Genomic DNA, 72,089 nt, shown 5'->3' with positions numbered 1-72,089 from the left:
TAAAGCTTGAGTATTGACCAGATACTGAGTGGTGGTGGGTACTTCTAGGTGGTCTGATGCAGATGGTGGACTCCAGGCCTGGTTCTCACTGGAGGAAGTCACTAAGGACCAGATAGTCCAGACCAAGATTGAACATGACTTCTGCACCAAAGGAGACCATGCAGCTCTGTTCCAGAATTCTCTTCCAGAGCTATGTGGTTGGTGACATTCTCCCCTGGCCCAGAACTAGTGTATCCTCTCTCCCATTTCCAACTATTTGAGAGAGTGTATAGTGGACTGCACATAAAGTAGTAGAGAACTCTCACCATCATCATCATCATTTTTGTTATTGTTATTATGTGTCATAGTTTCATACAGAGAAGTGAAGATCATGATTAAAAGGCATGGTTCTTGGGTACTTTGGAAAGAAAGTACCCAAGTACTTTTCCATATTGTAGAGCAATATGATATGGAAAATAACTAAGCTCTCTTGAAAGATTGTCAGATATGTTTTTAATTCCATTGTTTACTACGATCAGAACAAAAACAGAATTATGTTAGACATAATTCTGTGTTTTATTTTGAGTTTATAATAGTGAAGTGTTGTTAATAAAAATCAGGTTAACCTTAGAAACTTTGTACTCATCAGCATAAATATGATGTTGCTATCCACACACACCCTCCTTGCAGGATCTGTTCTTACTTAACTGGGACTACAACTATAGCTGCTATAATTGTATAGCAATTGTACAATTGCTATAATTGCTCTTATGTGCTCAAATCAGTTCTCATTATTCTAGTACTGATTATTAATTAATTTATTTTTTTGTAGGCCACACCTGGAAGTACTAGGAATTACTCCTAGCTGTGTGTTCAGGAATCACTCCTGGCGAGACTCAGGGAACCATATGGGGTGCCAAGGTGCCAACCTTTAGTTTATGCAAGGCAAGTGTATGTAGCTATTGCAGTACTGATCATTTGTTAAGAATTTCCTTTTATACCACACACTGTAAAACTCATGGAATAACATTGGAAACAGTAGAAAGATCTGGCCTGAATATAAATGAGGTGGTATTCTCACCAGTTCCAGTTTTATGGCTTCACAGAAACAAATTTCTGCAGACTCACTAACATGACAATTTCATGGTGTCATTGAAAGCCCCACTTTCCTCCTCTAGGCGGCAGCACCTGTGACGTTTGAGACCCTGTAATGAGACCCAGTGTCCTTTCTTTCTTTCTTTCTTTCTTTCTTTCTTTCTTTCTTTCTTTCTTTCTTTCTTTCTTCTTCCTTCCTTCCTTCCTTCCTTCCTTCCTTCCCTCCCTCCCTCCCTCCCTCCCTCCCTCCCTCTTTCTTTCTTTCTTTCTTTCTTTCTTTCTTTCTTTCCTTCTTTCTTTCTTTCATTGAATCACCCTGAGATACAGTTACAAGCTTTCATGTTTGAGTTACAATTATATAATGATCAAACACCTATTCCTCCACCAGTGCACGTTCCCCATCACCAATGTCCCCAGTATAACTCCCATTCCATCTCTTCCCCTGCCTCTATGGCAGACAATTTCCCCCATGCTCTCTCTCTACTTTTGGGCATTACGGTTTGCAGTACAGATACTGAGAGGCCATCACGTTTCGTCCTTTATCTACTTTCAACACACATCTCCCATCCCAAAGGACTCCTCCAACCATCATTGACTTAGTGATCCCTTCTCTCTTCTAGCTGCCTTCTCCCCCCACTCATGAGACAGGCGTCCAACTGTGGGGAAATCTTCCTGACCCTTCGGTCTACTGTCCCTGGGTGTCAGTCTCATATTATTTTATTTTATATTCCACAAATGAGTGCAGTCATTCTATGTCTGTCCCTCTCTTTCTGTCTCATTTCACTTAGCATGATACTCTCCATGTCTGCCCACTTATAATTATGTGATTGGGGGCTGTGATTCTTCACCACCTACTCCTATGTCTCCCGAATGTCTCTTCTCCTGGCTTCCTTTCCCTCCAGCCCTCCACCACCAACATTCTCCCCCCCCTTTTTTGGTATTGTTTGTTTTTTTAACGACTGTCTTGTCTGTACCATAGTTTAGTCAGGGAGAAAATTCTCAACTGTCAGCATTATCTTAAATTGTGAAAAAGTGATTTTTTGTCGTTTTTTTTTTTTTCAGAAATCTGCATGCCCCAATGTTTAGATTGTCTTTTCAACCTGTGTTCTCACCACTATAGTTCCAGCCCAACCAGCCCCTGTGCCCGAGCAGTACTGTTAGACAAATATAGGGAATAGAGGGCACCAGGGAAGACTGGAAAAAAAAGAATGAGCCCAGAAAAAAAAACTGACAATGACCCCAGGATTTGCACCTGGATATTTAGAAAATAGTCCTTTCAAAACAGTACAGCAGGCAATGCACTTGCCTTGCATGTGGCTGACCCAGCTGTATTCTGGGAACCCGATGTGGTCTCCCAAGCCCAGTCAGGAGTGATCCCTGAGCACAGAGCCAGGAATCAGCCCTGAGCACCTCTGGCTGCATCTTCCTCCAAGAAACACTCCCCCACAAAAGGAAATTATACTCTCCCCAAGAACCTTTCTCTGTCTTGCACATCTTAAACAATGCAATGCACTGTGCTCACCGTTACCCCTAGGGAAAAAAAAAAACAATAGGAAGAAGGTTTTGAAGCTTTCCTGGACTGGGCTTCCTTCTTGTTTACTCCAGGTTCTAGCTTCCCTATCTATTGTCAAACAGAGTTTATACTGAATTACCAGATCCTGCCTCAAGTGTCCTGTAGCACTGTAGCACTATCCTCCGGTTGTTCATCGATTGCTCGAGCGGGCCCAGTAACGTCTAAATTTTCATATTGACTGCTGAGGATGAGCACCTGAGCGTGTTATACCAATGCTGTTACCAAGTTTATCAACCAAACTCAGAAGCTTGAGAGAGCCAGTAACTTGCAGTGTTCTACAGAGCATAGAACTAATGACACGAAGGTGCCACCTCCCATGTGACAGAGATGGCTCTTAGGACTTTGCATTATTTGTGATTGTAATGCCCAACTATAACATTCAGAGTACATTACTGTCCACATTATAAAAATTTGGAAGGGTTAGAGAGATAGCACAGCAGATAGGGTATTTGCCTTACACATGGCCGACCCAGGTTCAATCCCCGGCATCCCATATGGTCCCCCCAAGCATAACCAGGAGTGATTCCTGGGTGAAGAGTCAGGAGTATCCCCTGAGCATTGCTGGGTGTAACCCAAAAAGCAATCAATCAATAAATAAATAGTTGGAAATACTTTTTCAGACTATGTAAAGAACTTACTAAGCTACTCATACCTAGGCCAAAGTTGGAATTCAGGTTCAGTTTTGTTTTGCTTCTTATAGTAATCTTTCACGCCCATTGCACTATATTGTGTCTTCTTTGATTTTCATAATGCTTTTGGTTTCTCTATTCCTTCCTAATCCTCTAAATTTCACATAAAACTGCACTCCATCCTACCTGCACTCTAATACCTCATTACTTAGGTTTTCCATAAATTAGATCCATCAACTTTAACTATTCTCTATTGTTAGCAAATGACATGCAGATTCATTTATGCAGGTACATCAGATGACAAACACTTTGCTCATAGTCAACAAAAATTGGTTTTAATTAAGTATGACAGAATAGAGAAATAAAGCTCACAAACAGCAGATACACACCACACACATTGACCAAAAAAATAATACTGATGTAGTTGTAAAAGTAAAGAAGTCGCAGAACTAGGAAGGAGTGTGATACTGGAGTGGGCTCCCAGCCATGTGCAAAAGTCCTGTAATTAATGAACTCTGCTCCAATGACTCTTTAGTCCAGGCTTTGAATTTGATCCAGACTTAAATTCCAAGATGACTTAGGGACTGGCCTTCGGTGGGTATTTACCAGTGTCCCTCTGGCTAAGAAATTGTGGAGGGGAAGCATGGAGGATAAATTATTCATAACTCTAATATGGATTACAGTGAAACCATTCATAACTCTAGCAGCAATATATTGAATGTCCCTGAGACAAGTCTAACCTCTTGGGCCCAAAGAAAGGAGCTAAGGTGTCCACAGGAATAAAAGGCAGAAGGACTCATGTCAACTTCTCATGGAAATTTTTGGATTAAACCTGAACCTTGTTCAATGCTTTCTCTTACTGTTCTAAAATTATTACCTTTATTCCTTTCCTGATAGCAGAGCTGTAGGGTGTTTGCCTTGCACGCAGCCAGCCTGGCTGAGCTGGGTTCGATTCCTCTACCCCTCTCAGAGAGCCCGGCAAGCTACCAAGAGTATCTCATCCGCACGGCAAAGCCTGGCAAGCTCCCCATGACGTATTCGATATGCCAAACACAGTAACAACAAGTCTCAAAATGGAGATGTTACTGGGCCCGCTTGAGCAAAATCGATGAACAACGGGAGGACAGTGTTCCTTTCCTGTAAGCGTTCCAAGCTGCCTGTTTAATGGATGAAATAGGAACTTTTGCATCTCCATTTTTTCCTTGTCAGATAAAAGTTTATCTGACAAACATAGAAGCCCCGTCCAAAGATCACGCAAATATTACCTGTTCGAGCTATAACAGGCAAGTAATTATTTCTTCTTTTATTTTTACTCATCACGTTCTTTTACTCCTTTTCAAAAATAATTTTTTGTCTTTTTTATGCTGGGTATTGAAATGGAAGTGTTTTGCTGACAGCACCATGACTTACTCAGCCCAGTGCCCTTTCTGATGGCAAACACTGATGCCTAGAATACATAGGGATCAGTGTTGTTGTATGTTCATCTCCATACACTGTTCTTCTTACTGTCAGTTGGTTCAACGTGGCAGATTACATTTGGCACAATTACATTTTATTTATCTCCAACCTCGTTTTAATGTTCTTCGTGGACAATTGCATGTTGAATTCGAAATTCTTAACTTATCCTTAATGAATAATGAATAAGTATGGTGGTTCAAGTTTTATTTAATAGCAATCTGACATATTATTTGGAACACAAATCTAGAGTCACCAAAAGTAGTACTGAGGTGAATAGATTAATAAGTGTAAGATAATTTTGGGAAAAATTTTTCCCCATGGTACAACTCTGAGGCAGGTATTATTCTTATTTTGTACACAAGGAGATAAAAATTTAGATAGAGTTAATTTCAGAAAGGAAATGAAAGTTGAACCCAGGATTTTACACGAGGGATTAAAGACTGTTCTTACCACTAATTGACAACTTTATAAACCCAAAGTAATATATATACACAGATTTTTTTTTATAAAATGAAAGAACCCAGTGGGTTTTTGTCATAAAGATGAGTTGTCTTCTGCCTAACCTTTACCATCCCAAGGGTAGAAATCCTTAAGCACTTTCATTTTTGAGTTGTTCTTCTGATTAACCACGTCTCTAGATAATATCTAGATGCCACTCCGTGTGCAGGATGAGCAATAGAGAGACATTTTTCTTCAAGCAATGAATAAGTTATGAAACATTGGAGAGGACAAGATAAATCTGTGTCCAAATAACCCCGCATAAAAGACATTAGGAGAGGAAATGCAGTTGTCCACCTCACATGGAAGCTGTTCTAAGCACAGACCACAATCACGGAAATACAAAACACATTAGTGAGATCTCCTTTTCAGCATTCCACTAGAAAAAAGAAGAAATCTTGAACCTATCAGGACATATAGAAATAGACACTCAGAGTCAGTGTTGAAAGAGGTGTGATTTGGTGTGGGGGGCACTTTGTAGGATCTACTAACACAAGCAGAAATAAGACATGGCCCACCCTATTCCCCAACATCCCACCTGCCTGCTGTAGCCTAAAGAGAGCCTTCACCTAGAACAAGGGGATTGTATCCGGGGGGTCTCTGAGTCATGGCTCTGGAAAACCTGGAAATCACTTCACTATCCATCATCCACGAGGTATCCATTTGCATATCTTCTCCTATATTTTAATGATTTATCATATTTTACAAATATTATAGGTGCTTTGAGTAAATTCTGGATGTTAGTCCTTGCTTTCCAAATGTCACACATACTGTAAGCTGAGCTACCATTATTATCTAAGGTTTCTTTTTCTCCTTTAAGAATTTTATCTGAAGTTTAGTTTACTTCCACCTTACTCCATAAATTTCAACTTTTCCTTTATGTAATATTTGGATGGTTACCAAATATTAATCTCAAAACTCTAAGCGCTTTTCCTTAATTTTTCCCTATTACCTTTATGATGTCTTTATTTTACCCTCAGAGAATCCTTATTTACATTATCATAGTATAAAAGGAAAGAGCTGTTTATAATTTCTTCTTGCTGCCAAAAATCCCTATAAATCATGTCTCATTTATTATACCTCCTATTTGGAACAGAATGAGATTGTTTATATTTTCTTTGCTTTGCATTTGCTGATTCATTTCTTTCTTCTACTGAGAGAGAAGAATTGGACGTCAGTTCTGTTGGTCTTATGGCTCCTCTTGCTCCTGTTATAGTGGAAGAAGGCAGAGCTCTGCTGGGCTGGTTTTCTCTGCAGAATGCTGTGTACGAGGCTGAGTATGTTGTTTACTCTCTGTTTGCTCCTACTTTGCAGAAATGAGTGAAAAATCCTACTTCCTTATATGATTAATTTACATTTCTAGTCCCTTAATAGCACTGTCATGGGCAATTAAAGTAAGAAGAGAGACAAAGACAAGTGAACAACCAACTATTTTTAAAAAAACACCCTTTCAATTGTTTCGTATTACTTTCTACAATCAGGTGAAGTGGTCTGTGTTTTTGCTAGGAAAAAGTAAGAAGGAGAGATTTATTTATGCATTTAAATACAAATATCTTCAAGTTTCAACTATATACACTCTAATTGCTCCATATTAACCAGCCATAAGTTTGTCAATATTTGCCAATGACATAATTTCACACTTTAATCAGGATTCATACTCTTAAAAAATACTGTTTTGGATTTCTCGAATTTCTTAAAATTGACCCAGGTTATAGCACTTTTGAATAGTCACATCAACAATGAAAAATAGTTAACTTATTTAATACAAAAGAGCAATTCAAAATATTCAGGGTGGGAAGATAGTATGGTGAGTAGGGCTCTCACCTTGTGTGTTTGGCATATCAAATACTCTCGGTAGCTTGCCGGGCTCTCCAAGAGGGGCGGAGGAATCGAATTTGGGTCAGCCATGTTGGCCGCTTGTAAGGCGAATGCCCTACCGCTGTGCTATCGCTCCTCTGACCTGAATTTAATATCACTATTGCTCATGGTCCTCTGGTGCAGCCTGGAGAAATCCCTGAGCACAGAACCAGGAGTAAGCTCAGTCTGGTGTGACCCTAGATTCTATGGCAGTGTAGGAATGGCACCAGGGAAACCATTTCTACTGAAAAAGGGACGGTGGCTGTCCTGAGGTGATACACTTCCACCATCAACGATATTTTGACACTAAGAGAAGGAAAGGGTTAGAAATCCATCCAAAACCAAACTAGGAACCCCTTAGGGTTTGGTGACAGAGGAAGATCGTTACACTAAAGTGAGGCTACCTTGGCATTTTGCATTTGATAGCGTCTCTGTTTTTATAACTCACTTAAGGGAGTTGTAAGTGTTATTCAAAGTAATAGCCAACCCTAAAAGTCTGTGATTCATTCTACATTGGTATATTTTCTGCTGGTGGAAAAGCAAACCAGGCAAAAGCACTTTAATTTTTAGGTTTAAAGTCTGGATTACATTTTTAGATTTAAAAAGATATGTGTACTATGAAGAAAGCTGCATTTGAAAGTCAGTTTCCAGAAGTGTCTGACAAACATGGCAGCTAAATATATAAACTCAAGTTTACATATTTAGCTGAATGTATAAACTTGAGTTTTCATATTTAGCTGCCATAAATATGGAAAAGCATATATACATAAATGTGCAAAATTATAATTTTTTAAATTTTGGGGAGAGCCTCCCAAATGCTGATCATAAGGACTGGGACTCCCTCAAGGACTTTCAGCCAACCAGACCAGTATTGCAATATGTGTTCTGGGGGATGTGGTACTTTCAAGACTGATATTCAGTAGCTGGAGCACTGAAGCTGCACTCAGGTGTATCCAGCGCCAAAACCAGCTGTACTCAGGGACTTCCGGAGACAATGCCAGAGATGCTTGTGGGGACACTATATTCTTTAGAAGAGGTGGGTGACTGGAGAGATAGCACAAGGTATGAACAATATCTAATTTCTTCTTTGAGAAAGTTTCTGTTCATTTCATCGTCCCATTTCCTGATGGGGTTGGATGTTTTCTTCTTATAGAGTTCAAACAGTGCCTTGTACATTCTTGATATTAACTCCTTATCAGTTGGGTATTGGGTGAATATCCTTTCCTATTCTGCAGATTGTCTTTGTATTCTTGTTACTGTTTCTTTGAGGTACAGAAGGTTCCTAGTTTAAGATAGTTCTATTTGTTTATCTCTGTTTCCATTTCTGTGGTAAGTGGCATGTCACCTTTAAAGATACCTTTAGTTTCAATGTCAGGGAGGGTTTTGCCAACCTTGTCTTCAGTATACTTGATGGATTCTGGTCTGATGTTGAGGTCTTTAATCCATTTTGATCTGACTTTTGTTATGGTGTTAGGTAGAGGCATGAACCCATTTTTTGCATGTAGCTGAGCAGTTTTGCCAGCACCATTTATTAAAGAGACTTTCCATGCTCCACTTCACATTTCTTGCTCCATTATCAAAGATTCTATGATCATATATTTGGGGGTGTTTGTGTAAGGATATTCCACCCTGTTCCACTGGTCTACAGCTCTACCTTTGTTCAAGTACCATGCTGTTTTAATTACTACCACTTTGTCGTAAAGTTTAAGTTTGGGAAAGTTTAAGTATGCCTCCCATCTTCTTTTTCCCAAGAATTGCTTTAGCTATTTATGGGGAGTTGTTGTTCCATGTCAATTTAAGCAGTGTTTGATCCATTTCTTTGAAGAATTTCATGGGTATCCTTATAGGGATGGCGTTGAATCTGTATAATGCTTTGGGGAGAATTTTGACAATGTTAATTCTCTCAATCCATGAGCAGGGGATATGTTTCCATTACTTGTGTCTTCTTTTATTTCATGAAGTAGCATTTTGTAATTTTCTTTGTAGAGGTCCTTTACCTCCTTAGTTAAACTGATTCCAAGGTACTTGATTTTCTGAGACATGATTGTGAATGGGATTGTGTAGATGAGATATCATGTAACCCAACCCTTGTTTGATACCCAGCACAACATGGTCCTATGAGCATGTCAGGGTTCAAGATTGGAGGTTCTTAAATATCATAGGTCGTGGCCCTGGAGGTCTCTGAACACTGCTGAGGTGGTCTGGTTAATTTTTATCACCAAGGTCTTAAGTGCCACTTTATCTTCGGGTCAAATTGAATCTGATTATCTGAGAATCATGAGGAAGGGACCCCCTAATCACTGCTTGATAGCTCTTTACCTTCTCCACGAAAGCCTACAAAATCGAAAATGATATTTTGCAGCCTGTAAGATGTTATTATATAAAATATATAAGGAATGCAAAAGCATCAAAGGAATTACAAAAAATCAACAACCGTATTGAAAAGTAGATAAAGGACTGACTTGCATAGAAATTTACTCAACGGAGACATACAAATCTAATCATCAGGAAAGTACAAATCAAAATCACAAGGAGATGCCACTTTATACTTGTTAGAACAGCTATTTTCTAAAAGATAAAATAGAGCAAACATCCAGGAGGTAGTGGAGAAAATGAAACAACTTAGAATGTAAATTAGTACACTCACTATGGAAAACAATATGAAAGCTTCTTAAAAAATTAAAAAGAGATCTACCATATAAACTAGCAAATCCACTTTCTGGGTATTTATCTGAATAAAGTTGAAGAAACCTTGCAGAAATCGCCGTACTCGTGTTCTTTTCGTGATTATTCAATAGCCAAGACAGAATAGTGTACAAGATTTTCATCTGGTAAATGGATCCCACCAGGGCATGTAATATGTGTGTTAATGATTATAATTAACAGTATTGCATTATATTCTCAAATTATCATGAGTGTAGATCTTTTTTTTGTTTGTTTAATTTCTAGGTCATATCTGGCAGTACTCATGATTTACTCCTTACTCCGGGCTCTATGCTCAGAGATCACTCCTGGTTGTACTCAGGGAACCGACGTGTAGTTCAGGGGTTTGAATTGGGGCCAGTCACTCAGGAAAATGCCTTATCCCAGGGACTGACTATACAGCCTCAAGTGTAGTACTTACCAAATCTTATAGTGGTAATCATTTAAACTCATATGTGTATTAAATAATCACACTATGTTCTTTTAAGTTGCATGTGTTACCTATCAATACTTTCTCAAAAGGTCGAAAGGAAGTGTCTTGAAAAGAATTCTGTCATAATACTGACATGGTGCTCCATTATAGCCCTAGGAGAACTTTCAGCACCGTGGACAGTCCCAGAAAATTTTCTAAGACTGCAGAGAAAAATCATCGGATTGAGGAAAACAAAAATAGCCGATTCACGTAATTATTTATATTTTTAGGGCTGGAGCGATAGTACAGAGGGCAGGGCGTTTGCCTTGCGCACAGCCAGCCCCGCCAAGCAGGGTTCGATTCCTCCATCTCTCTCAGAGAGCCCGGCAAGCTACCAAGAGTATCTCACCCGCACGGCAAAGTCTGGCAAGCTCCCCGTGACGTATTCGATATGCCAAACACAGTAACAACAAGTCTCACAATTTGTTGTGAGATGTTACTAGTGCCCGCTTGAGCAAATCGATGCAACAATGGGAGAACAGTGCTATTAAACATTACTATATTTTCATATTATTTATATATTATATATAAGATTTGCACGAGCGGGCCCAGTAATATAAGATTATTTAGATTTTTATTCATTATATAGAATGGACACACATGGAAAATTTACATATTGTTTAATTATGTTAGTACAGAATTATGTTGCATAATTATGTTAATACAGTACACAGTGTCCTATTACACTTAATGCACAGTTCAGGTAACCATTTTTGTTGCCAAAAAAAAAAAAAAGCAAAACCACAAAGGCATTTCTAAGATACCACTAAAAATGTATGGTCATTTCTCTCACATTATAGGTATTATGCTTTAGAGGAAATAGCCCGTAATGTAGAACCCTTTTAAACACCTACATAGACAATGATGGCAAGATTCATGGATATCCTCACATCTCACATTTCGGGTTAATTTAGGGTTCCGGAATGTCGTGGAGTGAATATTGGTTTCTATAATTAACATTTATGCTTTTAAGCTTGGGGAGGGATGCATCAGCCCGATAATGACCTCTAATCACAGAGGTTCCCTTTCTCCTCTGGGACTACACAGTTAAAGGATCTGATTTCTTACCTAGATGACAGAGAAGTTCTAAGTGGCTATCAGCCTCTGTGTTACTGTGCTCTGTGGTGTCCCTTCTAAGAGCAGGTACAAGGCTGGGGATGTAATTCAGCATGAGAGTACTTACTTTGCATGTCTCATGCGCTGGGTTCAAATTTTTACACTTCTCCCCTAAAAATAAAATGGACGCAAGACCAAACTCTGACCAAAAAAAAACCAACCTTTCCTGAGTTCATACATTCCTAGTACCCAACTCTTGTGTGAGGTGGCATTGAACTGCAGGTTCCTTTCCCCTGTGACATGGACAGTGTCAAGCAAAAGCTTTCTGGGAGTCTGACATGCCCATTATAAGCTCTGGCAAGCATTTTAACCACCTTTCAGGAGCTGTGTATTGCCTCCAATGGCATCTCACCTCATTGGTGCCAACAGAGCTTGTCACCGAGGACCACAGACTCATATCTACACCCCCCTACAAAGCCCCAGATCTGTCCTTCTTGCTCAGAAAATTTTGCCACCTGATAAGGCTTATTTCTCAGTTTTAAGAAAACCACGGTGTTTTACTCTATGGTTATATCAATCACTTCCTCAATCAAAGCTGACAGATTCAGGTGGCAGAATTCACTGACTCCTGATAGAGAGAAGCTTTCAGTCTGATGAGCTGGGAGACTTGAAGGAGGGCAGCAAATAAATGTGCTGAAATATCCATCCAAGACTCACAGAGATGGATGTCTTATTTCTCATAAATGCTTTTGTCCAAACATTCTCAAGACAAAGGCAGAGGATCACATTCTTTAATAATCTTTTGAACTGATTCCAGGAAGTACCCAGGAAGACATGGGCCAAGAGAAGGTCCATGGTCTTAAGTGCTATTGTGTGTTGCAGAGCTTATAACTCAGGTCAGGGGCACCTGGTGGCATGATTCCAACTCCTCTCTTAGTCTAGCCATAAGCAAGTCACTCACCTCTAGAGTACACATCTTCTGGCCCATAATATTGCCTTCACTCTGTACCCTTCTCTGGTGCCTTTGAGTGAGGAAGAACCTTTGATGACTTGAAGCTCGAAGCATTTTATTTTTCAGCACTCCCCATACAAACAATCCTTCCTTTGCACTTCACTCTCTAAAAACACTCCTATTTCTAGACAAACCAAGATGCACATTTAAAAAATAACTTCCCATATTTACAGGTACAAGAAAACTTGGTACCAAGAAGGGACATACATTGCTGTCTGTTGAGTTTGTCCAAAAGCGGAAATGCCAAGAACAATTCCTTTGTATTTTACTCAACATGAACATGGGCCAGGCTTTATGCAGTGATCAATAGAGGTAGCCCGAGTTTAGAGTATAATTTGGATTCCTTCATTTATTTTTAAATTTTATTATGAAGACTTTTGCTTTCTGCAATTCAGGTAATTGGACACTCACTAAAATTATGTAAATTCAATAACATAAAAACATATGCCTCATATCCTGATGTTAAATGCAGTAACAAAAGGATAACTGCTTTATAATTAACACATTTATAATATGGCAAATAAATACATATGCATGCATCAGTGTTAAAATATTTTGTAACTTAAAAACTATTTAAATGCCTTTGCACTCTTGCTTGAATGTGTCATAATGCATTATAAGGAATATTTTCTTAAAGAGTAAAACCACACCCTTCTTCAAAATAATCCACATCTTTTAAATTGAAGTCCAAGTTGATTTTTAAACATTTAAGCCTTGGTAATTATTTTACTCCTATTCAAAATATGTAAATAGATTTCAATTATTTTCTCCTCTATTTATGCCACATATGGTTATTTTCCACTTAATGTAAGCATCTATCTTCACTCCCATTCCTTCCCATTCCAGTCGTCGCATGATGTTCTCGAGGGTGGCACTGAAGAGTTTCGGTGAAATGGTATCACCCTGCCGCACCCCTCTCTTGACGTCAACGATCACTTCTTTGTAGAATGGTGAGATCCTGGTAGTGAATCCGCAATACAGTTCATGGAGGATCCTGATGTATTGGGCTTGAGTGCCCTGATTGGCTAGGGCTTCAATGACCGCTTCCATCTCAACAGAAACAAAAGCCTTCTTTAAATCAATGAACGTTAAACAGAGCGGCATCTTGAACTCCCGAGAAACCTCAATGAGCTTGGTTATCGTGTGGATATGGTCGATGGTGCTGAATCCTTTGCGGAACCCGGCTTGCTCGCATGGTTGTCCTTCATCTAATGTTCTGCCAATCCTATTCAGGATGACTTGAGTGAACAACTTGTAGATGACAGACAATAGGCAGATCGGGCGATAGTTGCCAATGTCATGGATGTCTCCCTTCTTGAACAGTAGTATGGTCCTGCTGGTTTTCCATTGGGATGGAACCTTGCATTCAGACAGGTAGCGAGTGAAGAGCCGAGCCAGTGTATTGATGAGTACTGACGGCAGGTTCTTCAGGTGTTCAGGTCTGACCTTGTCTGGGCCGGGTGCTGTTTGTTTCTTTACCAACGAAATGGTGTGTCGGATTTTGGAGGGGAGAACGTTGGAAACAACATACCCATCCTGTGGAATTTGGTATGTTGGCAAGTGGACATGGCTATCAAAGAGATTTGAGTAGAAGTCATGGATAATCTTCTCCATTGCCGTTCTGGAGGATGTGATGGATCCATCAGGACGTCGGAGGGCAGTCATCTTGGTCTTATAGTTGGCGAAGGACAGGCGGGCGTTACGAATACTTTTCCCGGCTTCTGCCGCATCTATCAGTACTTCTGCTCTTCTCTCTTTGAGGTCTTCCTTGATCGCATCTCTGCACTGCTTTGCAAGCTCGGACATTAGCTTGCAGTTGCCTGAGGCATGCGCCAAACCACGCTGGCGAATTAGCTCAAGAGTTTTCAAAGATAGGCGACTTTTTGTGGCTATCTCTCTCTTGGCGTTCCTCACACATTCATGGTCGGCAATTACACCACCTCCGCTTTGCTGATGACATTGTTTTAATAACACCAAACATCAGCCAAGCGGCACAAATGCTGGCCGACGTTGACCGTGAGTGTGGAAAGGTAGGACTACAGCTGAATCTTACGAAGACAATGTTTATGAGAAACAGCCTTGTTCCTGACGCCCCATTCGCTCTCAATGGAACAACCATCTCCGAATGCAACAGCTATGTGTACCTAGGTCGAGAGGTCAACATGACAAATGACCTGGTACCCGAGCTGCGCAGGAGGAAGAGAGCGGCTTGGAACGCCTTCAAGAACGTCGAAGAAATAGCTAAGAGGACGAAGAACCTCCGGCTCCGGGCACATCTCTTTGATTCCACTGTTCTTCCTGCATTAACATATGCCTCAGAGACCTGGGCCCTACGCAAACAAGATGAGAACGCCATTCAGGTCTCCCAAAGAAGAATAGAAAGAGCTATGCTTGGAATATCACGTTTCACTCAAATGAGAGAACGAATCCGGAGTTCTGACATCCGTCGACGATCAAGGATCAGGGACGCTGTCTCATTTGCCAAGGTGTCGAAAATCAGATGGGCTGGTCACGTAATGAGATTTAAAGACGACCGCTGGACTAGAGCTGTTACTGATTGGATTCCACGGGATGTCAAGAGACCGCGTGACCGCCCACCTACCAGATGGTCAGATTTCTTCGTCAAGATCATGAACGATCGGTTTGAGGCCCTTCATGTTCCCGGAGCGAACAGATGCCATTGGGCTACACTAGCACGCGACAGGGACAAATGGAGATGTTACTGGCGCCCCCTCGAGCAAATCGACGACTAACGGGAAGTTAAGTGATGAAGTGATTAAGTTAATGTAAGTATGTTTTATATATAAACTGATGTGTACCTTTGCAAATAATATAATTTCATATTCAAATTTAAGAATCTGTGCAAATTGCTTTTACGAATAACAATATTTTAACTTGGGTATTTTCCTGTGAACACTTACCTAACACTATGACATGAATAATCATACTTTAATGGATACTAATATTTTAGCTTCACTGTATCACTGTATCACTGTCATCCCGTTGTTCATCGATTTACTCGAGCAGGCTCCAGTAATGTCTCCATTCCTGAGATTTTAGCAACCTCTCCTTACTCATCTTTCCCAACAGTGTCTTATTGGAGGCTCTTTCAAGGTCAGGGGAATGAGACCCGTTATTGTGACTGTTTTTGGCATATTGAAAATGCCACGGGGAGCTTGCCGAGAGGGGTGGAGAATGTATGTAAGAGAACACGAGCAAGTATGTTTAAACCAAACACATGTGTGCTGCTTTAGGAACATCAGTGGGCTAGAGGTCTCAGGACCTTGAATGCGGCCACGTGCTTCCTAGAGCTCTGTTTTATAGTCTCTGGATCTTGGTGGTTTGGGGGATTACATGGCCTCAGGGGCCAATTTGTGGGTGTGACTGCCAAGCTACTGGAAAATCGGAGTTGGAGGCCGAGTCCCCATCCGAGCAGGCTTGGAGATCTCAGCCCCGGTCCCACAGACCTGGGTTCCTCTGCCGCTCCCTTCATGCATGAGGCTTATTTTATTAAATATAAAAAGCATTCAGAGCACACAGCAACAGAGAAGAAAGGCCGCTGGGAGGCTCCACAGCTCCCAGAGAATGCTCCAGGTCCCAAACAGAGCCAAGATCACCAGGAAATCCCAGATGGGGTAGGTGCCGCATCCTGCCTTCTCCAGATGGAACCCCAGTGACCATGAGCCTCTACAAGCATAGCTCTGGCATGCGGGAACCAGGACTTTTATTCCAAATCACGGCGGCTGCGTGACATCTCCTTATATACAAAGTGATCAATGGAAAGTAAATCATCCAACGTTTCTCCCTGAAAATCAGGTTTAACTCTTTTACAAACCACAACACCCAATAGGAGAGAGAGAACAAAAGGGAATGCCCTGCCACAGAGGCAGGGTGGGATGGAAGGGATGGGGGGGGGGAGGGATACTGGGATCTGTGGTGGTGGGAAATGGTGGAGGGATGGGTAATCAAAATAAATAAATAAATAAATAAATAAATACATAAAAGCATTCATAAAACATGGGTCAGAAAGAGAGAACAGAGGTTAAGGCTGTTGTTCATGCTGCTGATTTGGGCTCAATTCCTAGTACCGAGTATGGTCCCCTGAGTCCCTCCAGAAATGACTCTTGAGCACAAAGTCAGGAGCAATCTCTGAGTCCTGCTGGTTGTGATGTAAAATTGAAAGAAAAAGACAGAAAAATTGGGCACCTACATATTAACTCTTGCTTGTATAAGAGAAGCCAAGAGAGCTTTAAGTTTTTGCATCTCTGAGTAGCTCCATATTTTCTTGATTTCTTTAGAATATTTGTGAGATGTGGCCTTGGAGTGGGGCAGGAGAGACTTCACAGACTTGATGACAGGGCTCCTGAATTTGCACTGCTTTTCTATAAATTATTTCATTTCAAATCAGTTCTTATGAGGCTACAAGATATTTGCTGTAACATATGATACATGCCTGGGAATTTGAAAAGAAAGTGAGATATTTCCTGTAACTCCACCATCTGAGAAAATCACTAATAATCTCTTGGCTTCTGCTATTGGATGTCCCTTTAGCCGTCCTCTGTGAATAGGCATTTTTGGTGGGGTGGTTAGGGTTTTGTACCACACCCAGTGATAATCAGAGCTTATTCCTTGACCTGAACTAAGGGGTTACTTCTGAGCAGATTCAGGAGAGCATATGGAGTGCCAGGGATTGAACCCGGGTCAGCTGCATGTAAGGCAGATGCCCTACCCAGTGTATTATTTTTCCAATTCCTGTGTGAATTTTGTTCTTCAAGAAATTATAGAATATAAGCAGGGATTAGAAGGTGAGAGGAAAACCAGGAACGTTGGTGGCAGGAAATATTCACTGATGAAGGGATGGTTGTTGGAACATTGTGTTACTGAAACTCAGTAGTGAATAACTTTGTAACTGTATATCTCATGGTGAATCATTTTAAAATTAACGTTTAAACATTTAAAAAAGAAAATTATGTCAAATTATCTCCTTTACACTGTGCCTTTTTAAGTTACCAAAAATGTATGAACATCTTAGAATTATGTTAAAATTTTTTCAATGTTATAAATTTTGGGCTGGAGTGATAGCACAGTGGGTAGGGTGCTTGCCGTGCATGCAACCATCCTGGGCCCTTTGATTCCTGACCCCTTTCGGAGAGTCCAGCAAGCTACCAAGAGTATCACACCCACAGGGCAGAGCCTGGCAAGCTAACCGTGATGTATTCGATATGCCAAAAAACAGTAACAAGTCTCACACTGGAGACGTTACTGATGCCCACCAGAGCAAATCGATGAACAATGGGAGGACAGTGCTACAGGGCAGTGCAGTTATAAATTTTATCATGCTTTATTGGGGAGGGGACTCTCCTTCAGTACTCAGTGGCTTATTCTCAGTGATACTTTTCCAACCAGAAGTGGTTCAACGCCAGGTCTGGAGGATGTGCTGCTGCTTTGCTCATGCCAGGGATTACCATGGGCAGATCGGTGGTGCTGTGGAGGGGTGTTGTTTCCTCCAGGGTGCTCTTGTGCTGCAGTGCTCTTGGGATCACGCAGTACTGGCAACTGAACCTGGAGCAGCCACATGTGATGCATACGATGCATACACCTTAATCTTGTACTAACTCTCAAGCCCCCATGCTGAGTGTTTTTGAAGGGTGTGCCTTCAATTATTTACACTACTCTGAATTTAATTCTGAATTCTTGGGATGTGAATTTTTTGAATCCATAATTGAAGATCTTCCGGGTAGCTTATCAACGAAAGCCTTCGCTGAAAAATAGAATGCTACTAGCATCCATTTCTCTTTGATCTATTGAGGGAGGCTTGAAGAAAATGCTATAGTCTGGGCAATTCATAAACAAGCAGAATCTGTGTCTCACAGTTCTGGGGACCGGGAAGCGATCAGCATGGCTCAGGCAGATTTTCCTGCTTCACAACTGGCTTTTCTGCATGGCAGGAGAGGGGCATTTCTGTCTGGGGCCTCCACACTCTACTGCTACCCACGAGAGTTCTGCCTTCCTCACCTGATCTCCTCCTAAAGGTCTAGCCATCGCTTCAGGCGTTGGAATCTGCAGGGACAGCACAAACATTGAGACCCTAGCAACATCTTCTGCAGATTCTCTAAGTTTAGAAAAAAGCAACAACAAAGTCATATATCTACTAATGGCAACAGTGGGTTTAAGATGAAGAAGGCTAGAACTCTGGATACTTTGCCTCGGAGCTCTCTCGAGGCCAGGACTGCTCACCTTTCTAAGCTTTTCTTCCATTTGTAGAAAAGGACGCTCCAACCCAAGTGGTTGAGTCACTCTCATTTTCCTCTACAACGGGTGTCTGTCTCAGCAGGTCTCTCAGCTAGAAATTTCTACTGAACATTATCTACGGGTAAAATGCTTTTCTGTGCCTTAGAAACAAAAAAAAAAACAGTCTTTAAAGCTCCCCTGCCATGCTGTGAGAAGTAAATTTTTCTGCTTTGGAACACTGCTTCTTTTCTTGTGTCACTTGACACATTCCAGCTTACACGTGTCTTCAACTTATCTCCTACATTGGAAATACTATCATAAAATTAGTGTGACTATAAAGAAAACAGATGTGGATTTGGGTTACTATTACAATTTTTCTTTTTCTGTATAAGATACATTTTACGTTTCTTTAACTTAAATGGATTTTTCCAGTGTTATATGCTTCTGAGTAAACCTAGTTAGAATCAATTTATATGTGAGAATGTGTACATCTAATAAATTTAAAATCACTAATTCCAGAAATTTTTCATCAGCAATAAACAGATTATTTATGCTTTGATAGTTTTAAGCATTTTATTACATTGGTATTAACTTAAAACATTCTATCAGTTTCAGGTAGTCTTTTCATCAGTGTCTGTATAAATTATGTGTGTTTATCAACAAAATTCTAGTTTTAAACTATTATTTTGTAGTTGATCCCTTTTCCTTGATTTATATCATTCTTTTTCATTCCCTCTAATAACCACTACTTTGTTCTTATAACCTGGTTATTTTAGAAATTTATTTAATTTGTTCTGTTTCTTTTGGATACATGTATGAATTTTTTCTCTCACACTTCCCTTAGAATAACACCCCCAGTTCTATACATACTGTTGCAAATGGTAGAATTTCATATTTTCTTTTTATCTGAGCAATGTTGCATTGTTTGTATATGCTACATCTTTTTATTTGGGGGAGGGGCATTCAGGGAGTAGTTTGTGCCACACCTTGTGATGCTAAGAAGCCACTCCTGGCTCCATGCTCAGGGAACCATATTTGGTGCCAGGGATCGAACTGGAGTTGACTGTTTGCATGGCAAGCACCTTAACCTATTTACTATCTCTCTGGTCCCTGTGTCTTATATTTTTTATCCATTTGTGTGTGGAAGAAGATTGGCTTCTTCCAATTCTGGGCCCTTGGAATAAAGCTGTGATGAATATGAGTCACAGACATCTCTTAGAATGAGTGTTTTGGTCTTCTTAGACTATATACCAAGAAGTGGCATAACTGGGTCATATTGGTTTTGGTTCTTAATGTTCTGATTAATCCCCAGAATGTATTTCATAACTTTTTTAACTTTTAGCTTTTATTATTTCTATGTATTTATTTTTCTTATGCACCTATTTTATTGTTTATATATAATTTACTTCACATTATTATCATTACATAGGTCTCCTAGTTTTCTTTGAGTAGGACTCCCAAGCAGTGCTCAGGAGAACTAGGACCCTCATTGGTGGTGTTTGAACAACCCAGTCTATAGCTCTTTGTGTGATCCTGAGAATGCTGTGTTGCATGGCCCCTGCTTATTCGGATCATAATACAATGCTGGGGGTTCCAAAGGTCACATCTGCTGGTGCCCAGGAGTTTCCTGGCAATGCAGACCATGAGACCATGCAGTGCTGGGGAGAGAGCCTGAATCACACCCGTACTAAGTACGTCCCATAACAGCAACACTGTTTCCAAATTCCACCTTTTCTATTTCTTAAGTTTATTTTCTTAACGGTGTGAAAAAAATCTAACTCTACAATACGCAAGAGTTGTCAAAATTTGAACCCCATATTTTTTAGTCCTCCCGTTGTTCATCGATTTGCTCGAGTGGGTCCAGTAACATCTGCATCATGAGACTTCCTGTTACTATGTTTGGCATGTTGAATACATCACAGGTAGCTTGCCAGGTTCTGCCGTGCGGGCGAGATACTCTTGGTAGCTTGCTGGGCACTCTGAGAGGAGCAGAGGAATCGAACCCAGCTGCACGCAAGGCAGACGCCTTACCACTGTGCTATCACTTCAGCCCTATTTTTTAGTAATAAAAATAATTCCTGTTCAGAATAAGTGAAACAAAATTTTATTGTTCCCTAATTTATTTCAGAGAAATAACACTCTTTCTATTGTCAGAATTTTCCTGGGTTCCAAGAAACTCCAAACAAGCAAAGTCAATGGTCCATGCCCAAAAGGACAAGATGCTCTCATCACAGTCCTCTCATCTGTGGCATCATCTTAATTCAACCTCTCAAATCACTATCCTGCTTTTGGAAAGACCAGGTAATATTGTCCCTGAGCCAAAGAGAATGAGCCAGCAGAATAGGAGCAGATGGACCTTCTCCAGTCATCCACCTGCAGACTTAACTGTGCATAAGGTAATTAATCCATTGTAAGAATGAGCTGATTGTGGTTGACTTTGACATGCAGTTAATTATTTATACTTATTGTTGTTAAGAAGAATCAGTCCTCTACCACATTCCTTCTCTCTTACGGATCTCAAGTCACTGAGTCAGGAGCTTGGACAATGTGAATAGTCAGGTCTATCTGTCCATCTTGACCTCCTTGCTTCAGTGAGCAGCAGCTTTCGGAAGCTCAATGAGTGACTTGAAGGGAAAAAAAAATACCTCAAATGGACTAGGACTCATAGCCGAAGCAAAGCAGGGAATTGAAGCTATTAATCTAGACAGTTTAAGGAAATACAGGTAAGGGTTTCTGGACATATCAGCCAAATAGAAAATTAACGTATGAAAAATGGAAAGCATCAATTTTCATCACAGTTCAGTGCTTGCTTTGCAGAAGGCTGTTCAAATGATGTTTCTGCGTGTAAATGGTGAAGAGATAGAGGGTAACTAAGTGCCACTCATTCATCCTGCTTGATTCAAACCGAACAGTCTCAAATTTTTCACCCTGGTTAACCTACTCCTCCTGCCATGCCTCTAAGTGGAGAAACGCAAGAAATTGAACCATTGCCTCATCCAGTATTTTAGGGATTTCCTTGTGCAGGGAATTGATGTGTGATTTTGAGTCACCCCATTCCTTCTCAAAATGCTTCTCCTTCTGTCAGACCATATTCATTGACCACCTCAAACTTTATGTTTTTCCTGAATACCTGGGCGTGCCAGTTATGATATAGACTTTCTCTGTCCTAATACACAATGCACGGCCATATTGTTAAAACAATTCCATCCTGCTGCATGTGTTTCATGTCATATATCAGTACCTTGATGGGTTAACTCCTTATTCTCCTGGTTAGAGTTTTAAATTTTAATGGGGATTACTGTGGAGCTGGAATGTATCTTCTAAAACCTTAGTCCCCTGGAGTTACAGCAGCATGATTGTTTCAAGCCCCGTGGATGGCTAATAAGGGACAATTTTGTAGCAGGAGGACCTCTTATTGCCTATAAAACACCCAGGCTGCGACACCATACATAAAGCTGCATGCCTGTTAAGTTCATCCAGTGTTTTATGATTTTCCATTTTATCCTGGTTGAAATATACTGCCACCATTATGTCAGACATCTCCTTTAGATCTCCCTGTCCTCTCTTGCGTTCATTCCACACTTGAGTGTTGCTTCCTGGAAAAGTGTGGAAAGGAAGTCATTCCTTTGGGTCCTGCTATACTTCAATATTATTTCTTAAATTTCTCCTACCTAAGCAAACAAAAAATGACCAGAGCAAATCGATTCAATTTGTCCGCTCCTGAGAACCTAGTGGCATTTGTTTGTATCATCCTTGTCTTCAGAGGCAGATTTAGAAAGACAGAGATTGGGCCGTGCCCGAAAACACTTGCAGGTTTGTTTTAGTCTCTCTTCTTTACCAATCATTACGGCGGTACCACCACACATTGTATGTTTGGGCTCCAGTTGCACTGTCCCTCATCTGAAGGTCATGTCCCTTACCTTTCCAGGACATCGATGGTATAGACCTGAGGTGTCCAATGCCATCAGTACTCTGTGCTCAAAAAAACATTAGTTTGTAACTATTACCTGCAGAGTGCTGCAGTAACTGTTTTGTAGGCGATCCATATTCTTAGAGATGCTCCTTGACTATCAGTGGATTAGTCAGATGTTGTACCTTGTGTGACTTGACTTGCACGCTGTGTCCCTTTCAAGTTCACGGAGCCCTAATCCTCTCTGTGGCTGTATTTATAGACATCATGCCTAAGGCCATATCCTAAATAAAATAATGCTACATGACTGGGACTCTAATTCCCAAGGGCATGTGTTCTAACCAGAGGAGAGAACACACCCTGAGACAAATCCCCAGGGATGCACAGAAACAGCCCTTCCCTGTGAGTATGCTTCAGAGAACCAACTGGCCACCACCTTGAACTTGGGCCTCCAGATGTGTGGAGAATCTGTGGAGAATCACAGTTGTTTGTTCCTCCCAGACACTGGTACTTGCTTAGGACAACTTAAGCTGATATCAGAGAAGAGTCAGGAGTGGTGGAAGTGCTGGGATGTGAGAGAGCCTTTCTGCTTCTGAAGAGGAGGGAACTACAGAAGTCTGCAGGGAGGGAAGGCTCAACACCCAAGTGAGTGTTTAACAAAAGGAGCACGGGAGTATGTGGTAACCAGGGGTGGTGGACAGGCTCACTCTGAGAAATTAGAAATCAGGAGCAGAGCATGGGGACAGGTGATAGGGGACTCAGAGGGACTCTCACATGCAGAACTTTCCTTCTGTCAGGGAAGCTGATCACCTGTACCTCTAGAACAGCCTTATACCGATAGCTTGGGGTAATTCCACTCATCAAAGTGTACAGCTGTAGCACTGTCCTCCCGTTGTTCATCAATTTGCTCGAGCAGACCCAGTAACATCTCCATTGTGAGACTTGTTGTTACTATGTTTGGCATATCGAATATGTCACGGGGAGCTTGCCAGGCTTTGCCGTGCTGGTGGGATACTCTTGGTAGCTTGCCGGACTCTCTGAGAGCGGCGGAGGAATTGAACCCAGGTCGGCCTCATGCAAGGCCAATGCCCTACACACTGTGCTATCACTCCAGCCTCAAAGTGTACAGCTATATAGAAAATTGACCAGTCCCCAGACAGGCCTAAAGCAGTTGTTCGCCCTAGTATTATAGCCATCAATTCCAGTAGGATGGGTATTCACCTTGTAAAGGACATGCTAGAATGAATTAGTGTCTTTTATAAACACTCTTTCCCAGCTAAGGAAATAAGAGAACCATTCCATTCTCATACATGATTTTATGACCGACAAATTCCTGTATTTTCAGTTGATTATCTGCTTGTCTTTGTCAAAACCCTTAATTGGTGTCAGCCTCAGTTTCCTCCTCTGAAAACACAATGACGACTCCTACTTCACTTATATATCAAAATGGTAGCTTTTACCTCATACTGCAAGGGATAAATTCTAAAAAAGAATTGAATGCCCATGTGTTAGTAAGGCAGCAAAAATATAGTACATGTTGCTAAATGGTCTCATTGTGTTTCTCTAGGACTTACCAGAAAGTGGCCTCACATGAGTTGCCATCTTTCTAGAACAGGTATCAAATCAAAGGGGGTTGGCTGCATTACCTCCCATTTCTGCCCTCTGCTAAAATGAATCTCTTTATTTTATAAGCCTTCAATATTTCTTTGCCGTAAACCCTTTGTGGGGGGGGGATGGTGAGGCAGAAAAGTTGGAGCTAGAGAGAGAATAAAGCAGACGGGTGCCTGCCCTGCACATGGCTAAACTGGATTGGATCACAGGAACTGCATATGACTTTCTGAGCACTGCTGAGAGTGATTCCTGAACACAGAGCCAGGAGTAAGCCCTAAGCACCACCAGATGTGGTCCCCAAATAAACAAAATACCACAAAAGAACCCAAGAAACTAAAACAGAGAACACTGTTCCCATTCCCAGTCAGAAAAGCAAGTGTGTGTGCTAAGGTAGGCTGACAGTCCCTGTGTTTACGGGACACAGTGGTTCTCCTTTTCCCGTTGTTGTGTCTTGTTATCTCAAGTGAAACTGACTGCCTACCAGTAGCTAATTTTCTGTTACTTATTTTGTCTTCATGTTCTTTGACTTATCTCTCAGGACCTCATAGGCTGGGTGGCTCAGAATCAACAGGAGTCTCTGCCTCAGTTCTGGAAACGAACAATATCAGAGCAAGGTGCCCACGAGGGTACGGTCTATGAAGGCATGTGCTTGACTCCATACGGATGCTCTGACTGTGTCACCTGATGGGTAAAGACTAAGGAGCGATCAGGTTAGCGTAGAAGAAACCAGTTACGCTTGGGAAAGCATCTCCCAGTGCCCCTACTTCCAAATACAACCACTCTAGTCCTCAGATTTCAACCCAATCAGGCTCAGAGAGATAATGTAGAGGGCAGGGCACTTGCCTGCATGCAGCTGACCTGGGTTTTATCCCTGGAACCTCATGTGGTTCTCTGAGCCTGCCATGACAGATCCCTGAGCTCAAGGTCAGAAGTAAGCCCTGAGCTCCATGGAATGTGGGCACCCATACAAACAAACCAAAAAAAATTCAAAGCAAGAACTATCAGATTACAGCACCTGCTGTTTCCCCTTGATGATAGCGAGAAGGAAAAGGTAGAGGATATTAAAATCTGGGTCAACAAATGGCATTGACTTCCTGGAAGTTCCTAACACAGTGCTCATTTGAACTGACTTGGAGTCTGTCTCTGCAAGCATATCACTGCCACCCAGCAGAGCTCTGTAGAGTAGAGCAAGACACTGGAACTGGCTGTCCCTGATCTTGTGAGAGGTCTGGGCTGACTTGTCCAGGTTGTATAACCTTTCTTGGATTCAATTTTATTTTGTACATGTGATTCATGTTCACCAATGTTTTCACCATCATCACTGTCCTCATCAACTTCATTGGCACCATCATCATTACCATAATCCCATCACCACCGCCATCTTTCTCATCAGTGGCATCATTTTATCATCATAAAATTGTGCCTTTTAGGGTGATTATTGGATTAAAGTGAACATTTATTAATTTGTAAATGCCATATTTATAGTATTGTCTGCATTTTAATCAGATGCATACTCATAATAATAAACTATATGCCTATATGCCTATATGTGTCTTTTAAGTCATTATATTTTTTTAATACATACACATACATACAAGGGCTTCCCAAGTGTATAGGAGTATGTGGTGGTTTGGGGGAACCATTGAAAAGTATAAGGTAATGAGATCCAGTTCAGTGCAATGGCCTGAAGATGCAGTACTTCTCAGATCCTGTGGTGAGGGAATTCTCTGGGTCAGCTTCAGGAACTTCAGGGCTTTACCTAGTGATCAGGAGGCTGCAGGTTGGGGAGTAGCTTCCTGGCTACCCTATCATGTGGTGTGGGGATGAAAACAAAAAAGGACACGTCTTCCCTGTTTATCAAACTATAGCCTGGTTCCTCCATACATATCTTATCTACATACATACACACCTGAAATAATTCTTCACACACATACACATGCGTAACTGTTATCTACTCTGGTTATCTATCACTGTCTGTAGGTGTTCATGACCTTAGAGAGAGAAATAAGGAGCATATTGGTTAATGAATTTAGAACTGTATGAAACAAGATTGTCTAGGACAACTTGCTCAACATTTCTTTGTTTATTTAAAAATGGGGAGTCTACACCCTTCTGCATTCAGGGATCACTCCTGGCAGTGCTCTGGAAACCATATGTAGTGTGATGGATCAAACTAGGGTCAGTGCAGGGTAAGAAATATTTCTAATACTTTTCCACTTCAGTCCCTTATTCAACTTTGAATAGACTTATCTACTTGTAAAACTGTGGTAATATTATTTTCAGGGTCATTGTAAAAATTAGACTATCATTAAAAACTATTAAGTATGTAGTATGATACTTAGATGGTAAAAGTATCCCTATAAGTACTTTTATTTTATTTATTAAATATATTTTATTAGACAAACTTCAATAGTTGACCTGTTATTAGAAATTTTAATATTAAATAAAGCACACATGGCACTTTTGGCAATATGAAATCGATATTCTGGTATCACATGCAGTAATAGTTTAAAGCTGACTATTAAAATTAGGCCACTGAACATTCACTTTATACCTGGATAATTAGAAGTTGGACACAGTTTCCTAAAAAAATTTGGCTTGAAATATTTCCTGCCATGGCTCCTGCTCATCTTCACCCTCTTTGGAAATCCCGAGCAGAATTCTACCTTGCACAGTTGGGCACACATTTTGAGTACAATCAAGTTTCTGTGTCGTAATAGAAGATAGAAGTTGTCTGGGAGAGGACTTTAAATTAATTTCTAGGGAGCGAGGCTGCTGCAGCACTGTCCATCACTGGCAGACACACTGTCCTGCCGTGACCAGGAATAACAATGAAAACTCTCAGCAAGGAAGCCATCTGCCAAACCCTATGTGTCTGAAAAGTGGACTCTGCACAGACACTTCATAATGCACCTGTTCTCTCTCCTCTGTTCTCACGTGGTCCTTGAGTAGTCACTCCCTAGGTTGCTTACTATGCTTCCTTTCTCATTCTTTGATTCGGTAGAATATAAATTTGCATCGCAAGGGGGCAGTTTGGCCATGCCCAGTCATGTTCAAAGCTCATTCCTGGATTCTGTGCTTGGGGACCCACTCCTGGTGGGGCTCAGAAGAACCATATGGGGTGTCAGGAATTGAATCCAGGTCAGCCATATGAAAGGCAGATGCCCTACCTGCTGTACTCCAGGTCAAATTTTGCATTTTTAAAATTCACCACAAAAATAAACAATTTGTGGGCTAGAGGGTACCTTGCAAAGGCTAAGATACTCACCTTCCATGCAACCACTTCAGGTTTGATCCTTGATACTTCATATGTTCCCTCAAGTCCTGTCAGAAGTTGTCTCTGAGCATATAGAGCCAGGAGTAAGCCCGGCTGGGTGTGACCCCCAAACCAAAACATAAAAGTTAAACAATAAACCATTGCTCCAAATTATCCTTCTAATAGACTATGGTTTACATCTTGGTCAACCTTATTATTATTATTTTCTGAGTGGGTAAGTTGGGCCATTCCTGACGATGCTCAGTGTTTACTCCTGGCTCTGCACTAAGGGTCTTTCCTGTTGGTCCTCAGGGATCTATAGGCAGTGACAGAACTGGGTTGCCTGTTGACAAGGCAGTAGTCTTCCCCACTTCCCCCACTCTGTTGGTCTCTTCTCTCAACTTTGGTCAGTTCCAGAACTGTATAAACATTAAAGCTTTCTAGATTCTTATTATTATTCTTGCTATCCAGCTACAGTGGATCCACTGCTAAATCTTTTACACTTATAAACGACTAAGACTTGTTTGACATCTACCTCATCTTTCCAAATATGCACACTTCAAAGACCATTTGGACTATAGATTTTTGAAATACTTTTTATGGGTGAATGAATTCTTTGTTTGGACTGAGTCAGAAAATAGTGTGTAGCATCCATTTCCTGGACTTAGTGTGTAGAGAGACTTACTATTTTATCAGATATTCTATCATTTTCCCATTTTGAATCTGTGAAATTTAAAACCTCATTCCCCAGAGCATAGCAAGTAGAAACCTCCATTTTTAATAGTCAACATTTCACTTAAAATTTAGCTCCTTCTTCTCTGTATATGCTTACCAGGAATGTGAGCCTCCCCAAGTCCCAATTTTGTCATCGGTTTAACAGGGATAAGAATATTACCTACCCCTTAGGGTTTTCATGAGGATGAAAAAGAACAATCCTTGTTAAGTGTGTTGCAGATTCCCGCGTCTCCACCAAGGGTCCAGAACATGTTTCCTGTCATTCTGTTATGATTCATTTAGCAAAGGGGAGGGAGACCTCTCCTAAAAGGATTATGTGGGTTTTGCAGAGGTGGAAAGCCCCAAGCGGGACTTGCAGCCTCCCTTCCCCAGAAAACACAGTAACCACAGGCCTGAGGGCTACTAAACTCACAGACGTTTCTGCACTGACCGCCCGGCCCCAGCGGAACGCCTGAGGCTGGAGGCTGTGCTGGCAGCAGAGTGGAACGGATACATATGGGACATCTTTGGTGGGGAATAGCAATTGAGATTCACATACATCAAGGCACTGACAAGCGTCAGGAGCGTGAGCAAAGCCATTATGAGTGGGGTGTGCTGATGGCTGAAAGGAAAAGAAAAAAAAGAATAAGCCCTGACTGGCGGTGTTTAAATATTCTCCAAGTAAAGGATGAAGTCTCCTGGAAACAATCTCAACCCTTTCTTTCAAGTGGCAAAATAGGGGTGAGCAGAGGATGTGGACGGCTGCTAGTCCTCCTATGCAAATCCCGAACAGTAGATGAGGGCATGGAGGACCTCATCAGGTGCACATTTTATTTAGCTGCATCCTCATGTAGACCAGATGGCGGATGCACTTTTCTGAGATGATTTCAGGAGATGATGTTTCCTGCAGGCCAGTAACACTTTGAGTAAGGTAATAGCTTAAAGCTATGGAGTTCGATTTGAATCTTGGTGAATCCAGATACTTCTATTACAGTCTACGGTATAAAACTTTTATTTTATACCTGTAGCTTTTTTCGTGAGCAAATAAAAGAGTAGCATATGGTGGTAGAACAGTTCTTTATACGGAATGTGGTAGAGTTTTTATTTATCTATTTTTTAATTGAACCACAGGGAGATACATGGTTACAAACTTGTTTGTGATTGGGTTTCAGTCATATAACGTCCAAACACCTGTCCCTTCACCAGTGTTCATTTCTCACCACCAGAGATCCCTCCCAGTTTCCCTCCTGCCACCCAGAACCTACTTCTCTGGAAGGCACTTTTCTCCTCTCTCACCCTCCCTGGCCCCCTTTTGGCATTATGGTTTGCAATACAGATACTGAAAGGTTATCATGTATATCCCTTTACCTATATTGATATTCAATTTCTGTTCCAAAAACATTCATTTCCAACTATTATTGCCATTCTGCTCCCTCCTCTACCCAAACTTCTCTCTGGCCCCTGCACCCTTGTATCAAACTTCCAACCATCCACCAGTCTCCCTTGGCCCCTGTTTGCCCCAGCCTTGGACATTTGCTTATAAACGGATGAACATGGGAAATATCATGCTGAGTGAAATGAGTCAGAAGGAGAGGGGCAGATATAGAATGACTGCATTCATTGTGATACATTAAAAAAGGTAGCATAAAGCTAATATAGAAAAATGTGGTAGAGTTTATATAAAACCCCATATATGATAAAATATGTGAAAAGTGATGCACATAATCAAACAAGTGCTTATTAGCACTGGGAGTTAGCAGTGCTGGTCTCCTTGTGAAACTGTAGACTAGAGTCAAGCAGAAGGCAATTGGCTGGGGCCACACAGATGCAGCCTCATGTTTTGCAGCTTCTTTTGAGTCGATGATTATTGCAAAACAGGAAGACATCACGGAAACAGCTCAGAGGACTAGAGCCTCTGAACCCCAAGTGAGCTCTGAGTTTCCTTAGGTGATCCCCAAGTTTCCTTATATGAGCTCCAGGTTTCCTTATGTGAGCCCCGAGTTTCCTTATGTGAGCCCCAAGTTTGCTGTTCCCCTAGCAATAACAAAGACCTCACAGTATTGTGACAAAAGTAGGTATGTCCCAAGAAACAGAAACGTTATCACTGCATCACCGTCATCCCGTTGTTCATCAATTTACTTGAGCAGGCGCCAGCAACGTCTCCATTGCTCCCAGCCCTGAGATTTTAGCAGCCTCTCCTTACTCGTCTTTCCTAAAGTGCTGGAGGCTCTTCCAGGTCAGGGGAATGACACCTGTTATCGTTACTGTTTTTGGCACATCGAATACACCATCCTTCCCTCTTTCTCTCTTCCTTTTATATTTCTATTCCACTCCTTCCATACTTCTCACAAGGAACACAGTGTAATTGTAAGTCATTTAGACATGGAAATTCTGTTCCCATAATTTTTGCCATGTATAAACCAAACGGCAGAGTCTGGCAAACTCCCCGTGGCGTTTTCCCAATATGCCAAATACCAGTACCAATGATGGGTCTCATTCTCCTAACCCTGAAAGAGCTTTTAATATGGCACTTTTTAAAAAAATCTCAGGGCTAGGACGAAGGAGACGTTACTGGGGCCTGCTCGAGGCAATTGACGAACAACAGGATGGTCGTGATCGTGATTGTGATCGAATACACCATGGTCAGCTTGCCAGGTTCTGCCGTGTGGGCAGGAAACTCTCGGTAGCTTCCTGGGCTCTCCAAAAGGCATATATATATATATATATATATATATATATATACATATATATATATTCCTCTATGATTTGTTGCCTACTCTCTGAGCCCCATAAAATATGGTGTGATAATTATGGAAAACAGGTCGGGATGTATATAATGTATATAATATATGTATAATTTTACACATTATACAAAGAATTATATTTATATATAGCAAAAATTATGGGAACAGAATTTCCATGTCTAAATGACTTACAATTATATTGTGTCGATTATGAAAATTATGAAAGGAATGAAATAGAAATTAAAAAGGAAGAGAGAAAGAGAGAGAGATGATAATCATAAGCCATTTAGCAATTGATAAGACACAAATCTAAAACACAGTGACATAAAAGTACTGAAAGCATCCAGGCATCCAGTAGCTCTGAGGGCTAGTGTGCGTGCCTTGCATACTGTTTGATGCATAGCATCCTATGACCTCTTGAGCACTTCTAGGAGTGACCCCTGAGCACTAAATTGGAAGTAATAACTGAGCACTGCTGGATGTAGGCTTCCAAGTAAGAAACAAACAAAATTATTGAAAACCATATAGTAGAAAAATCAGTGCAAGCAAACGTTAACCAAAAGAACACTTCTAAATCTATATTAATTTAGATTTTACAGCACCTACATAAAAGTTAATGCTGTCGTTAACAAAATATTAAGTTAAAACTCTGAATCATATGAATAACAATTTCCAACATATGTCTAAAAATTAAGAACAAGCTCAGATCAGAAAAGAACATATCTACTACTTGAGGAGTGGATTTGAGCATAGCTGTTTCTGTAAGTGGTAAACATATATATATGTGTATATATATATATATGTGCTTATATAGCCTATAACTAGCAATAAAAGGTTGCACAGCATTGAAATGTACACTTGGGCTTCTTGGGAAAACTAGCAAATATACTTTCTATCAAAGTCTCAATATATTTAAAATAATTGATGTCATGAAACCAAAGAGTTGAGAAGATAATATACATGATAAAATTAATTAAACATATTATTAAAATAAATAATTAAATCCACAAAAACAAATGAAAAATTACTGAGAACTTAAGCTATTATTACTAATACTCTGGGAATTATGGTTGGATAAGTACAGGTGAGTGAGAAGGAAGCCTGGGTACACCAGAGTCCCCAGACAATCTTATGTTTTATCTGCCGTCAGTACTCACCAAAACACTGGCTCGGCTCTTCACATGCTACCTGTCTGAATGCAAGGTTCAATCCCAATGGAAAACGAGCAGGACCGTACTACTGTTCAAGAAGGGAGACATCCATGACATTGGCAACTATCGCCTGATCTGCCTATTGTCTGTCATCTACAAGTTGTTCACTCGAGTCATCCTGAATAGGATTGACAGAACACTAGATGAAGGACAACCCTGCGAACAACCCAGGTTCTGCAAAGGATTCAGCATGATCGACCATATCCACACGATAAGGAAACTCACTGAGATTTCTTGGAAGTTCAAGATGCCGCTCTGTCTAATGTTCATTGATTTAAAGAAGGCCTTTGATTCTGAGACAGAAGCGGTCATCAAAGCCCTAGCAAAAAAGGGCATTCAAACTCAATGCATTAGGATCCTCCATGTGCTGCATTGCGGATTGACTACCAGGATCTCACCATTCTACAAGGAAGTGATCATCTATGTCTTAGAGAACTGTTCTGCAGGGTGATACTATTTCACTGAAATTCTTCAATGCCACCCTTGAGAACATCATGCAACGACTGGAATGGGAAGGAATGGGAGTGAAGATAGACGGTTGGCAACTACATCACCTCTGCTTCGCTGATGACATTGTTCTAATAACACCAAACATTAGCCAAGTGGCACAAATGCTGGCCGACTTCGATCGTGAGTGTGGAAAGGTCAGACTACAGCAGAATCTCACAAAGACAATGTTTATGACAAACAATCTTGTTCCTGACATTCCATTCACTCTCAACGGAACAAACATCTCCGAATACAATAGTTATGTGTACCTAGGTTGAGAAGTCAACATGACAAATGACCTGGCATGTGACTTGCGCAGGAGGAAGAGAGCAACTTGTAACACCTTCAAGGGTGTTGAAGAAATAGCTAAGAGGACGAAGAACCTCGGACTTCGGGCACATCTCTTTGATTCCACAGTTCTTCCTGCATTAACATATGCCTCAGAGACCTGGACCCTACGCAAAGAGGATGAGAATGCTATTTGGGTCTCCCAAAGAGGAATCGAAAGATCTATGCTTGGAGATCATGTTTCACTCAAATGAGAGAAAGAATCCAGAGTTCCGACCTTTGTCGATGATCAAGAATCAGGAATGCTGCCTCATTTGCCAAGGTGTCAAAAATCAGATGGGCTGGACACATAATGAGATTTGGAGACGGCCGTTGGTCTAGAGCCATTATCAACTGGATTCCACGAGATGTCAAAAGACCACGTGGCCGCCCACCTACGAGATGGTCAGACTTCTTTGTCAAGACCCTGAATGATCGGTTTGAGGCTCTTGTGTTCCTAGAATGAGCAGACGCCAATGGGCTACACTAGCACACGACAGGGATGAATGGACACATTACTGGCGCCTGTTTGACCACATCGATGAGTAACAAGATGTCAAGTGATCGAGTAATCAATTATATTTTTCAATAGTAACATAAAATATTTGCTTTAATTGTGATCACTTAAATATTTCTTTAATTTATAGTTACAAAGCAATGAGTTATTTCTCTCTTCATAATGAAATTCATTTACAGTGATGGGATGGTGAACAGTAGATCATTCTAAGGATCTCAGGCTTAGAAAATTGTCTCATTATTGTAAAATACAAATATAAAATATTATTATATGCATAAAATCAAAGTCATATGCACAGTTTATAACAGTTTAAACTTGAAATGAGAGAATAACAGCTACTGTTTCTGAAATTATGGTTACTTTCCTCATGATTACATCGACTTATTCATGATTATTTATATTGATCTTATTTTATTTGATTTGGCCCATTAGAACCAGAGTTGAATAAATTCATGTAAAAAGAATCCTTGTTTCTGCATAGGGGAAAATATAGGCAGAAATTTACATGATATTGATTCTTGAGGCATTTGTAATGGCTTAATACCATTGGCCAAGCAAACAGAAGCAAAACTAAACAAATGGAGTTTTATCTACTTAATAAAATTCTGCATTGCATAAGAGATTATAACTAAAATAAAATGATATCTATGAGCTGGAAGACAGTATTCACTCACCATATACATATGATAGTGGGACAATATCTAAGATATATAACTTGCAGAATGCAACAATAAAAAAAATCAAGCAATGGGGAGTGAGCTCCACAGACACTTCCTCAATGGAGATATACAGAAGCTCAGTATGTATATGAAAAAGTGAATGCCATCATTTAGCATTAAGGAAATATAAATCAAAACAACAATGACTATTACCACACACCAATGAGATTGGCACATATCCAAATGAATAGAAGCAGCCAGTGCTGGTGGGAATTTGCAAAGAAAGAAATCCTCATTTACCACTGTTACGGGGAATGGTCTCATTCAGCACTGATGGAAAATAGGGCGAACACTTCTCCATTATTAATAATATATATAAATAATCTCAAGATGTTAAAAAAATGAGTTTTCACATGACATAGTAATTTCACTTCTCGGCATCTACCCCAGAGATACAAAATGCAATTTTGAAAAGGATATTTGCCCTGCTATGTTCATAGCAGTGCTATTCACAGGAGCCAAGGTTTGGAAACAAGCCAACTGCCCAAATACAGATGATTGGATAAATAAACTGTGATGTATATACACGATGGAATATTACTCAGCTCCTATCAAAGATGAAATCATGCAATTCACTGCTATGTGGATGGAACCAAAGGGCATCATGCTGAGTGAAATCAGTCGGTAGGAGAGGAACAATAGAGAAATATCGCTCATATATTGAATATAAATAAACATAGCAAAAAGTAACAAATAGAGAGAGTCTTGGGAGAGGACCTTGAGAAATTGGCGGAGTGATGATGTTAATATTCTACTTGTGGTTTGAACATTGTATGCCAGAAACTATTAGCAGTACTCGAATCAGTGTGCCTTAATGAAAACTGAAAAATACAAATAAAAGAAGTCATGTTTAATACAAACCAAAAAGGTTTCTGGAATAGATTATGACACCCATTATTGAAAGGCTGCCTCTGCTGCGTGACTGCGTGACAGCAGAGAAGGACTTGTGATCACCAAATGGTTCTCTCAACCCCAGAGACATGGACAGAGGCTAACTCAAATGAACGTGTTGAGAGCAGCTGCAATCAAGAATAAAAATCATAGACGTGATCCATAGACATATGGATTGAACTCCTGAGTGCAGTGAAATAGATACATGAATGTTTTCACACGTCAGTGTTTTCAATGTCATGATCTAGATTGACTTTGATAAGAAGGTATGCTAAGAATCAAAAGATTAGATGAAAAGATCAAAAGAAAGGCTGAGATTGGGAGAGGAAATATCTATGACTCAGAGACTAAAATTCTGTCACCCAACTTATGAGCATTTTAGAAAGAGCAGAGAAAAAAATGGACACAAGACACTAGTCATATAACTAATATATCAATATGACATAGCAGTTAAAAACCAGAATTTAGATTTAGAGAGGGCAAGGGAGGACCTATGGGGGTGATAGCTAGAAAAGAAGTCTTACCCCTAAAATATCTTCTCATAATTTTTCAGAACATCAAAGATAGAGAAGTAATAATTTTTGCTGTGACTGCAGGGCCAAGGATAAAGGTTGGGGTGATGAATATATGCCTGATATGTACAAGGTACCTGGAAAAATTGCCAGCACTGCAGAGGCGCAGAGACTTGTGGGAGTGTCTTGGTGTCCCTGAGTATCACAGGCAGGAGCCTTGAAATGCCAGGTCCCTCCTGGGGACTGCAAGGGCCTACCAGGTCTATGAATACTGATGAAAATGCCCCCAAAGATACTATCTTGAAAAAATGCCAGTGTATAGATGAATTAAAGCGTGATAATGTTTACATTTTGAAAACTGGAAAGTTTGTTACAAAACATGAAAGTCCCAGATGCTCACTGCATTATCTGCACGGTGTAAAGACAAATGTTATTTTTTTCAACTTTGTAAGGTACACTCAGAAGTGAACATGAAGAAGAAATCAAGAAAGAAAATGGAAAGGCAATGTGCTTAATTTGGAGCGCCAAAATAGAAGCCTTACTGTGCAATTAGAGAATAACTGGCATTAATTGACACAAAAGTCAGCACTTTTATTTTTATTTGAAAATTGTGTTTCATAAAAAAAATTATAAAAAAATTCATAAAAATTATGAATTTGGATCATCTTACAGTCAGACAAGTGGCATATCCAGAAAGAAAAAAAAATGCTTTCCTGAAGTCATCTAAATTAAAAGTATGCTTGACTGATTCATGATCTTAACATTCATATCCTGACATTGCTCTACATGGAAGTGGGAGGGAGAAGAGAGAGACAGAGACAGAGAGAGAGACAGAGAGAGACAGAGACAGAGAGACAGAGAATGAATTTTCTGTATTTGGAGATATTTTTATTGTGGATATAATAGAATTTGTAGAGGCAATATAATGAAAATTGTAAGAGAATTACACATACACATTTTATGAGCACAGAATAAGGGTGGCCAACCTGGGCTAGGATTATTGATTGAAATGGAATATTTGGAAAGAAGTTCATAAAATGAGTTTAGAGGCGTTTGGCAATAACTTGGAAGGTGAATAGAAAAGAAGAAGAGAGTAGGAAAGAAAAATTCCAGCAAGAGTTTGAACAAACAAACAGATGAATGGATCATTACTCACCTGCTTCCTGATCGGCATACTAGCCACTAGAGATTCAAGGTCAGCGAAGAAACAGCCACTACCTAGATAACCCAGACTCAGTGATGGAGACGGATTAGCTGGAGTGCTCATGCTAATCATTGTGGAGCCAATTCTTTGAGCTAATTATTGTCGGTCTGGTACTTTAGGTTGTGAGATTTGCTATTGCATGGGAGGGAAATCAGGATTTGTGTGCTTGGAAACTGGAAAATCTGCTGGTATTTGGATAATCTCCAAGGAGGATAAGAGACAGGTTACCAGACATTTATAATGTATCAGCCCAAGGTTCTCTCTAGAATGGATGGTTACCTGGTCAGTATCTCGAGAGATAAGATAGCACTTAGCTCTGGAAACACTGAACACCTACTCTGACAGGAGACAAAAGTAATTGTCCAACTCCTCAGAGGACTGACCCATGTCTTTGACAGATGTACAAACGATGACCGAGATTGAAGGGCATGCTGAAGGAGTGAACCAGTAAGAAATATAGCACACAGAACCAGTATGTAAATAAAGAATCACGTGTCTATACACAGTATTGTCTGTATATTAGATACGTGTACACAGATATTTAAAATTTGGCATATATACTCTGGTATATAGAGGAATTGTGGTCCTATTTTTGCACAAGTGTCAGCCTTGAGGAGGTCACCAGAATTGAAGAGGAAATGGATGAAGTCCTTCTCACTACAGAAAATTGTCCTATAGTCAGCTGTTAGACTACAGACTTGATCTGTCTGGCCGGGAACATATTGGTGCCTGGAAATCAGGGTAGGCATGGAATGACGTCCCCAGTCTTCTCTCTCAGGTCAGAGGAGACATGAACAACTTCAAACCTGAATAACATGTTCTTGTCTTCATATGAGGAAAAATTAAAGAACAAAACAAGGCGTAGAGAGAAATCAAGGGACTTCTTCAATCAAAAACTATGATCCCTCTGCCCCTCACCCCCAGCCCCGAGAATAAATATGTCACTCCAAAGGAAAAGTCCTATCTGCAAGGTTTGAGGCAATTGCTTCAAGTGAAGTAAATTAACTAAGGAAATAAATATTCATGAAAGGGTTGCTCTAGTTTAGAACGATCTGGGCAGTGCTGGGGTTGCATATATGTGTTGGGATTACAGGCTTGCTCATACATCACATGTTTCATTAACAACTACTTATGCAACTAAAGGTATGTGAGTTCCTAAGAATTTTGACCTAAATGTAAGAAAAGGGACGATCAGGGTCAGGGTATCTATGCACAGGTGCTGGTGACAAATTGAAACTCACTCTTCAGAGTTCCCTTAAGAACTTTAACAATCATAAGAATGTTCTCTCTTAAGACATTGGTATTGCTTGGCAATTTCCTATATTGCTTTTGGTATTTTACTGTATGCTTCTGTAGACTAAATTCTCGCAATATGTGCGGAATACAGGTCAAATTAGAGAGGACCATTAGAATAACAAACCTTTCCTTCCTTTTTATTTGGATAAAAAAGATGACTGAGATTGAAGGGCCTGTTGAAGGAGTGAACCAGTAAGAAATATGGCTCACGGGACAAGTATGTAAATAAAGGTGACACAGAATTATAGTATGCATATTAGACACATGTACACAGATATTTAAAATTTGGAATATGTACTCTGACATATAGAGGAATTGTGGTCCTGTTTTTTGCAGATGTGTCAGCCTTGGGGAGGTCACCAGAATTGAAGAGGAAATCTATGAGGTTCTTTCTGCTCACAGCAGGCAACTGCCCTATAGTCAGCTGTTAGATTATAGACTGATCTGCCTGGCCGTGAACATACTCTTAGTGCCTGGTACTGAGGGTAGTCATGGAATGTTCACTTTGGATGCAGTGAAATTTGATATTTTGCAATCCTTTTAAAATCATTTGACCTATCTTTGAAGTTTAATGTGATTGAAACACACGAGGATGCCATTTTCCATGACTTGTATTGAATAGAGTGGACAGATTCCTGGGGGTCTAATGAAGAAGTCTGAAAAATATTTTGATTATTTTGAGATATATTGCATTTCCTCTAAAATATTGTATTAGGCTGTAGCAAAATGTAGTTCTCAAAACACTGTTCAAGAAGTATAAATCAAAACATATGGGAATGAAAACCATGAACTTGCAAAAGATTATCCAATGTATAATATAAAGTACTTTCTCATAACATTAGCTGATTTTTCATGAGAAATCTCGTTTCTCTCATGTTATTCCCTCTTTGTAGTCTGATCATCACAGAAAGAGAATTAACCCCAAAGCCATAGTTTTGTTTGGTAGGCAAACAATCTCCAAATGAACCCATTTGTCTGCTGTCTATACTCAATAGGTTTTAGTCATATAAAGATTTTGTTGTTCATGTCCCAGAATTTGACCAGCAGGATAAAATTTTAGAATAGTATTATATTTTGCATGACCTCAAGTATATCAAATTGTTTATGTTCTTTAGTATAGGGATTTAGTCGTCATAAGAAGGTCTATTTCTGGGAGGCAGAGAGATAGTAGGGTGGGTAGGGCGCTTGTCTTGCATCCACTGACCAATGTTCCATACTTAGCACCTAATACGGTCCCCTGCCCGCTGCCAGGAGTGATCCTTGAGTGCAGAGGCAGGAATAAGCCCAGAGCACCACCTGGTACGGAGCCAAAACAAACATACACATCAAAAGACTGTTTCTTCTCTTATGTACTTACATCTCTTTTGGAAATGAAGAGGATGGTATCCACTTTGTGCCTTCAGTTTGGCTAAAAGTTTAAGAGGACCATTTAAATAATTGAGCTTTTAGTATGCATTCTCGTCATGCATTCACTCTAATGATAACATATTGGTTAAATTTATCTATTAGGTTTTAAATTCTTTGTGCATTTGATTATTCTCTCAACTTCCCCCACCCCATCTTTCATTTTATTTTCTCTCTTACCTCTTTCCTTATTCTCTCTACATCTCTATCTGGATGTCTTTGTTTATTTCTTAACACGGTTGGGGGAAAGTCACCTATTTTCTGCATTAGTTTTATTTCAAGAATCTGAAGACACTATCTTTCAAATTGCATGTTAAATACTGATTTCTGCCTTTATTTTTATATTAACTATAATATTTAATATATTGTTATCTGGTTATCCTGATAAATTAATACAAGTATTTAGAATTGGTGTTATGTTCATATCACCTGGAAGTTTACCTATGGATGCAAAAAATAATGTTCTTGGACATTTACATTCACGTGGACCTAGAGTAAATTATTTCATGTTTCTTTCTGTACACAGGGTAATATTCAATAAGGCATCTTCTGATATATTTTGCTAAGATCCTTGAGGTACAATTTAAATAAACACAGCGATTGTGGAATAGAACAGTATATGGTATATTTTATCTTATGAAAAAGCCCAAGAATTGTCTAAGCTCCTACCAAAAATAATTGTTAGGCATGTTGTTAAGGACTTTCTTGCATCACCTCATTAATTAGAAATTTTCATTGTATCAAGTGAGTCTAGCTCCTCCAACATATTCCAAATGGGCCATTAGGCTCTTCAATTCTAGTTAGCTTTATACTTTTTCATGAGAAGAAATTATGAGAGGAAGATTTCCTGGAGGAAATTACTTGTTTGGAATTCAGTGTTTAAGCAATCAAAAGAGAACAAAATGATTGACTTTGCTAACTGTGACATATGTGTGGGTGGTTTCTCAGGAGATCCTCATCCTTAATGGTTCAGTTCTTTGTGTCTTATGAAATTTGTTCACACAGAGCTTGGGGGAAACTGATCAGCTTGCTTTCAAGCCATGCCACTTGTTAAAAGTCAGTATCTGAACAGGTACTGCTTGAAGTGGTGATTATGAAAATACAGAAAATTGCTTGATCCCCCCCCCAACCATGTTTGCCCTTGCACAAATTATTCTTTTTTTTCTAAATATAGACTTCCCTACTTCATCATCTAGTATCTCTGTGAGTTCCCAAGGCTAAACCTAAATTTCTAACCACCCATTATCTGTAGGAATAGCTTTCTTTTTTTTTTTTTACCAAATTGGGGTTGGATAATGAGAACAAAAACTGATCATCCACTACACAGTACTTTCAAGTGAAGGATGGTTCTTCCCAGGATGTTTAGATATACCAGCCTAGGTTGGTCAGAGCCGATCTTCCCAAGACATGATGTTCAGGGCTTACTCCTGAGTCTGTATTCATGGATTATTCCTGGCAGTGTTCAGCGGACCACATGGGCTGCCAGGGATTGAACTCAGGTCATTTTTTCCATTTTCATTTCATTTCATTATCCTGTTATTCGTCGATTGCCTCGAGCAGGCCCCAGTAACGTCTCTTTCATCCTAGTCCTGAGATTATATTCAAGGCTCTTTAGGAGAATGAGACCCATCATTGTTACTGGTATTTGGCATATTTGGTACGCCACGGGGAGTTTGCCAGACTCTGCCCTGTGGGCAGGCTACATTTGATAGCCTGCAAGTTTGTCCAAAGTAGGAATGAGATAATAAGATGTCATAAAATATGTCTTGATAAGACGTCGCACGGCCGCGAATGCAGCCGCGCGGTTCTAAGAGCTGGATTTTATAGTCTCTGAGTCTTGGCCGTTGATGGGATCACACGGCGCCAGGGAGCCAGGTGGTGGGTGTGACCCGCGCCTACTGGAATTTGAAGGATCTGGGTGGAGGATGCTCGACTCCAATCCGAGTAGGCTTGGAGATCTCGGCCCCGGAACCCGCGTGGATTTGTCCCTCCAGGACCAGCCACCACCATGCTGAGACCACTCTCCGCACACATGAAGGTACTGGCAGAGGGACAAATCCACGCGGGTTCCGGGGCCGAGATCTCCAAGCCTACTCGGATTGGAGTCGAGCATCCTCCACCCAGATCCTCCAAATTCCAGTAGGCGGGGGTCACACCTACCACCTGGCCCCCTGGCGCCGTGTGATCCCATCAACGGCCAAGACTCAAAGACTATAAAATCCAGCTCCCGGATGAGAACAGTGCAGTCTTCTGCCCCCGCGTCTGGCTGTTCCTCGCCAAGGCCCCTTGGAGGGGAGCAGGTTGAGCTTTCCTCCCCGCCCCGACCAGGGCTCCGGCAGCAGAAGAACTCAGGTCAATTTAGTACAAATCAAACACCTTACCTGCTATATTATCTCTCCAGTCCCTGACATGTGAATTTCTTAGCGCCAAGTCAGTTCAAGTCCTGTGGTCTAAAAAAAAAATGTTTACTACCCCCTTTAACTCATAAAATGAAAAAAATGTTATTATATCCTAGAATTTGTATCACTTGATCACTTGACATCCTGTTACTCATCGATTTGCTCGAGCAGGTGCCAATAACGTCTCCATTCATCCCTGTCGCATGCTAGTGTGCTAGCCCAATGGCATCTGCTCATTCTAAGAACACGAAACTGATCGTTCAGGGTCTTCACGAAGAAGTCTGACCATCTCATAGGTGGGCAGTCATGTGATCTTTCGACTTCCCATGGAAATCAGTTGGTAATGGCTCTAGTCCAGCGGTCAAGATTTAATATAATTCTCCAGGCTCAGAATTAGTATATTTATCAAAAATATCCTTTCTATAGAACAAATATACATGCCAGGAAAAATGTCTAACTCCAGAGCATCTGGTGTTTGTCATAGTAGAGTTACCGTCTCCTCATCGCACGGCCCCTCCTTTCACCTTGAAGCTTCAGAGTCCCATCGCATTAACTAGTTTAGGATATTTACCCTACATTGGCTCTATTTGTTAAGAATCTACATTATGTAGATTCTCCAAAGCGATGCTATTAAATTTGCTATTTTCTAATATGAATCTGTCTTATATCAGTTGCTCTGCCATCCTTCCCTTCAACAGATGTCTGACCTTTATTAGAACTCATACACTTTTCTGCAAAGGCCCAGATTAAATCTTGTAGGATCTGCAGGTGAATGAATAGCTTTGTTGCATGTTCTTCAATATTTTTATTTTTGAAACCAAAGGGGAACATAATTTGATACCCTAAAATATCCCTATTTGGTATGCTTCAGGCTGGTTATTTTAGGAAACAGCAGCTATATATATATATATATATATATATATATATATATATATATATGTATGTGTGTATATATATATGTGTGTGTGTGTGTGTATACATATCCCCAAACTGAGACCTACCTTTTTTAAGGGAGACATGTTATAAATGATTTCTCATTTGTGAAAGTCAACTCTTCCTTTGTACAGGAAGAAGAGGATGTCTATCTCTCTCTCTGGGATCCCTTACTACTGTCCAAAGCAGCACTTAAATCTACATAACAACCATCCTCTTCCTTGTCCTGCTTTCTCTACTGTATCTTCATTTCCTGCTAGAAATGGGGATGACATTTCAGGCATTGTCTTAGGTCAGTTGGGAGTTACTCAGTTTTTCTAGGTATTTTACACATATACAGAAGGGATATATGCTACTAAACATATATTTTCCACTCTATTCTACTTTTTAATGAGGGAAAAAAATTATCAGACAAGCCTGTTGTTTGTGAATAAGAAATTTGCAGTTTGGCAAGTACCTCTAAGTAGAAAACTAAAACTGGGGTGAGACAAAAGTCAGGCTTTATTAATTTTTAATAAATGTAAAGGGAATGATGACATAATGGTCAGATGAAGGGCTCACAAGGTTAAAAGATCATGAACATACTTGCCAATTCTTTGGTTCTTGAAGGGCTGGTCTCAGGGAGGCAGCTGTAATTGAAGAGGACTTGAACAATCCTTGGTGTGTGTGCCAAATTCCACTCACTTCCCCTTTATCTGGACAGCCTGGGAACTTGTCGCTGTAACCTGGAGTCCAGAAATTAGGGAAGACATGAAACTTGAACCAAGATGAGGGTTTGTCTTTTTTAGATTGAAGGAGAGGTATAGGATAACACTGTTCTGTCCTTCCTGCATAGCCTCAGGGATAGTTGATAGTTTATTGATAGATTATTGGACTAAGGAAAAGAGAAAAACACCTTAAGGAGGTATTTTGCCTGGGGCAGTCAGGAAGGGCTTTAGAATACCTTTTAGGTGGGCCCTCAGGAAGGGCTTTCTTAGGTTGATTTGGCTACCTGACTGGGTGGAGTGTCAGCCCAGACTGAGAGGGAGTTGGAAAGACAAGGGAGGTGGAGAAAGAGAGCAGGGCTGCAAGATGGACCACAGAGAGACTAGCAAGGGGGACATGTGCTTGAGAGAACCTAGGCCCTCCATAACATAAGTTTCTTCTATGGGATAAACTTCCTTGTAATGAACTTCTACTAAGATCAACCGGCCTGGCCCTCGTCTCTTCCTTTGTCTGCCCTTGGCCAACAGCCATCCCGATCCAGGCCACACACAGCGGCTCTAGGGCACCGAACGCCAGCAGTGAGACAGAGCCATCCAGAGAGCCTGCGAACATACAACCTACCACGTGCATAGTTTTTTACAGAGAGGGAAGCAAGAACAACCTCAGTCAGGGTATTAAGTTCTGGTCTGCATCAGGAGACAGAGCTCAAGGACAAGGCAGTCTACATACAAAAAAAAAAAAAAAAAAAAAAAAAAAGATTTATTAAAGTAAAAGGGTGAATCATCCAGCCCTTGGCACATGCGATCACATGGTTGGATCACAGCTGCTGTGATTTAGGGTGGAGATCTTATGGAATAACCTAGCTAAAGTGTGAAGTATGCTGGTGTCATATACATGCACTGGGATTATAGGTTTACTTATAGGACCTAGATATCATTTATTTCTACCTACACAGCTAGAAGGTACGTGATTCAATAAGTACTTGGCCTTAATGAAGGACAAGGTGAGTTAAGAGTCAGAGGTCTCTTGTGCATGCACTGGTAAGTGAATGGAACTAGTTCCTATGAATTTTCTTATTACTGAAAGTTGGTGCCTATGAGAATCTTAAGAATGTTTGCTCTGGGTGTTTCTACTCTCAGTAGTTTTCTACAATTCATTTCCTACTCACTTTCAAGAAGGATATTTTCATTTTTGCTGACTCCTTAGGATGTCGGTGGATCACTCCAGAGTATGTAAATTTTCCTCTGATAACATTCTCCTAAGATCTATTTTAATGTCTAAAAATTAACTTTAAAGATCTAATTCTCTTTGAGAAAAAAAAAAACTGTTCATGAACCCAATATCCCACCAGTTTTGTGGTGGAAATGAGTTGGAATTAGGTCATTAGCAAATTATTGGCAAAACCACCTTTATTTGGATAAGACTCAGAGAGTGGTGTCTAACACAAAAATCTCAGTGTTTCTAATCTAGAAATGAGAAAATCTGATTCAAATGTTCCAATTTGGAGAGTCTTAAATTGTTTTTAGCTTAAAAATAATTAATTTTAGGGTTGGTGAAATTTGCTCTCGCGGACTCCATTTTGAGTTTCTTAATTTCTTTCTTTCTTTCTTTCTTTCTTTCTTTCTTTCTTTCTTTCTTTCTCCCTTATTTCTTTTTCTTATATATCTTTCCTTCTTTATGTTCTTCATTCTTTCTTTTCATACTCCCATTGACTCACACCACTAGTTATCTTTCTGACTAACAATGTAAGAAAAAACAGTATGAATACATGGAGTTTAAATCATAGGCATGAAAACCTCCCAAAAGGTTAAACATTTTCTTATGGAGATTTTCAATAGACCGATTTTACCCTGGGCTTTTGAGAATCCTTTTGAAACCAGGAAGAACCTTTCCCTCTGCCAAATTAGGAGTCAGTCAATGGAAATACAAAATCACAGTTAAAGAACTCTGTTTTGGCCAGATCTGATTGTGCTCAGGACCTACTCCTGGCTCTTTGCTTAGTGATCATTTTTGACAGTGTTCAGGGGCCACTTGAGTTCTGGGAATTAACTGGGGTCAGCCTAAGGCAAGGCAAAAGTGTTAACTCCTTTCCCCCCCCCTTTTTGGGTCACATCTGGTGATGCACAGGGGTTACTCCTGGCTTTGCACTCAGGAATTATCTGACCATATGAGATGCTAGGAATCAAACCCCAGTCGGCCACCTGCAAGGCAAATACCCTACCTGCTCTGTTATTGCTCCAGCCCCAAGAGTGTTAACTCCTGTGCTTTGTCAACTGCCCTGGGTTTTTAATTCAAATTCAGCTCTTAATCTCACCACCGCTCAAAAATACCTCCCTTGTTTTATTTAGCACTGTTCTCCCATTGTTCATCGATTTGCTCGAGTGGGCACCAGTGATGTCTCCATTGTGAGACTTGTTGTTACTGTTTTTGGCATATCTGATACACCATGGGGAGCTTTCCAGGCTCTGCCATGGGGGCGGGATACTCTCGGTATCTTGCCGGACTCTCCAAGAGGGACAGAGGAATCAAACCCAGGTCAGCTGTGTGCAAGGCAAATTGTTGTGTTGTTGCTCCAGTCCTTGTTTTATATACCACCCCAAAATGTTCTATTAACGTTCTTCTTGATTCTAAGCCTCTTTCCCTTTTAGCCCATTTTCCCACCCCCACTGATAATACCCTTACAACTGTACTTTCAATTCTCAGTAAACCCCAAGTTTTTCTTCTCCACTTCTCCCTATGAGCTCGGGAGGAATTTGCTCTGACTAGAAAGATGCTCAGTCTTCTTCAAAATGTAGTTTGGTTGTGGCTGGCAGTCCAGCTTCCAAGATTCAATAAGATGATTTCGGTCCTATTATAATGCCTTTCATAGTTTGCCTTTAACTCTAATTATATATTTTGTTCCTTTCTACTTTAAATTTTTATATTACCAGAAATCATCCAGTGATTGCATTTTATTATACATATTGCATATAATTAGTGATTATTACATATTTTTGTGTAGCAATGAAATAAGTGATCTCCATTAAACTACATTTTTTAAATCCAGGCCTTTCTCTTTCTTATAGAGTGTTTGCTGTGTGAGAGGTTCTTTTCTTTCTTTTTCTTGTGCAGCACAGAATCAAAAGGAAAGATGTTCCAAGAGCCGTAATTAAGCCTTCTTAAAATGTCCCCAGGAATAATCAATGCCATTTCTCCCCAGGATATTTTCTGTGAAAGTAGCAGTATTTTGTGTCTGGATTTCTTTGTATCTTCAACTATTCCCATGACTGCAGATTAGGGCATCCCTACAGCGCAGATCCAATCAAGGAACACTGTGCTTCTTCAATTTGACAAGAGACAGTGCAAGGAAAGAAACAGAGAACTAGCCTCTCTAAAGAGTAAGTCTTCCTGATGTGTGCTGATGGAGGCAAGGGCAGGCCAGACCATTCCATTACCTGGGACTAATGTCTAATTACCCAGGTGTATCATTACCCTGCACCCAGGGACCTCTGGCAAACAAGAGGCAGTTCTTTAGAGAAATAAAAATCCCGGTCTTCTCCTTAAGGAGAAGCTCTCATCAGAAACCAGCATTTGAACTGTTGATCTCTTGAGGAGAGTTGCCTTGCTCTGCTGTTTTATGTCTGTCAGCATTTCCTTCTTTCCTTTGGTTGTGAGTGATCAACCATGCAGTGTAAGCTACAGACAGCAGAGAAAGCTAAGTTGCACATGAGTGATAAGACTGGATGTTAGGTGGTTCATAGTTGCGCAGGTTCATAGTCACACAATAAACACACTCATCAAGGTATACAGGTAATAGACAGAATGCCATTCACATTAGTTTTTGCTTATCTATCCAAAGCACCATGTCTGGAGCTAGCTAAGGGAAAACTTCCACTCTGGAGTAAGGGAAGGGGGAATCACTGCCCGCTTTGGGAATAGCTCTCCTCCCCTCTCCGACATGTCTGTTCTGTCCCCCTAGACTATAACTTTGAGGTTACCCTGCAGCTTTGCATACACATAGCCCTTAGGTTGTCCCAAGAAAATTTTGTGAATCACACACATAAACAGACACATCCACGTAGCTTCAGAGAAAAAAACTGAGTCCATGGGTGGTGGGAGTTGAAGTCAGTCTGTGTTCCTCATTGTTAGGCTCATCAGTAACTTCTGGAGCTCAAATCTAGAGAATTTTTGACAGTTTATTGCTTCTTTCTCACACCTTTTCTTTTCTTGACCTGGCGAGTCAAGAGATAAGGAAAAAAATGAACAAAATGGAACACAGTTCATTCCTCTTAAGGGCAGTATTAAGTGATAAACATGATAAACAGTGATAAGCATGAAGTGAATAGATAAGGTTTGATGGAATATTTTCATTTTGTAAATTCAGGAAACTTTTTTTAAAGGATGAGCACAGCACCTCTTCACTAAAATTCATATATATATATATATATATATATATATATATACAAGTGGGAAAAAAAACAGCGAGAAGGTAGATATGACTGTGTAACTCTAGTTTTCACTAGTTTTCAGAGGTCTTTTCTAGAAGGTCAAAAGAAGACTAGAAAAAGGAATTGAAAGTGTTGTCATTTAGGAGCTCCCATGGATTCAATTCAACTGTCATTGAAGTGGATCATATTTGAAAATACCCTTTGATTTTTCAATAAGATGAGTTGAAAAGGGCAATGAACTAAATGTGAAGGGAAAAAAAATACTGGAGACTGTAAATATAGCTCAAAGCGTTATTTGGACCATGCGCCTGACATATGCAGGATAGTAAATTTGCTCCACAGCCCATTTGAGCCCCTGAGAACTTCCAGGTACAGCCCCCAGCTCTGACAGGCTCATGTTGTGTGACATGGCTGGACCCCAGCATCTAAAGATCAGGCTTAGCATTGCTGGGCCAAACAGTACGAGGAGGGGCTTCTGTCCTCCCGAGCATGGCAGGGGAGGTCTCTACCTCCCCCCACACACACACACACACCATGGATTTACTGATTACACAAGTTCCAATTAGCATGGGCTCTCTTTCTAGGCAAATATTATTTTGGCTCCCTATAAATCTAACCATAGTCCTAGGGTTAGTTCAGCTGAGTGCAAAGTGAGCATTACTTCAATAAAATACTAATTGAAAAACAAGACCTCCACCAGTCAATGCATAGGCAACAAGGAAATGTTTAGGAATAGCGAAGCAATTTGTATACCTTTCATTTACTCCTACTTTAATAAGAAAACCAAGGGACTCTGATTTACTTTTATTGTAGCTTTCTATAGTGCTTTTCAGGAATTGGGTATTGGACTAAAGCATACTTAGGCTGAGCATGATAAAAATGGTTCTATTTTTCTTCTTCAGTGACTTTTAAAGATCCTGCAGGTTTATGTTAGTTGGGCATTTTTGCTGATTAAACCATATAAACATTTAAAAGATTTACAATTATTTCTCCATTATACAGGTGTTGATTTTTTTTCCCCATTAGATTTTTCTTAACTCCCAAGAGTTTTTTGGTCATTTAAGTCCCTCCTTTGAAAAGACAATATGAGAAGATTCATCAGGTAAAACTCACATAAATCAGTCACCATGGAATTTTTCTAAGATCTGGTGAAAGAAAATATGGATGAAGTTTAATAAAGTAAGGATTTCATATAAAGCAGTTTAGCACAAGTAAAGACTGTGTATAAACTAGCTGGTTGTCCATACAGCATGGCACAGCTGTTGAAGGTAGGACTGGATTGTGTGTGTGTGTGTGTGTGTGTGTGTGAGAGAGAGAGAGAGAGAGATAGAGAGAGAGAGAGAGAGTAGAGACAGAAAGAAAAGAGAGAGAGAAAGAGGAAGAAGTTGTGAGTTTTATAAATTCCTAAAAATATTTTTAAGTGGCTGCACCATCATTTTTCCACAAGAAACCTGTTTAATAAACACTGAAGCTAAATAAATAAATAAATAAATAAACAGATGATGGACATGCAGTGGTGAGGAATCTTCTGTACTGAGATGAGACATTCTTTTGGGGGTCAGAGGTGGGCTTGTCCCTCACCGACTCAGAAGTCCTGGAATGGGCCACAGCAACTCTCATCCCTACACGGAGATGCCTGTAGATAAAGATGGGGGCTGATGGAAGCACAGGCACAGTGACCCCAGCCTAGGCTGTCACCAAAATAGCCAGGGCACTTAAGAACCTGTCCCTGGCAGGCTCCCCCTCCTGTGTGGGATATATGGGAATAGAGCAAGGAAACAGACACAGCCAAATGAAGACAAGCTCTCAGATTCTGCCTCCAGAGGGAAGTGGAACCAATAGAGCAGGAAGAGGGTTTAAAGTGGGGAAACAGCCTGATGGAAGGGGAGAGGGATATTGTACGTGGGTGGTAGGCATGGAATCGTGAATTGGAATCGTACCTCTTAAACTCTTACAGTTCTAGGCCAGGAGATGGTTCAAAGTGCTGAGCTTTGTATATGAGAGTCCTGGGTACCACCCCAGATACCATATATTCACCCTGGCAATGCCTGGAGTGAACCTCTAAGCACTAAACTTAGACTAACCCCTGAGCAGCCTTGGGTGTGACCCAGACACAACTGAACGAGCAAAATCTACAGTCTTGTACACCGTAATAAAAATAAATAAATTATGAAAAACAATGAGGCATTAAATGAGAAGAATCTGGCACCCCATTTCCTTCCAGTTGCTGACAGGAATAGGCTCAGTCAAACGTTCCTGTGAACTGTGTCTGCTGCAGACCCCTCTGGAACCAAGTCTTCTCCAGTGGCTGCAGAACTCACCTTAGATGACAAGTGAGGCTGCTGTGATGGAGCATACAAACCCACATTGTTACAAATAGCAAACCGGGGTCAGAGAGATAGTACAAGGGGTGAGGGACTTGTCTTGCATGTGGCTTTCTTAAGTTCAATTCCCAGAACCAGGTAGGGTAACTGAGCCCCGCCAGGAGTGAGTTCTGAGTGCAGAGCCAGGATTAGGCCCTGAGTACTGTGGGGTGTGGCCCAAAAGTCGAATAGCAACAGCACCAACAACAACAAAAACAACAATAAATGTAATTCAGATATATGCTTATCAAGGAGGCAAAGAATATGAAAAAATAAGAAAGTTCTTTTAATATGAAAAATATCACTACAGAAGAAGAAAAAAAATTGTTTCCAAGAAGAAAGAAGTCCAAGAGAGGAGGGAGGTAGGAGATGGTTCCTGCAGGAGCAGAAGGGTCGACCCTCAGGTGAATTCTGTCATCCCTTTAAATCTTGTCCTTGGAACGGGGACCAATCAGAAGAGATACAGAGATGGCTGGGGGTGGGATAAGGCAGCAGAACCCGGCACCATCTGCCCTCTCTTCTTGTTCTCTCTTTTCAACTCTCTCTTCCCTGACCTGCAGGCCCAGGAACTGTGTGCATCCAGCCAGATGGCTGAGTATAGACAGGCTTCATTGGCCAGGTGGGGGCAGAGCACTGGCAGGGCCCAGACGCCCAGGTAGCAACAAGGGGCCACGCATAGGTGTGTCACCCATGCACACGTGGTCGTGCCAGAGATTAGGAAAGCCAGAGCCGGTGAACAGAAACTGTTGGGGTACAATTGGGAGCCCAGCTACAGGTAGAGACAGGGATCTCGCCCACTGGCAGGGGACCGTGACTGGAGACTAAGGGAAGCCTGTAGAGAGGGACGCAGGGGCAGGGCGTGGCTATCCTTCATGGGAGGCTAATAGACTGTGTGGGGGTGAGACAGGGAAGTCTTTCACAGGACGGGGCAGTGTTGGGGACAGGACCAGTGATGTCATTCGCAGGTTGAGGAGATGCCTGGACATCTGGGAAGGGACCCGGATGGACTCATCTACACTAACTGTGCAGTCAACTAACTTGTAATCATTTGTATGCAAATCTTTCATACAATCCTCAAGAACTCACCCACACAGAGAAATCCACTCTCATGCTAGACTCAGTGGTAGAGCCCCTATCTCACAGGCATGGAGCCCAAGTTTCGATCCTTGGCACCTACTCAGTCTGATCTGGGCTCATTGACTTTTGGGATCCCTGATGCCATGACATGGGCTGTAATCTGTGGTGAGCACTGTACCCAGGAATGTGACCCCCCACACACCCCCATGCTCAACTCTGTTCTCCATGTTCTCAAAGCTGAGTCTTCTTGAGGCCTGCAGAGCTTACACTGACCTTTGTCTCACTTGCCCTGGTGGCACTTATTGACTAATGCCTGCTCCAAATTTACTGAGAAAAGCCTATTTGAACCCTCAGGGAAGAACAATCTTGAGACAATCGCGCTGCTGAAGGACAAGAAGAAAATCAACTTATTTCTACCTTATGAAAGAGCATTTCCAAAGCTCGCTCTTCCCAAATCCTCATTGATTCTATCAGGGCGTCCCCACCCATGTTACTCTTTATGATGAAATGCCCCCTTACTTATGCTTATTCACAGGCCTTATTCATTTTCATCAGATGACCGCCACCTTCAGGCCCTAAGTGAACTACTGACCCCAACTCTGCCTACCCAGTACCCATTTCCAGGACTCCCAGACATCTGCAAAGGGATAGAATCCTAGCTTAACCAATTCATTCAATGTTTTATGCAAACAGGTTTTCGGGATTTGGTGCTTCCAAGGATGTGCCCTGCTGGGGTTATAGGAGGTAGGGGGAGGAAACGTACTCAGAAAGAATACAGATATTTTAGGGGAACTGCTGGGGCCTGGAGCGATAACACAGTGGGTAGGGTGTTTGCCTCGCGTGCGGACAACCCGGGTTCGATTTCTCCCCCCCTCTCAGAGAGCCCAGTAAGCTGCCGAGAATATCTTGCCCCCACACAAAGCCTGGCAAGCTCCCTGTGACATATTCGATATGACAAAAACAGTTACAAGTCTCACAATTTGTTGTGAGACGTTACTGGTGCCCGCTCCAGCAAATCGATGAATAATGGGAGGACAGTGCTGGGGCCTGAGGAGGTACTTGGAAGGGCAAGGCTCTAGGTGCTTGGTAAAAGAAGTGGGGTGGGGGGAAGGATAATAATAGTAATAATAATAGTAATAATAATAATAAACACACCATTTTGTTTTCTTACCTGCATCACAGAGATAAAAGCCCATCCACAATTGTTGTTGCAAAAACTCTTTGCAGGCAACCAAGCTGCCTGTGGTGATATTTTGAGTCTTGGCCTTAGTCTCCATCATCCTAGGTATACAAATGTTAATTTCTCTGCTCTAAAGCCTGGTCTAACTCTCCAGTGACTTCAAATGCTGAATTTTCAAGTCTGAAGAGTTGGGTACTCAGAAGACCAGAACAAAGGTATGCATGTGTGCAGATAATATCTAAGACAAACACCCAGACATGGAATATATTTCCAGAAATATTTTGGAACATCCTGTGTGATGAGTGTCAGATTGGTTATCAAAAATTATTTTATCTGAAAAGTCTTATGTTTATTATTCCAGATATGGAAGTGAGATGCTTCAAAAATGACAGCTGTCTTTTTAGTCAGCATAAAGTATTAGAAACAAGTGATAGACTCGAGGTTCATGCCTCCAGCCATCTACAATTGATGTCATTTATAATTCCTGTATTTCAAATTCATGTATTTGAGTTCATGTTGCATTGACTGACAGGGCTTTAGGGGGAAAAATTGACTTGTAAACAATCAAATTAGTATTGCGACTAGGAGAGAATGACATTATTTCCTAAAATTTAAGAATGATTGAGACTGGAGAGATAGTCCATGCAGCGAGGAAGAAAGACACTTGCCTTGCATACAGCTGACCTGGCTTGGGCATGGCACCACAAGAAATACCTAGAGTACAGAATCAGGACTAAGATGATTCTGAGGTGTGCTGGGTATGACAGCTAAAACAAATAAATCTTTTGCAATCAGTCTGTTGCCTTGTTAAAATTTAATATTTGTTGTACTTGATCATTTGATCACTTGACTTCCCGTTAATCGTCGATTTGCTCAAGCGGGTGCCAGTAACGTCTCCCTTTGTCCCTGTCGCGTAATAGTGTAGCCCAATGGCGTCTGTTCGCTCTACGAACACAAAGAGCCTCAAACAGATCGTTCATGATCTTGCTGAAGAAGTCTGACCACCTGGTAGGTGGGCGGCCACGCGGTCTTTTGACATCCCGTGGAATCTAGTCAGTAACATCTTTAGTCCAGCAGTCATCTCTAAATCTCATTACGTGACCAGCCCATCTGATTTTTGACACCTTGGCAAAGGAGACAGCGTCCCTGATTCTTGATCTTCGATGGAGGTCGGAACTCCGGATTCTTTCTCTCATTTGAGTGAAACATGATATTCCAAGCATAGCTCTTTCAATTCCTCTTTGGGAGACCAGAATAGGGTTCTCATCCTGTTTGTGTAGGGCCCAGGTCTCTGAGGCATATGTTAATGCAGGAAGAACAGTGGAATCAAAGAGATGTGCCCGGAGCCGGAGGTTCTTCATCCTCTTAGCTATTTCTTCGACGTACTTGAAGGCTTTCCAAGCTCTCTCTTTTCCTGCGCAGCTCGGGTGCCAGGTCATTTGTCATGTTGACCTCTCGACCTAGGTACACATAGCTGTTGCATTCGGAGATGGTCGTTCCGTTGAGAGCGAATGGGGCGTCAGGAACGAGGTTGTTTCTCATAAACATTGTCTTCGTAAGGTTCAGCTGTAGTCCGACCTTTCCACACTCATGGAAATTTGTTGTACATAGTTGATAATTTTGACAAGTCTCCATCTATTATGACATATTTTTAAATGTTTGTTAGACTTTCAGGACATTAGACTGTGTTTAGGGTGTATTAATAAACTACATCATATGTGTTACTCCAAGGAAAGAGAAAGGGCTTATTTTTGGTCTTTTTGGGTGCTACATCCAGCAATGCCCAGGGATTACTTCTGGTTCTGTGCTCAGAGGTCACTCTGGGCAGTGCTTGGGGGACCATCTGTGATACAGGTGTTTTAACCAAATTTAGTTATGTGCAAGACAACATCTGTAGTATATCTCTGACCAAAGGGGCTTTAATTTTACCTAAAAGCCCTCATTTTATAAATACATCGAGATCAGAACTTCTAACCAATGTGTCGAGCACATTGACATTTTCTTAATATAAGGTAAATGGATGAGGTTAGGTCATTGGCTACATCAAACATTATTTTCAAAGGACAGCAGAACCATGGATGAACTCCGACTTCTCTGCTTTTTAAGTAAGACATGGAGTTCTTACAGGATCCTTTTAGAAATTCAAGGCATGTTGAAACATAGTGTGAAGAACTTTAAGACTAATTTTCCAAGGGAATCATCCTCTGATTTATAAGTCGGAAAGACTTTTATCTCTGTTCTAAATTAATCATGCTAACATTCTGCAGTGGTGTTTAGGAAAACTTTTCTTCTTCTGTGGCTTTTATTTTACGGCCACACTCAACTATACTCAGGGCTTATTTGTGCTCAGAGATCATTCCTGGAAGGACTTCATGTAGAGTGGGGGTGTGGGTTAGGCATCTGCTATGTTGTGGCTCTGAAGCCTGGTCAGCCAGAAGCAAGACCAGCAACTTCCCCACTGTGCTATCTCTGGTTCCAGAAATTTCCCTTAAAGTGAGACATACGTTTCTATTTTTGTGTGAGTTCCTTTAGTCTGCTAAATTAACAATGAGGTAAGATTAAAATAGAAAGAGATTAGATTATAATATTTGATTATGATTTTAATTCCTAACATGGAGTCTAGAATTATAACTGACATACAGAAGCATTCCAGGAAAAAAAAATTAAACATGTTCACTTACTGCTTAATTTAAATCCGAATGCTTGTTCAGGAATGTATATTGAAGATGAATTGAAAGACTTCAGTTAGTCCAGAATAGGCATTTTTCTTCTCTCCCCTAAGTTTGCATTGGAATTAATGCTGGGATCTATTATTATTTGAGAAGCAAAGAAAGGCATGAGGAGATCAATGAATATTATCAAAAAATGCAGGAAAATCGAGGTTTGACTGAGAATGCCCTCTCTCTGAGAAGCTTATAAAATGTCAAAGTTGGTTCTATTAATCAGAATGAAATTTCTGCAGTCGAAGATTCTTCCTGAAAAGTCACCGCTTGTTGTCTAGCCATTGTTAAATGACAGTTAAAGGGCTGTGTCACAGATTCTAACTTTGAGCAATGTTGCCTATGGACCGGAGCTCTCACAAAAGGTGTTTTTTGTTATTTTTGCCTTTTGCTGCTGCAAACCATCTTTTCCCTCCCTACCTCTCCCTTTCCTCCCTTCTTCCCTTCTTTTCCTTCCCTTTCACCATTAATTTAAAAAAATTAATATTATCCCCAGCAGCACTTATTAACAAATATTAAAAGTTGGGGATATTTTTGCCACTAAAACACATCAACTGCTGCAAAGGATGATGTCACTGACTGTAATGACCATTGGTGACACAGTGTAGGATAACGTCGTTTTGTCCTTCCTGCATAGCCTCAGATAGTTTAGGTTTTTTGGTTTGCTCCCATCACAATGCTCCCAATTCTCTGTGTTTATTTGTAACTTCTTTCTTTGTGCCCTGTTGATTTGTAAATATTGTTTTTCTCTTCTTCTTAAGTCCTTTGGATAGTTTATTCAGAGCAAAGTCCTTTTTGTATGGAAGACAGTAAATGTTATACTTTTGTAACATGGTAATTTATTGACTCTCAGTGATATTTTCCTCATGGGCACCTGTTCTATCACCTAAGCCTCAGCTACTCTTACTTCCTAGCACCCCCAGACACAGGGTCCCAATGAGGGACTGGATGGAACCAGGGCAAGGGGTAAGGTATGTGCTACCCTGGCATCAAAATGGGCCTGGCCAAAGTGTCATAATGCTTAACTATAAGTGAAGAGGTTGGTCATGGACAAATGCTGTCATGATCCAAAAGTAATAACTAGATTCAGACCCTGATAGGATTAGGAATGATTAATCTGTGCTGAGTTTTGTAGTCTGAGTCTGTGGCAAGATGTTCCCAGGAGAGCTGCCCTGCAAGCCTCAATGTATCTCTTAGTGTGCCCATATAAAAATAACTAGTATTAAGATATTGGTAGAGGTATTGGACTGAGGAAAGGAGAAAAACACCTTAAGAATTATTTTGCCCTTCTGGCGGGAGCGGCAGGGACCTCATGGGAAGTGGGGCTTTGTGGGCCGTCCCCCACGCCCCACCGAGGTCGCCAGCTGCCCCCCACGAGCGGCTCTCCGGCACGGCCACGACTCCAGGGCACAGAAACCAATCTCTTAACTAGCTAACTTTTAATAGAAATTCTTCCAGGGTCAATAAGTAAAATAGCAGAAATTCAAGACATCATTTTATTCTTAAACCAAGTTGTAGAAAGCAAATCATTTCACAACGCTGTTTCAGCATGTCTGATTGTGGGGGGTGGGTCGTAAACTCTAAACAATAATTGTGCATCTTCTATCGAAATAATCTATCTAGTCAAAGTAGATAGAGTATTAACTAGAACTCATCTGCCTCACAAGAATTGGGAGGGGTGGGAGGTGGGAGGTCTATTGGGGTTCGGGGTTAAAAATGAGTATTGGTAAAGGGAAATGTGTTTGGTATCTACATGACTGAGACCTAAACCCGAAAGCTCTGTAACTTTTCCCACAGTGATTCAATAAATAAATAAATTATAAAAAAAAAAGAATTATTTTGCCCTTGGGCAATCAGGAAGGACTTTGGAATACCCCAGGTGATGTTTCTGCCCTTGGGCCTGGCAGTCAGGAAGGGCTTTCTTCTGTTGATTTGGCTACCTGACTGGGTGCAGTGTGGGCCCTGAGTTCTGGGCAGTTGGGGAACCAAGGGAGCTGGAGAGAGATGAGAGAGAAAGCAGGGAGGCCAGATGGAGTGCGAAGAGACTAGCAAGGGGGACAGAGGGAGAAGGATGTAGAAGAGAAAAATAGGAGCAGGCACGTCGAGAGAGAGAGACCAGGCTGTGAGTTGAAGTGTGGAGAGATGACAGGAGAGACAGGAGGAGATGGGAATGAGGGGAGCGTGAGACGAGAAGAGGGGGCTCAGAGAGACTGCGGTAGGCGCGTGGGGAGAATGGAATAAAAGTCATCTGATCAATCAGCCAGCTTGGCCCTCATTTCCTCCTCTGTCTGCCCCATGGCCCAGGATGCCTGCCTGGGGGAGTGGCCTGGGTCCACCCCAAAAACGGGCAGCGAGGGGGAGAGCCATCAGTGGAGAGCGATCAGGCCTCTCCTTGGCCGCCCCCAGAGGTTTTATACAACACAGGAGCTGCTTGATGCAGCATTTTCCAGTGTTGAGGTCTGTACTCGAAAATGCATATGCTCAATCTTGCCTTCATAGGGAGTTAAAATAGAATTTCTCTTAGCCGTAACTGTATTTTGAGTTGTGTTTAAATTTCTTAAAAGAACGTGCTTACTCAGAAAATTTCTCTTAGCATTAGTTTAAGTTACTGGTTAAGTTACGGAGCTATGCTTGGAATATCATGTTTCACTCAAATGAGAGAAAGAATCCGGAGTTCTGACATCCGTCGACGATCAAGAATCAGGGATGCTGTCTCGTTTGCCAAGGTGTCGAAAATCAGATGGGCTGGTCACGTAATGAGATTTAAAGACGACCGCTGGACTAGAGCTGTTACCGACTGGATTCCACGGGATGTCAAAAGACCGCGTGGCCGCCCACCTACCAGATGGTCAGACTTCTTCTTCAAGATCATGAATGATCGGTTTGAGGCCCTTCATGTTCCCGGAGCGAACAGATGCCATTGGGCTACACTAGCACGCGACAGGGACAAATGAAGACGTTACTGGTGCCCGCTCGAGCAAATCGACGACTAACGGGAAGTTAAGTGATTAAGTGATTAAGTGATTAGTTTAAAACTTTATGAAATTGGCAAAAATACACATTTTTGTAGTGGTGTGCAACTATTTCTCCTTTATTTCGATCCTGACACTACAAGGTAACGGGTTTGTGACTTGTGTCTGTGTCTAAGGTCCAGGGCTCAGAAAAAAAAAAAAAAACTTTCTATTTGGATTGATGCTTCATGGATACCGTTTTGAGATTTTTTAAAAAATTTTTTGACTCTGGGAGGCAGTCTTTGGGACATACTGTCTGTGCTCAGGACTTACTCTTGGCTCGGTTTTTGGGGATCCCTGCTGCTGGGTCCAGGAGTATCATGCAGGGTGCCTAGGATCCAGCCCATAAACTGCCTTCCCCACTGAACTATCTCCCTAGGACTTGATATTCTTAATAATTGTAATAATTCTCAAACAGAAAGCTGTGTTTTTATTTTGCGTTGAGCTCATGAGGTGATGTGGCGCATGATCAAAAGTCCCATCTTCAAACATGCACATGATTCCCAGAATAACTAGAGCAAAGTCTTCAGTGCTGGAGCTCTTGTGTGCCTATGTTGAAATAGCAATCAGAGATAGCATATATGCCACATTTTTTTTCAAAATGATAAAATGCCTATTTTATCTACTGAATACAAAAGCCAGAGTCATTAGAGTTATTTTATCAAAGATGGATGGTTTTCTATCCTACTGGGAGTAGTGTCCTTTAGAGACTTTGTCTTATACCATACTTTATTTTTATCTTAGTTTCTTCTGAAAAAAAAATCAACGAATATTCAGATAAAGGATGGGACTCTGCCTTAGATGGAGACGGTACATTCTAAACAGTTTGTTTCCCATTTATCATCACTTCCATCAAAATATGATACTTCATTTCCTCATTGAAGTGCTCTTCTGACTTGCACATTCTGAACTAAGTTACATTGAAATGGATTTGCTTTAAATTTAAGCTGTTTTTATTTTACTATGGTGAAAATGAAGATAAAATTATATATATATATATATATATCACTGTTTCATTGTATCACTGTCATCACTGTCATCCCTTTGTTCATCAATTTACTCGAGCGGGCACCAGCAAAGTCTCCATTTGTCCCAGCCCTGAGATTTTAGCAGCCTCTCCTTACTCATCTTTCCTAATGTTCCCATATTGAAGGCTATTTCAGGGTTAGGGGAATGAGACCTTTTATTTTACTGTTTTGACATATCGAATATGCCATGAGTAGCTTGCCAGGCTTTGCTGTGCTGAGTGGGCCCAGTAACATCTCTATCGTGAGACTTGATGTTACTGTGTTTGGCATATCGAGTACGTCACGGGGAGCTTGCCAGGCTTTGCTGTGCGGGCTCGATACTCTCGGTAGCTTGCTGGGCTCTCTGAGAGGGATATATATATATATATATATATATATATATATGTATATATGTATATATATATATTTCCCTCTATGATTTGTTGCCTACTGTCTGAACCCCATCAAATATATATATATATATATATATATATATATATATAATGATTATTGGAGAGAAGCCCAAATTATTGGATAGTATTTCAGAGTGCCTTATTCTTTGATCTTTGGAAGTTTGGTCACTGCTTGCCACATATGATCTTAAACCTCTGGTGACTTCTCATGACCTCTTAAACTTGACACACAGATCCCTGAAGTATTCACTATCTCAAATACCTGATCATAAATAAAGGCCACTAACCCTCACTCAAACCCACATAAGATATTAGACTACTCAGGAGATGGAGGAATGCATCCATAGCAACAGATCAAGAATGATGTCTGCTAAGAATCAAAGTGCTAGATCTACGGGAACCATCTGAGGAAGACTTTAGATAAATCATCATAATGATGTTCACCAAAATGAGGGAGGACATCACTGTCACTATCACTGTCCTCCCGTTGTTCATCGATTTGCTTGAGCAGACCCAGTGACATCCCCATTGTGACACTTGTTACTGTGTTTGGCATATGGAATATGTCATGGGTAGCTTGCCAGGCTTTACCATGTGGGCAAGATACTCTCAGTAGCTTGCCGGGCTCTCTGAGAGGGGCAGAGGAATTGAACCTGGGTCGGCCCGGTTGGCCAAGGCGAAAGCCCTACCACTGTGCTTTTGCTCCAGCATGTCAATAGAAAAAAATCTCAGACAAGGGACAAAATGTCTGAAAACTTGAAAAATTTTAAAAAGTATGTAGCCAAACTAAAAAAATAAAAAAATATGCAACAGAGGGATTCACCAGTACATTTGAAACAACTAAAAACCTAAGTCTCTAAATGTAAGGTTAAAGCCGTGAAAACAATCGAAAATAAATCAGAAAAAAAGTCAAAAAAATTAAATACAACGTGAGATTCATAGGATAGTATCAAGAAGAACCACATTTGCATCACGGGGCTTCCACATGGAAGAGAATGAGAGAGAAAGTCGAAGAATTATTATTTGAAGAAATAGTAGTATAAAGTTTCCTCAAGCTGAGAAAGGAGTCATTCATCCAGATCCAAGAAACTTAAAAACACTTCTAGACAAAATAAATTCAAACAAATGCTTTTAAAAGTGTCTTTTAAATGGCATATATCAAAGATAGGAAATTCTAAAAGCAGCTCAAGAAAAGCAGAGAATTTCCTAGAAAGGAACCCTATCTGGCTATAAAAAACATTTCTCCAGGGAATCCCATAAGGAGTGGGATGATATGCACAAAGCGTTGAAAGGAAAACACCTCTAACCAACAGTATGCTACCCTGCTTCCTTAGCTCTAAGACTTGGAAGAGGAATATTGCTTTTTAAATAAACTGGGGACCGGGGCTGCAGCGAGAGCACAGTGGGTAGGGCATTTGCCTTGCATGCAGGCCAACCCAGGTTCAAATCCCAGCAACCCATATGATCCCTTGAGCACCACCAAGAGTAATTCCGGAGTGCAGAACCAGGAGGAACCCCTGAGCATCGCTGGGTGTGACCCAAAAAGAAAAAATAAATAAATAAACTGGACCACGGAGACACAGTTGAGACATATAAAATAAATTGAAAAAAATAAAAAATGAAAAAGAAATTGAATTTTCTTTAGGAAGTAGAAAGATGCTTTATTTACTTATTCATTTTTATATTTGAGGCCACACCCTACAGTGCTCAAGTCTTACTCCTGGCTTTGCTCTAGGGAGCAAACCCAGGTCAGCTGTCTGCAAGGTCAGAGGTTCACCCACAAAGTATCTCTGCAGCTCAAATGGGACCCCTTAAAGGCATAAAATGTGGGAAAGAAAGAGAATGAAAGGGGAACTTCTATTTGTTTTCAAATTTACTTTTTTTTTTCCCCTTGTTATCTCAGGTCAGTTAATTTTAGAGACTCTAAACTTCATGCTTTATTCTTCAGTTCTAAAATGTATATGTGGTTCTTTAAAAATCTTAGTTCTCGGTTGAAATTTTATATAAATTTATTATTAACATATTTTCCATTCTATTTCTAAATGCAGTTTAATCAATATTTTATATTTTGTTTGATTCTTCCGCCCTCTCGGAGAGCCCGGCAAGCTACCGAGAGTATCTCGCCCACATGGCAGAGCCTGGCAAGCTACCAGACTTATAATAGTGATGTATTTGATATGCCAAACACAGTAACAACAAAGTCTCCAATGGAGACGTTACTGGGCCCACTTGAGCAAATCGATGAACAACGGGAGGACAGTGACTTTCAACATTTGGCTCAAACCATATTTGGATCATAATAATTTTCAATTCCTTTGATAATGAATACTATTGTCCTAATTCTTTTGTTGAATAATTTTGAATTGTATTCCCAGTATTTTTTAAGATCTACCTTGAATCTGAGTTCTATTTTATTTCCCTGAAAAACAAAGAGTGCTTTGTTTGTATAAAAAAGAGAAATATGATGTATTTAAATTTACGTTGAAAAATTTATATATATTTGAAACAAAGACTGTTGTTTATCAGAAAAGTACTTACCTTGTATGTACCAGGCCCTGGAGTTCACCACTGATAATACAGTCACAAACAAACATCAAAAAAGCGTATTTGGTTAGATGTTAACTGCATTTCAGTGGTGACATTTATGTTAAACTCTTAAGTTATTACTTTTATTATGATTTAATTCAATCTGAAATGTGATTTTCCAGAACTTTTTATAGAAGAAAAAATCTTGAAGTGCCATCTTTTCTATAGAAACAGTCCACCGTTTCTGTTAAAATTTCTGGATTATAATATTTGGTTTTGTTTCATAGTTCTATGATATACTGTTTAATAGTCTATGCTTCACAGACTATTGAAAAGGTAAATACGAATATATAACTTTTCTCCACATTTTATGTCCATTTCCTAGTTACAAACATATAACTGATTTTTAACTTTATAACTGAGGTCGGTTAACCTATAAGATTATACTTTGTGAATGTCATAAGTTAAATTGACTTTTTTCCTTGTATTCCTTGAAAAAGTTGGTGGAAATCAGAGACACACCATTTGAAAAGTTTTCACAAAACTTTTCTGCTACAGAATCTGTGCTTGAAGTTTTAGAACAGGAACTGATTTTTCAAAGTTTAATCCACTTATTTAATACGTATTGATCGAGTTTCTTAATTTGAGCATGTTTATATTTACTTGTAGGCATTAAATCACTCATTAAGTTTCTCATTTCCAAAAGGAATCACTACTTTATGTCACACATATAAGTTGTAAATGAATATAGGGTACATATTTGTGGGCAAAGTATGAATGATATCTCTATAAATATATATATAACACAGATTTTCTTGCTATATCACATATCTGTGTATAGGTATAGCACATAGGTAATATATTATTGGGTATTTAAAAAGAAAGAGTAATATGCTTTTTAAAATAAGTGTTGCTAATTTGAATATTCAATGAACTTCTCTTTAAAAATTCATTATTTTTTTATGCACCATGATTTGCAATACTGTCACTGGGCTTCATAAATAAAACATTCGAGCACTGCACCCTTCACCAGAGCTCCCTTCTCATTGTATTTACCTCCCCTCCCCCATTCTATTCCCTTAGTCCCTGCCCCCAGCGCCCACCCCCCAGTAGGAAGTTTCCTTCTAAGAACCCGTTTTCAATTTCTGTTGGCTTTGTGCATTTATTATTTCCTTACAATGTTTCTTTATTTCTCACATATGAGAGATCATTCTGCATCTACCCTTCTTTGAACTAATTGCACTCAACATAATACTCTCCAGACCAGTACATGTAGCAGCAAATTGCATAATTTCTTTTCTTATACCATGAATTTTTTTATAAAAAATTTATAGCCTTACAGCTCAATAGTAATCCATTGTCTATAAGTATCATGGTTCCTTTATACAATCATCTGTTCTTGGATACTTTGGTTGTTTCCAGATTGGGGTTATTGCGAATAGTGCTGCAATATTCTTAGGATTGCGAATGTTTTATTTGAATAGATTTTTGGGGACCTTGGGTAGAAAAAACAACCAGTTCTATTTAAGAAATGACAGGAAGAGATGAACAGAGACTTCCTCAAAGACAGACAGATGGCTATTTTCTGCATTAAGAAAATGAAAATCCAAACAATATGAGTTTTTATCTCATACCAGAGAGACTGGAAGACATCACAAATAACAGGGGAAAAAAAGGAAAAAAACAACATTGGCATGGAATGTGGAGGAAAAGGGACCCTCATTCATTGCTAATGGAAATATCCACTGGAAAATAATATGGATACTTTTTAATAAACAAGAGGTTGAATTTCTATAGGACTCAGATTCTTTATAACAACATTTTAAGCCAGGTCTTGGAATCAGTTTTACCTTAGTCTAGATAATCACTCGTGTCTTACCTCTACCTATATAGTTTAAAAGTCCTCCCCACTTTCCTGTATCTTCGCTTGTCTGCAAGAGGCAGTGTGTTTAATTGTCTTGAGTTATTTAAAGGAAAGTCCCCTTCATATATTATAAAGTTCTTGGAGACAAATGCAGAAACTTGGTTTTGGACCCCAATTTGCCTCACTGCGTTTGGTGTACAAAGCCTACATGCCTACACTCAATTAAAGGGTTTGAAATTTTTTAACACTCCTCCTGCTAAATTTTCCCAAAATAAGCATGATAAAAACAAGTCGTTTGAATATGTTTTGACAGGTTACAAGGTGTTGAGTTATTCTTCTAAGAAGGTAGCACACTTACCCATTTGATGTGTCAGACCTATTTATTGACTTATAATTTATTTTTTTTTCTAAGAAGAACGCGAGCAGCTCTCACACCTGTAATTTTCTCCATCCATAGCCTTAAAAGAAATTCCCCACATATAATTATGAAGCTGAACTTCCTTCTGTGGTGATGACAACATTTCTGCTTTAAACTGTGAATGCACAGATCATGTTTTTTTTTTTTAATTTTTGCTCTGAAGCATCAAATTGTGCTTCCTTGTCTGTGACTCCAGTTCATCACGTGTAAGAGGCCTTTTAGAGCCCATCAAACCGAAATCTATTATTCATTATCTCTCATTAAGTCATGTTTGCCTGCTTATACAATTTTTGTAACTTTGATTTATTTCAGTGATATTAGCACTTTCATTCCCTTGATAAATTTTGATTTAGTTGAAGAAAGATGTATAATTGCCCCAGTCTTATCTTTTAGGCATTTGCTCCAACTATGGGAATTTGCAAATTCTCCCACTGGGCTTGTCAGAAATTAGAGTAACAAGGTCAATTTCAGTCACTTTAACAAGATAGTTAAGATGCTTAATTAAATTTGCCTGTTTCAGCAAGAGTATACTAGATACTTCTGAAAAAAAAAGAAAATAATCAATGATTATAGCATTGTCAGATGGGCCAGACACGTAATGCGATTTAGAGACGACCACTGGACTGGAGCTGTTACCAACTGGATTCCATGGGACGTCAATAGGATGCGTGGCCACCCACCTACGAGATGGTCAGACTTCTTCGTCAAAACCCTGAACAAACTGTTTGAGGCTCTTCGTGTTCCTGGAGCGAGCAGATGCCACTGGGCTACACTAGCACTCAACAGGGACGAATGGAGATGTTACTGGCGCCCACTGGAGCAAATCAAAGATCAAAGGGATGACAAGTGATACAACTGGTAGCATTGTCAAGCTGACCAGCTCACCACACTGAATCTGAGGAGACAGCAAGAGACAGTGGGCATTCTGTGATAGGAGAGTACCTTATTACCCATCTGAACTACAGCTCCACACAGCCTGTGTCTGGGGTAGTGATAAGGTGTTAGAGGCTAATTCTCAAAATCTTCCTAAAAGCTTCTTAGTCTCTGGTTCACTTCTGGTGATCAGTAAAGAATAAATGAAAAACAACTTTCTCTTACTGAACGTTAAACAAAGTAAGAGATTTGCAACTGCCAACATAGAGACAGTTGCCTTTCTAAGTGAACAGATAACACAAATTTACTCTATATACAGAGTCTAAAAATAGTTTCTTTCATATATTTTGTTGTGTTACCTCCTCAGTTTATATTTAGAAGGAGAACCATAGCTATATTCTGGTTTTAAAAAAATTATCCCACTTCCCAGGCTCAGAACAGCTGCTATTAAGCAGTGTATGTCTGTGTGTTTCTGTGCATGAGTCCTTATGAGCATATGTGCATTGCATGTGCAAATCTGTGAATCAGTTTTGTTTCTACTCTGTTATACTTCCCCTGTTTCCAATCAGAGGGTACAGGTTCACAAGTTATGAATAGGTATCACTTTTGATAAATCATGCCCTGCATTCCTTCTATATTCACAATTGGCTCCTTCTTGCCTGTTGAAATTATGGAATTTACAATATAACATATTTTTTTAAAATATAATTTGTGTTCTTTCTCAGAAGCTCCTGGAATGCATAGATGTGAAATGTCCTCAAGAAATACCTCAATAACTGGCCTATTGCCAACACATTTTTCCTGGGCTTTTAAAGTAGAAATATCCTAATAGAATCTCATCTCCTTTATCAAATAAAGCAAAATATACATTTTACGTATAATATCTTTGCATAATTCATAGGTTCATTCTGGGTGATGTTGCTATTTGAGAGGATAGTAGTAAAAACATTGGAGAGGAAAAGAACAAATGGAGAAAAAGGCATTAGGAATTGTGGTAGATTGTTGCCTGATTGCAGGTAACTCCAATAGGAATCTAAAATTGTGAGGATGCAACATCTGATTACATCATCTGGGAAAAAAATTTGATAAAAATAGAAGAACTCTATTTTTCACATGAGTGTGAAGTGAGGATATGATGAAACTTTTAGGAATGGTCCAATGATGAGATTACATCAAGACATCAGACTGAGGAATCAAACTTGAAGCTTATAAGAAGTAGACTGAGGTGGATTAAAGGGTGCTCCAAACTGATCTACTGTAATAAAATCAGTACAGTAACTGCTTTAAAACTAAAGTCCATCAGAATCGACATTAGAACTATTTCAAAAAATAATACTTATATCTTGTATGTAGTGTACTCATTTCCCTCTGGAAAAACAGAAAAAGAAAGTGCTAACTTTTGGCATCTGTAAGTGTGGCTGTTTGAGAAGTGTGTTTTTGCCAATGTAACTGCATTATATGAGGTAATGCTAGAAGGACATGAACCCTAATGCAGAGGCCACACTTTATCTTCTGTTTTAATGGCATCTGGAAGAACCTTCCCCGTTCTCGTATTGGTCTGTGACAGAAGAACACAGACCCTTCAAATTGGGACATTTCACCCCATGTCAGATCCAGCACACACAACCCATGATGCTTCAAAAAGGCTCCATTTCATCTCGCAGAGACCCACCCCATTCCAGTCAGCTGTAGTTTTGAGGTGCTTCCCTTAGGGCTCCCCTTCACTGAACTTTGCTTTGCTTGCTGGGCAGGTGACTTTCAGTATTACTTACAAGCTTGAGCCTACATCTGGTCAACCTCCTGGACCAGGACCTGATAGCAAAGCATTGAAGCTTTGAGAACTTTCCATTTCCCTAGAAGTTTCAGCTGTGTGTATCCCCCACGAAACAAGAGATGGAGCAAAACCGGATGTGTATGGTTATGTCTTTCTTGTGAAGTGATTCACAGGATCAAGTGACTCAGCAAATCTGATCTCGGAGCTACAGTTTGCCAAGCCTCGTTCTAGATAGTAATTTGTTTGCTAAAGAAATCAAAACCGACCATTGCAGACAGTGATATCAGTTCTAGTGTATTCTTTTTCTCTAGGACAGCTCTCTCTCAGAGCCATGTTACTGACAAAGAACACTGACATTCGCTTGTTTGGAAGACATTAATAATGTCTTCTATCAACTTCATGCTCACTAACCTACTAATTGTTTCCATGAGCCCCACAATGCCAAGATAATTCAATATCTGTGGCTGCAGATCAGACTTGATAAGCTTCTCTTCACTCAGTTATTTTGTTTTGGTTGTTATGTGATTTTTCATATTAGACCCTGAGTTATTGATTGCTTTCCTATAAAGATCATTTCTTCTGTGTATTTCAAGTGCTAGGCAGGATTTAGAGGACAGGTGGAAATATTTTTGACAGGTAAGGGGTAAGACAGAATCATTCACAAGCCTTTAATTTCTTTCATCAATTGGAGCCCGTGGCTGCTGCAGAAGGCTCCCTCGATCTCCATCAAAGCACCGTCTCCTGCCGCGAGTTACACAGGTACTGTGTACAACACCTTCTGAGTCACAGACGCATTGGGAACAGGGCAGGTATTTCAGACTGAAACGAACGCTGACTATTTGTACCCACAATGTGTTCACAGCACATGCGTTATCCAGAAGAATTAATTGTTAACAACGAATTCGGCACTCAGCCTTTAACATTTTTATTCTGCCAGTGAGACCAGAGAATAAATCTATTCTGTCCAACTGTTATTAATCTCTGGGTTTCACAAACAGCGAACAGCAACCCCTGCATCCAACTGACAGCCCATATTCATTTCAAGACTAATAAGGAGAATTACCCATATTAGTTAAAGTGGACTTGTCATCATGTTAAAATCTTTCCAGGGTTCGAGTGGGAGTCGGATTGGAGTATGTGGAACCAATTAAATTGTTCTAATTGTTATCTGAAGTCACGGCTTTGAGGAAATTTCCAAAGTCTCTTCTGGCAATTATTTCAGCTTCATTTGGTGAAAGAAGATAGTCTTGAAATAGATCCAATTTAATTTTTTCTTTGCTACGGAAATAAATTTCCTTATCTAGGAAATTTTGCTAGGCCACATTCAGAGCTGTCACTCTCGCTACATTTGTGTGTTTTGTTAGTATTATGATGGAGTGGGGCTGAAATATATCAGTGAAGATAGAAATGGGAAGGAAATTTCAGAACTTATGGTGGGGGAGTAATTCCAGGGGCCAGACCTCCACATTGTAGTTTCCTCACCCGGGGAAAATGCTTTCCTGGCTCGACTGCCTTGTAATCACACCAGTAATATTGTCAGTAACAGCGTTTAGATTTAGAAGAATCTATTTTATGGTGTAATTTTGAGCCCCTTAAAAGCGAAAAGAGATATTAAACGGAAAGGAACTCTATTTCGAACTTTCTAACTACTGAATAACGACTACTGAAACTACTAACTACTTTCTAAATTTCTAACCACCGAAAAACTGTTGGAAGAATTTCATTAGTTTTTTTTTTTTTTCTCAGCGTTTATTGGAAGGTGTTTAGCAAAGTACTCATTGGTTCGTGGTCATGGCATCTGATTACTTTGGGCCCCATCTCGTTTTTTCCCTGAGATCTAACTGTTCGTCCTGGGTATTAGGGAAAAGTCCTTGAGGAGTAGCTGCTGCCCGGGTATGGTGCTTAGCATTTCTGAAACAGGGTTCTGTCTTAGGATGTCTGGGAAGTGGAAGCTACAGTTTGCCACCAGGAGGCATGCTTGACCATTTCTGAGATGTCCACACCTGAAAACGCACTCGTGGGTAGGAAGATGTGAGTGGAATTCCTGAAAACGCACTCGTGGGTAGGAAGATGCGAGTGGAATTCAACTATTGCTGTGTTCCTGTTTTCGTTAGATTCAGGGACAACACTGTGTGCTAAAAGGACTCACTTTTTTTTTAAATTTTATTGAATCACCGTGATATAGTTACAAGCTTTAAAGTTTGGGTTACAATCACACAACGATCAAACACCCATCCCTCCACCAGTGCACATTCCCCACCAGCAGTATCTCTGGTGTACACCCCCTTTCCCACCCTCCTCCTGCCTCCATGGCAGACATGATTCCCCATAATTTCTCTCTACTTTTGGGCATTATGGTTTGCAATACAGACCCTGAGAGGTTGTCATGTTTGGTCCTTTATCACTTTCTGCACACATCTCCCATCCCGACCGATTCCTCCAGCCATCTTTTTCTTAGCGATCCCTTCTCTATTCCAGCTGCCTTCTCCCCTTTGCTCACGAGGCAGGCTTCCAGCTATGGAGCAATCTACCTGTCCCGTGTATCTACTATCCTTAGGTGTCAGCCTCATGTGATGTTGTTTTATACTCCAGAAATGAGTGCGGTCTAAAAGGACTCACTTTACTCAAAGTCCAGGTGTCATAATGGCAGCAAAGGCCGTGAAATTAGATTCTCCCTCAGCAGTTGTTTTCCCAGATCCATGGCTTGTCGCGGCATCATTACGTGTTATTTTACTCCTGTCGTATTTAACTTGCTGCAATTCACTGAGATTTTTTCACTCATTGACATACAGCAATGCAGCCTGTTAAAATGTCACTGTTAGAAGCCAGGTGAAAGGCTGAGCTCAGATGAATTTAGAATTTTGGGCGATTCTCTGTCTAACCTCCACTGGGGGGATTGACTTGGATTTATTTTTATTTGAGAGGGAACGAAAATTAAAAGTTGAATATGGCTGAGAGTGTGTGTTGGGGGGCATGTGCTTCTGACTCATCCTTCAACACCCACATCACAGTGGAGGCCCAGAGTCCTCTCTGCTCATTCAAACTTACCTTCCCTGTAGACTTTCTCCAACTTCTCTTTTGGTTTCTCTTTCCATGAATGTGGACAAGTGAAAGATAACACTGTTTTGTCCTTCTTGCATAGCTGCAGGTTGTTTAAGTTTATTGGGTTGCTCCCATCACAGTGCTCCCATTCCTCTTTGTTTATTTGTAACTTCTTTCTTCGTGCCTTGTTGACTTGTAGATACTGTTTTTCTCTTCTCCCAAAGTCCTTTGCATAGTTTATTCAGAGCAATATCCCTTTTGTATAGACACAAGAAGACATGCCTTTTAATGTGACTCTCAGTCATATTTTCCTCCTGGGCATCTGTTCTCTCACCTAAGCTTCAGGTGCCCTTTCTTCCTAGTGCCCCCAAAAGCAGGGGCCTGACAAGGGACTGGATGAAACGAGGGCAAGTGGTAAGCTATGTGCTAAGCTGGCATTGAGATGGGCCTGACCAAAGCGCCATGATGCTTAACTAAAAGTTAAGAGCTTGATCATGGACAAATGCTGTCATGATCCAAACGTAATAACTAGATTTGGACCCTGCTAGAGTTAGGAATGATTAATCTGGCCTAAGCACTGTAGTCTGAGTCTGTGGCAAGATGTTCCCAGGAGAGCTGCCCTACAAGTCTCAATGTTATCTCTTACTGTGTCCATCCAAAAATAGCTAGTATTGATATGTTGATAGTTATTGGACTGAGGAAAAGAGAAAAACACCTTAGGAGGCATTTTGCCCTTGGGCAGTCAGCAAGGGCTTTAGAATAGCTTTTAGGTGGGCCCTTAGGAAGGGCCTTCTTATGTTGATTTTGCTACCTGACTGGGTGCAGTGTCAGCAGGGGAGTTGGAGAGACAAGAGAGCTGGAGAAAGGAAGAGAGGGAGGCAGCCTAGGAGAGACAGGAATGAGGAGAAGATTGAAATAAACTACAACTAAGACCAAGATAGCACAGTGGTAGGGCATTTGCCTTGCATGCAGCCAACATGGCCGACCCGAGTTCGATTCCTCTGCCCCTCTCGGAGAGCCCGGCAAGCTACCGAGAGGATCTCGTCCGCACGGCAGAGCCTGGCAAGCTCCCCATGAGGTATTCGATATGCCAGACACAGTAACAACAAAGTCTCCAATGGAGACATTACTGGGCCCGCTCGAGCAAATCGATGATCAACGGGAGGGCCTTTTTAAGACCAAGCAGCCTGGCTCTCTCTCTCCTTCCTTCATCTGCCATTGGCCAACAGCCATCCTCCCAATCCAGGCCACACACAAGCAGCTCTAGGGCACCAAACGTGGGCTGTGAGACAGAGCAGTTCAGAGAGCCCACGAACACACATCCTTCAGCGTGCATAGTTTTTTACAGACAAATTGCTTCCTGACCGTCAGTGCTTCCTAACTTCCTCCCTCTCTAATTTTTCTGTGAAGTAAAAATAGGTTTGTTGGGAAATAAAGGGAGGTAAGGGTAGAGGTAAGATACATGCTTGAGATAGAACGCAGGCTTCTGAGTGGACAGAGCCTGGACACATCCCAGGGTTAGAGCAGGAAAGTACACACGCAGAACGGGGACATGCAGGTGGCACGTGCTTGGGCATCATGTACGTGGGTAGCTCATGAGCAGGGTTGCTTTGTTCAGGCTGAGCTTTTATGAGCTTCTTCCAAACTGCCCCCAGCCCCAGTCCCTTGCTAGGGTGGTGGCCAGGGGAGTTTGGGCAGTTGATCACTGTATCATGTATCACTGTCATTCTGTTGTTCATCATTTTCCTAGAGCAGGCACTGGTAACGTCTCCTTCGTCCTAGCCCTGAGATTTTAGAAAGTGCCGCATTCGAGGCTCTTCAGGGTCAGGAGAATGAGACCCATCATTGTTACTGGGTTTTGGCATATCAAATACACTATGGGGAGTTTGCCAGACTCTGCCTTGTGGGCAGGATACTCTCGGTGTCTCCAAGAGTAAGAACTAGATAATAAGAGGTCACGGCTGCACACTTTTGGGAGCTGGGTTTTAT

The sequence above is a fragment of the Sorex fumeus genome, unplaced genomic scaffold (assembly GCF_029834395.1).
Source record: "Sorex fumeus unplaced genomic scaffold, SorFum_2.1 ptg000006l, whole genome shotgun sequence".
Taxonomy (NCBI): Eukaryota; Metazoa; Chordata; class Mammalia; order Eulipotyphla; family Soricidae; genus Sorex; species Sorex fumeus.
The sequence above is the reverse complement of the archived record's forward strand: the minus strand, read 5'-3'. Positions refer to the sequence as shown.